The sequence below is a fragment of the Nesoenas mayeri genome (assembly GCF_963082525.1).
Source record: "Nesoenas mayeri genome assembly, chromosome: 14".
In the NCBI taxonomy this organism is placed as follows: Eukaryota; Metazoa; Chordata; class Aves; order Columbiformes; family Columbidae; genus Nesoenas; species Nesoenas mayeri.
In genome coordinates, this window is record NC_137556.1 from 13819739 (window position 1) to 13891827 (window position 72089).

Here is a 72089-nt window from a genome sequence, read left to right on the forward strand (position 1 = left end):
AGCTTTAGAGAACTGCAGGGGAGTGTGCAAATCAAGAAGAATAATCAATGGCAAATCATATTAATTTATTTTCACAAATCATTTATGAGTAGTCTTGGCTGTTTTGTTTGTTAGGTCTATCAAATTATTAGCATAAGGATTTATGCAGGTTATTTACACCTATGGCTTGTTTGCAAAGTTTGCAGTATGATTATTTACTGTGATTAGTTGTGACACCTAAATTACATTATATTTCTTCTGTCTTTAATGGGTTGTTGGAAAAAAAAAGTGAAATAAAAATCACGTTGTTTTTGTTTGCTATTCACCTAAAATATAAGCTTCTTACTAACCGTTTCCTAAATATGTAGGGCAAACCAAAATCAATGGTACTAACTATGGCTGAATAAAACCATATGGTGTAGTATTGAACTGATTCTGACAGGAGATATAAGGACAATATTACTTGACTATATAATGTAAAACTGAAATTGTGTTTTAGAAGGAACAGATGTACCTTGCTCACACCCTATTCAAAGAAGATTGAGATCTCCAATTTACCTTTAAAAAGAAGTTATATTTTCTCATGGCCATCCGACACAGCCTCACTACACTGACCTGACCGTGGTTCACTGACAAATTGCCATGTCCATCATGAGAAAAGAATAAGTTCCAAATGCCCCAAAAGTATTATTTTTATGTCATATTCAGGTGCCGTATCATCTGAGACTAGCATTAGCTAAGCGGCTATTATTTTTTTAACTTACAGTCATTCTTGATAACCATATTTTAGTCTTTCAAATCCTATGAACTAAAGCTCAAGTGTTTAAAACACAGTAGTAATAAATAAAATATGAGACCTATAGAAATTCAGGGGCTTTATGCCAAAATGTTTCATATGATTATCAAGGAAGCAGTCTTTCCTTAATGAGGCTTTTTTAAACGTTTAAAGATGTTTTCTGACTGACAAATACATATCTGTGTTCTGTTAAAAAAATTAAATATCTGAAGATTGCATGACAAGGCTTCTACAGTTTGTGCTCTATTTTGTTTCAACAGTTACAGGTTTTACTCTGATTATGTCCATTGATTTCAAAAATACACAAAATATTTGAGAAAATATTGTCATGTATTTCAGTTGCTTTTTGTTAACTTTAATCTTTCTACTTGTATTTAATCTTTACTGCTGAATGATTGCTTGACACTGGAATTCCACATTAAATCCTACGTTCCTTGGAGGTGTTGGCTCAGTTTGAGTTTGGAGCTGCCCCAAATATTCAAGATTACTATCTACGAGAACTCTGAAATAACTTCTGCTTTGAGGCTTGGTTTGTGTGGTGCATCATCGTGTTGCTACACAGAGACTTGAGGTTTTTCCATATGGATTTGGAATTGGAGGCAGCACACCACACTGTTTGAAAAAAAGATGCATTGTATAAGCGATATGCTCATTATCTTAGACAGAATTGGCTGTGCTGCAGAGGGGCATGGGCAGCTGACTAGCCAAGAAATAATAGAAATACCAAGTATGAAAGCAAAATTGCTCTCTGCTTCTTCAAAAATAAACTATAAAGATGCTGCAGAGGCAAGAGGAACAGAAACACCCTGTCAGTGTTCACGATAATAAGAGAAACTTGCAAATAGGCCAGGAGAAAAACCATGGCTATCATCACAAACTAGGTAAAAATGCCAGTTGTGTTCAACACTACAGAATACTGGCCAGCAGGTGGGACAAAGCCAGTTAGAGGTTTGCATAAAAGCCTTTTTCATAGGGATGTTTGACTTAACATTAAAGACTTTTTTGTCAGATGAAGGGAATGGTATAATTCGTGTTATTTTAATGGTTCTTAGATCTCTCACTTTAAAATTCATTCACCATTGAAATAACCTATACCCTTACAGTCATATACTCTCTCTGTCTCTACATATGTGGAAATATGTGTGTATAATCACGTGTATAAGTTCGAGGTTAGGTGTGTCCCTGAGATGTATATATCCAAATGCACACCTAAATTATGAATATCAGATCACTGATTCTGGTCAGAACAGTTCATCGCATGTATGCGTAAGGACAATCTCAGCATAGGTTAGAAGTATGTCTAAGTATTTTGCTTATCCATCTCTAAAAGGAAAGTACAGTTATTTCAGTTATTAACACTGTTAATCAGACTACATTTTATATAATGAAACATTTGATATACTGAAAATATTTGTTATGACAACACAATTATTAAAAGACACGATGTTCCTTAATTTACATACATTTATTTCCTAAATAATTCTGATTTCTGGAGCCAATGGATTTTAAAAAAACTATTTTTTTTTTCTTAATTTGGCCTTTGACTTTAAAGCAGGATACACAGAGTAGTCATGTGGAGGAATTACCTTTGACAATGATTTAAGTTGCTTTCAGAACTGACTTCCATAGTATTCAAATATTTGATATTTCTGTATCAAAACTATAGAACTCCTATGACAAAATATTTGTGTGAGAATCCTAGCCCATCATTATTCCAATTGTTTTTGTAAAATTTTCCATCCTTTATAATAATTCCTACCTCTTCTTGCATTTAATACTACCTGGATTATTCAGTAATACTTGCTTATGCATTGGAACACTAAAGACCATAAGATTCAATTCAGCATGCACTCATGTAACAGAATTGTAATTTGTACTTGAAAATTAAGTACTTGGAAGTGCTACAGAAATACTGCTCTTAAATGATTAATCATGTATTTAATAATAATCACTTTTTAAAAAGATAAATTTCTGTTCTTATTTGTGAGTTTGCCAGAGCTGCAGGTTAACAGTCAGGGTTTATGGATTCAGCTGAGTATTGCCAGTGTGTTCCTTGCTTGACTTGAAGCAGTTGAGCAATTTTTCTTAATTTCCATTTAACTAATGGTAGAAAAATTGCATTGTTAATATTTGCCTCATTAGGAGGGTAAGAATATTTGATGCAAAGGACTCAACGTTCATCTTAGTAATTACGTTGGAGGGTTTAGCTCACACCAGTTTGGCTGTGTGAACGGAACGCCCGCCAGCGCCGCTGCAGGTACCTTCCCAGGACACATCGTCTGCTCCAGTTCCCACACGTTCTGCAGCTTGTCTGCAATGCAAACCAGAGCGTGAACCTAGGGACTCTTTGGAGACTGGCCTCAAGAGCAACTGATTCACACTAAAATTCTGACACTTACCAGATAAGAAATACAAATTCAGTTGCTTCCAGTTGACCACATATGAGGATGCTGTGAAGGTTCAAAATGAGCTCCAAACACCTGAGTTTGTCCTGTACTGAAAGTACACGACCTTCCTCCTTGTTAACTCTGTAATTCCTTGTTAAAAAGGGAAATGCTTTCAAGAGAACAGACATTCACAATGGATGCTGTAAACCAGGAAAGCGCTATTTCATCACGGAACAAGAGGGCCTCTTAAACATTCTTTTCGTAAAAGGAATCCACAAGAGACATAACCAAGTGGATTTTCATCCCCAAATGAAGGACAGATGCGTTGACAATTGACAAGGGGCAAATCTCCCTACAGCTTTGTAGCTAGGAATAACTTCAGATAGTAGAAGGTAATTTCTGCTGCCAGTTCTACACACCTGGAACAGTGGAAATGCATTGATTGTGGCACCTTTATGGCTGTAGTACCTCTGTTCTCAGTCAAGTTGGGAAACTGTTTCCTGTAAGAGAGCTGAAACATCTGAAAATAAATTAGGAGTCAGTTTTATTTCCAGACTTTTTGGTTTTGGTCAAGTAGAGGTATTCTTTGTAAACATTTTAAAGAGCTCTTTCCTGCATCAGCTTGTGCTCAGTAGGTATTTGCTTTTAACAATGACTTGAACTTTAATAAGCTGGTACCCATAGCTTGTGCCATGTTGCTTCAAGAGATGAAAGCTTATGACTAAAATAAAAAAGAAGGCCATAGGACTTTAACTGCCACCCAGAGCACAATTAGAGTTATGTTACAATTGTTCCTGGGTTTTTGTTTTTTAATTAAAAAAAAAAAAAAAAAGTGTTTCTTTAATTTTCAGAACTTCCTTTTCAGTTGTTTATTTCTTTGTTTTTGGAGGGAGGTGCAGGGTTCATTAAGGATGTGAAAACCTGCAGATTGTTAATGCCCTGCATATTATTTGAACTTCTACCTGGATTACAAAACACTGCCAGCTTCTAAGTACAGAATGCAAAGTTACAGCCACATGCTCATTATGTCCTCTTCAGTATAGCTAGCAAAGATGTTTTGTTAACATTAATATGGCCATTTAGATTTAGTATCCTGTTCAAAATAGCTGTCACTGCCTAGTTCTGTAATTCTGGCAGAACCAGAGGGACAAGGCCACACTGACATCTGAGGTAGCAGAGTTAATCCATAGCCCTCTGCAGATTTTAACCACTTAAACGAAGCTCCAAATAAGTACTTACATATCTATTGGTCTGTAAGCCAAATCAGCAACCTTTGGCTGAAACTGTCATGGAAATATCTCTTTACATAGATATGTATGTATATATATATTTAGTGAGTTTGAATAACCTTTTCATGGTTATTAATCCTAATGGTAATGACAGAGTATGCAGGTAGCTGAAAGCAGATAAATGTAGCAAAAAAATAAACTTTTCTTTTTTTAATTTCTGGGGTTTTTTTAATTAGTATTTGGTTTGAACTAACATTTGAAACAGTATTTCTGATATTATTGTCTATGATTGCCTGTTGGATGTAAACTACGTAGTAGAAGGATGCTGAAACATGCTTTTAGCATCATACTTCTAACATGATACTCTTATTCAATGCTTCCTAATAAAATTGAACTAAGTATTCAGGATGATACCATCTGATTATATACTTCCACTAGAAAGAAAATTTGTCTTACTGTTAATACTACTAATACATATTGATAGGTAAGAAATAGAGCAGTTAACTGGAACATATGGTTGGCATCCTTAAAAGAGAATCCTGTCTCTCTGCCAAAAAGTTATTGAATACAGCTGTAAATGACTTGTTAATTGTGGACATCCTCAAAGGAGCCAGCTGATCCTTAAGGCTTCAGTGCCTTTTCCAGCTGCATTGCATGAGGGACATGTGTTTAATCTATTGGTGGGGCTGAGACTGCTCTTAGTTGAAGCACGAACTTCTCAACCTGTGTGTGTGCAAATCTCTGAGCTCTCACAGTTCTAACAGGTATTATTCTTGCAGGGCTCACTGCTCTTCACTGTAAGAAGCCCCTGCAGCATCTGATGCAAACACACCATTGGAGCCTGGGGTGAGTGTTTAATTTCAGTGTTGTGGGGTCCTTCTCCATCACTCTGAGCAGTTCTCTGTGAACGAGTAACCTTTCTGGAAGAGACAATGGCCCAATAATGGTATCCAACAGGCAGTTTATTGTGCGTTACTCGATCCACATACTGTACAGTGGTTGTGCTCAGAGATATAAGAAAATGTAACTGTCTCCATGTAAGCACTGCTGGTGTGCGTCAATGCACGTTTTCTGAGGCAGAATATTTGAACATGGTGATGAGTTAGACATGTTGAACTTGCGTGTATGTGCTGATGTTATATATAAGAAACATAAGTATTTGTAGGTTTGTCCGGTTATGACTGTTAGTACTTTTTTCCTTACAAACACATTCAAACTTTCCTCCCCGAAAATAGTATCATTTTTAGGAACATAGGAAGACTTAAATAAGTAATTTCCAGAGCTACTACTAATTAAAGTGAAAGGTAGGGAGTTGTGTTTAAATTAGCAGAAAGAAATAATTCAATGTCTTTAATGTTTTTTAGAGGGTTTTTTTTTTTAATTAGGATTCTTATTTTTTGGTGCAGTAAAGCTACGCATAATACACAGGTTAAGATCTTTAATTTAACTTGGGAATGAACTAAAAAGATGAGCATTTTACTCTCTCTGAATCGGCATTGCATAATTGCATTTTAATGAATTAACTGTATTTCACAGACATAAAATTAATTTGAAACTAATAGCTGAACCCTCACCACATGGTGTTTTCATTGAAGGTTCAAAGCTAGACTCTGTTACCTACAAACTATTAATATGTTCTTGATTTCAGTGGCAAAAGGATAATGCATGCAGGAACATAAATTACAAATAGTTATAATATTTAAATAAACATAAACAAAGTATCACTGTTTGATGCCTCCTATTTATGTCCCAGTTCCATCTCTGTAGAGACCAGAGTAACTGTGGAACAATTGGGAACCTTTCCAGGTAGCCATGCAAAATTTCTATTGTCTTGCTCCTAGAAGCAGAAGATATTGTCTCCGTCTCCTTATATATAGGTCATATAGCCAGCCCTTACCCCTTTTGCAAGTGGAAGTGTTCTAGTCTTTCATAAAGTGCCTTTGCTTATTCTCTTTTTTGAGGACTTGTGATTGAGGTTGGGAGTTTTTGTTTGTTTCTGTTAATTTTAATGTTTTACTGCAAACTATGCTTAAGTCCTGTTTTAGAGGAAGCATCACAACACATCTGGCAAAATGGAGTCAGTTCATGCTGATTCTTTCTCTGCATTATTGCATCCAGTGATGCCAAGTGGACAAAAAGGAAATATGAATAAGATTTATAAGATTCAGTTGGCAGATAGTCATATTGAACATGTCTGATTAAATCTTGTATTAAAAGGCTTTTATGGGCTTTGATTTTTTTACACTCAGTAGCACATCTCTATCTCTTTTATGGAATCTAAATTATCCTAGTTATTAGTGGTTTTAGAAAAATGCAAGTTAAATTACAGAAATAATCATATACCTCTGGTATTTATTTTTCTCATTACCAAGCCTATCACAAACGCAGTAGTAATATACAACAGGAACATAAGTGTTTCTTCGTGTTTGTGTCCCTAGGTAGCCTGACTATGAACCTAATTGCATGGCTACTTAGAATGTGAAGGGGGAAAAAAGGGACAGAGTCACAAAACCATAGTTTAAAGTCCCATATAACTGGGGAGGTTGCAGTTAACAATTCACACATTGAATAGACTTGTGGCTGTCTTGGGCTTGCATAACTAGCTCTGCTATGATGTATTACTATAAACATCTCTCAAATAATTAAAACACTAATAACAGGTACAATCTCTGACCCTTCCAGATAACAGAAAAAATAAACTTATCAGCCTGTATGAACTTAGTATGTAGAGTTCAGCAGGCACCTTGTTTGTGCTTAAGAGAAATACTAACTTAGGAAAAGCTAATTTAAAGAAATGATTTGTGCAATTAAAAATGAAAGATTTGTATTTCCTTCCATCCTACTTTTCGAAGTTCTCTTTGTTGCAGTTGTATACATTCATGTATAAATTGCTTTGATACTTTGAGGATAAGATTCATGTCAGCCATTCAAAGCCATTTAAAAAAAAAAAATCTCAGATTTTGTGCAACACAACTTGTCAGGCTACTAATGCCCCGAAATTTGGATTCAAATTACAGAAAATCTTTATGAACCAATTCACATTAATTAATCATTGAAAAGTAGCTTCATGTATCATGCATGCTTGAACAATTTATAAGACTCATACTCATCAGCTAGATACACTCATTGTGATTTCATGTTTAGCACCTAGTTTAAAAAAAACATTATGGAAATGAGCACCATCCTGAATATCAAACCGATGGTTTAAGCCAACACTTAAAGCACGTGGGTTTCTAGGGGTTTTCTGAGGTTCAGTGTCTTTGAAGGACTGTAATCTTGTACCTTGAGGGATCTGCCCCTTAGAATACAACATGTAACTTCATGTTTTGGAGTCTGCAGGCTCAGAATCTTGTTGTTTTTGGTGAAAGGATAAGTTATTTTTATACAAGCTTAAATAGGTACACAAATACAAGAATTACAGGCGTACCCCTTAATTAACAAACAATACCCTGACCTGAAGTAGTCACTCTTTTAGAAACAGGAGACTGTTACACAATAATTATAGAAGCAAACTATTTTATTTTCATTTCCTTCATGTTCTTTAGTGACATTGTTGATGTAAAGATGACATTACAGGCTACCTTTTCTCCTTTTTCTTTTTTTTCTCATTGACAGCAATATGCTACTTTGTGTGAAATGCTTGGGACCTCCAAAAAAAATTAATAGCAATGGTGAAAACTCAATAAGGTTATTCTCCCCTCTTTCTCCTTTAGTGCTAACAAAATAATTATGGGAGATCAATTACAGTTTGACATGTTCTCATATCCCAGGGAGATCTTGATGGCCTGGTTGGTATCAGTTTAGCTTCAAGCATCAGAAGAGAATTCTGAAAAGCATTCATAAGAGCACAGATATGCCTCTCCCACATACGAGTGCCATTCTTTTATTTTAGGGTATAGATATTGGTATGTAATAGGCATTAATACCTGGAAGGTTAGTCCTTTGCAATATAGACATGGATCTACTCAGACTGGAATTTTCATCAAATGTAAATGTATGACTGAATATTTCTTAGTGCAGTGGGTAATTAAATTTCCCTCTATAGTCAGATTTGGTTAGTGATATCCCTGAACTTCCGTCATTCCTGGAGAAAAATCACCAATTACATCTCACTATTGCTGAAATTTACTCCTTGCTCAGTGGACACATGTAACATGAACATTACTGGATGTTATAAATAAACACTTTCAGGGCCAGGATCCCGCAGAATAAGACATATAGTCCCTGACAAATCCCAACACATATGCGTATAACTAGAAAAGATAAGTTCTAACCCCTGGGTAATAGCTTAGAAATCCAAATCACTTTAGGGCAAACTTCTCAACTGTCATTCATTGTGAGAGATGTCCCTCATTTTGGAGCTAATTTTACCTCTGGCCCACATAAACTTGGAGTTGGCTCACTGTGGCTATTGTAAATTATTTATGGGAAGAAAGACTGAATCATGGAGCTGAGAAGATCTGAAGTATTATTGTTGGAAAAAGACATAATTAGTACATCACTGAGAAATGTCTTGGTTTTATCAGCTTTTCTCATTAGGTTACTTTCTCTGTTAAAGCACTGACTGTTAAAGATTTGAAAAGTTTATAAACGGTAAAGGATTTAAAGGCTATTTACTCAATGAAGAATGTTTGAATTCTGTGTTCTTCTGATGTTTTATTACGTCAACCCATTTTATATTAATTTCCAAACAGGTATTTGTGTGGTAGGGCTGAGCTGGGGACCTGAGGTCCCTCTGCGGGGACCTTCTCAGCAGGGCAGAGGGAGAATGCTCTGTGTGTCACCTGCCTTTGCTGGGTAAAGAGATTTGGGGGATTTTACAGGTTCTCAGCATTTGCAGGCTCCTAGGAAATACAATGTACTGAAAATCCAAATATTGTTTAAGGGAACAAAAAAATTAATATAGTGATGGGGCACAGTCTATGTATTAATTGAAGCTGTTTATGCAAACAAGCAAGCAATAATAGCAAACTAAAATTTAGTCTTTGGAACATACTGTTGAAAGGAGCTACAATCACAGATGGAAGGCAGTAAATATTCACTTTTCTGTTTGCCACATTTAATGAAGTTAGATTCAATGGTGATACTATTTAACTTGCAGCATGGTCAGAAAAGCTTGGGTTGTCCAAGTGAATAGAAGTCACTACTTTATTCATTACTTGATTTGCAAATAATGATTTGCATCTGTAGCGACTCCCACCAACATCAGGAGCTAAGATAAAGGACTGGGGAAAAGGTTCTCATTAGATCAACCACTAAACAACTCTCACACGCTAATGCTTATATCCGCATTACACAAATTATTTTACTCATGTGAAAAAATATAGTGCAAAGAACGAAGATCAATGCAAAGAATGCTTGTTTAAAAATAAAATACTAAACAAGCCAGTTTGCACCTGTTTAGTAATAGAAATATATATGTCTAATTTAGTAATAGGCATATAAATATATATATAGGTGGGTGGGGTTTTTTTTTTGATAACCAGGGAGCAAGAAGCAGCTTGGAAAGTATTGAAATTTTAAATAATTAAGCTTCATCAGTATTTTCACAACACTGTGTTTCAAACATTGGGTGCTGGGAGAACATTTCTTGAGGAAAAACTGTATTTTGGCTGAGTAATACAGCTTTATCAGAAATGCAACATATCTGTTCAATATTGTACTGTCTTGATAGCTGTGACATCAGCTGAAGTCACTCATCAGCTGCCCTAAATATTGCAAGGAAGTAAAGGGCTTGTAATGACTATTTTAATTTTTTTGTTCTTAGACAAACATAGCGTACCACTTACAGCAGACATAAGAAAGGAGGTGAAATAGTTTAACAGACTGAAATGGAAGTCAGGTTACCAAGTCGGGTTCAGGAAATATCTCTCATATGTTCCTTTTTATTTTACCCTATATTTTTTTTTTCAGCTGGAAGAATCAGCTATCAGAGTATATCCTGTTTTGCAGGGTAAAATAATTCCAGTCATCTGGAAATTTCTTCTCAACAGAAATACTGCCTTTCAGGAAATGTTACATGGTTTTTATTATTTTCCTAGTGCTTTTTACCTGAAATATGTAAAAAAGAAAAAGGAAGTGAATATGTGCTTATACCAGTTCTCAGAGTTCCGTAACAAAGAGGTAAAGTGACTTGCAAAATTAATAGTCAAGGATAAAATGAAGGGTAGGATGCAAAAGCAGAACTTCATTCCAGCCTTGACTGCTTTGCACATCACTGCAAAGAGCTCTAAAAGCCCTGAATCTAATTAGACCACAATTTCTCTAGCAGGCATACAGTGCAAAAGATACACAGCTGCCTGCTAAAAAGGAAGAAGGGAAGAAAAAAAAAAAACCCAGCAACATAAAACCAACAAAAAACTTCTCACATCAGGTAGGAGTCTCTTAGAAGTTGTGGCAGAGGGAGTGCTGTGCTAGGGATGGACATGGCGGGAGGTTAGAAGGTGGGATACACAGATCCCAGGCAGGACTCAGGAATGATAATTTAGTTCATACAAGCTGTTTGATTACATGCAATATTTAAAAAGTGAAGCACAGCTTTTAGAATGGTACCTTTTGTCTTTGACAGACAACTGATGTAGCTGGAAAAAACAGCAGCTTCTTGCCATAAAAGGCACTCTTCGTATTGTTTAGGGAAGAAAGGAGTGTCTGTGTCACACACATGGAAACTCTTAGTCTTAGGTGGGGTCACCTGCTGTCACCTGTATTATTGCCTTTATCAGAGACCACTGACAGAATGAAATTTTCAATGTGAAAGAAAAAAGGGAGGAAGTTTTATGCCTGAACACCTTGTGCAACTTGAGATACCACAAGGTATCCAAGATATCTGTATAGGGCTGTCGGATGTAAACAGGATTAGCACCTTCTGGAGTAGCAGAGACCGGGAATGTAAAAATGAGCCCTTTGACACACTTAGTTACCTAAAATTGATGGTAACTGGATCCTTCAATCGTGAATCTCTTCGAAAATGTTGACCAATGTGTAAATATTTTGAAAGTAACAACAAAAATGTTTGAATGTTTCGTGATAGCCTCTGTGTTTGGTGGTTGCTGAAAAATAGTGAGCTAGAACTTCATTTAGCTAGCTAATGCAGGACACACAAACATATACTACATCTAAATTTCCAACATAAATGTGTAGTATTGTTTGAACAGCAAATTCTAACACAGGGAAAGAGGCATCATCCGAACAAAAATTTATCTGTCAGTTTTCTCTACTTAATAATAGATAATGCCATAAATATATTTTCCTATATCAAAGGTAACACATCATTTGCTTTGCTTTGTAGCATTATGAATGGCATTTAGTTTAAAGTTTTCTGTCTTTTGTAGCATTCTCAAGTGATTTAATTTGCTCATTTTGCAGTGAGAGATGCTATCATGACAGAGAAAGTTACATACTTTAAATGGCAGATTTCGTATTGAGGTCTCAACAGGGATTTTGGAAGATAGTTCCAAAATATTCCATTTCATGTAAAACATGATCATTTGTAATCACCACATTGAGTTAAATAATGTAATCAGAACCAAAGTTAATTCACAGTATATTTTATTTACATGATGCAAATTATTGATGTTGTAAGCCTTGTCATAGAAGTGACTTGCTGCAGAACTACTAATAAGGTGCTGAGACAGCATGGGAAGGCTCTGACCAGATTAGTAGCGTTAACACAATTTTGGACCCGTTTTCATCCTTTCCCAGTTTGTTTATTTTCTGCTGTAGCAGTTATTCTCATGAGAAAAACTCTCTTTCCCCGGTGTCATTCTTGGGAAGCTGTTCTTTAAAATACAAGCATTTGAAAAAATAGATTTTGTTTTTGTTAAGCGGGCAGGGGAGGTGGTGTTTGTTTTAATCTCAGCTCTCATTAAATGGGAGCTTTTATGCTGGTTTGCTGCTACTTTCTCCAAACCAATTTTTTAGCCAGAAAAGAGGCAAAGTCAAGACAGATTTATATATGTATGTTATATTCCTCTAAGTTTACTGGAGCAGTTCCTAATATACATTGTAAATCAGAGAGCAGAATTAAGGCTACAACATATATAGGACATGCTTTCAGTAAGTAAAAGGGATTCTTTAGTGTAAAGAGTGAAGGGAATGAACCCTGTTGTTCACGGCTAAGTTCCTCCACTCTGGGAGGAATTTGGAACAATAGCCAAGTACCTAAACGGCCCCTTGCTTTGCCTGCAAATAGAAACATATGCACATCATGAGCCCTGATTGCCGGCTACTGAATGTAATTTCTGTGTTTTACAACGATTTGTGGATTCAGGGAAAGTGATACTGTGAACTAATTCCTTTAAATTCATGCAGCAGTAACGATGGAAGGCTGTTGTGTTTTATGGTACTGTAACTGTCCTTTTCAGTAAAGCCTGATGTTTCAAAAGGCTCTGCAATTGTGTAGAGGCCTCAAATACAGATTGGTATTTCTGTACCTCTTGACATCCAACAGGATGACAATTACCTAATGATTACCCAGCAGTATTTACACTTCTGTCTAAAAAGTAAAATTTAAATGTGATAACACTTTGTATTGATTTAGGACATCAATACTTTTACAATTTCATTAAATAGTATTTCAATATTTTAGGAGTAAAGAACAAAATTTTGAGCATAAATGTGCTTGTTTTTCTTAGATGTTAAATATCTATAACACTCTGAGAAAAAAAAAAATAAATCCCATTTCTATTAAGATATGCTGAATGAGTGTCTCTGTTCCCAAGCAACGCCTTTGCCTGCTGTTTGCATTACTTTAGTCTGTTTCTAAGAGACAGTCGTGCACATATTGATAGCAAGTACATGTATGACAAAATGTTTTCACTAGTGTATTCAGAGTTTCACATGTTTGATATGTTATGAATGAGCACTTTTCATTAAACATGTCATGCTTTCCTTTGTCCTTAACGTCCTTTGCAAAGGAGGTCCACCTAGAGGTTAACTGCTATTATGTGTACATACACTATTACATACAGTGTATTAATTCTCCTTCCTTCCTCTACATAACATCCGTTCTATGCATCCTTTGGGTTTTTTAGTTCTGTTTTCATCAATAATGTATGTCCAAATTTTTCATTAAGGCCAGAACATATAGATCATTACATCCCCTTGAAGGTCTGCAGGGTCTCAAAGGTTTGTCTGTGCTGTGCTCAGTCGAGGGAAGATCCACCTGTGCCACTAAGTATATTTACGAATAACACTTAATGGTGCTGCGTTGTGCCTTGCTGTGTTCTACTTAAGCTGAAACATAGCAATCCTGAAGAGTATCATGTTGGATTATTGGGGTTTCATTTAGTATTTTTGTACTAAGCAATCACCGTGAAAACCTACAGCTCACCACTGTTCTCATATTTATTCCTAAAGCCCCCCAAAGCAGCCTTTGTTTTTAGATCAGCATGACGTTGTAGTTTTTATGTCCGCTGCCTGAGAAGACATGCCCTTCATCAGTTACATGATCCTTTAGAACATTAACCTGCAGGTCTTTAATTATGTGCATCATATAATGAATTTCAATTATTGTCTCAAATACAGAAACGTACACTTCAAATATGTCTGCAACTAAAAGGTACAACTTTGGCATTATGTATTTCAGTAATGACATCTATGTATACATGTAGTTTTCTGGGGTTACTAAAAGTACAATTTTCAGCTCACCATTCTGATTTTGAAAGATTTCAGATATGACCATAGCAAGTTATTAATGTTCTGAGGTAATGAATACTAGCTCATGTTTGCAAATAGGAAATATATTCTTTTGTGGAGGATTGGAGCCTTAACACGAATGTCAAGGTTTCCAGTGACTGCCACTGTATTTCTTATCAAAGTGATAGTTTTAACATACTCATCCAGTCTTACCACTTGACTCATGCAGAAGAAATACTTACTTAGTTGTAATCAGAAAACTTCTTAATCAGAAAAGACTAAACTTAGAAGATAGGAAAACAAAAATAAGCATAGCTGTAAACAGACTTATCTCTTAAAGCAAAACTGAAGGCATACAAGTAGAGATGTTGTCTAAAAAGGTCCATGAAAATAGTGCTTAGTATAACACATCTCCCTCAAGTAGTAAGAAAGTTCATGAGAAAGTGAAAGATATTTTGCTAATTCATCTCTAATTGTTCAGAGTAAAAAGTTTTGCTGTTTCTTGTGGTAGGGTTGCCCATTATGTAAATTAAAGGGCAAAATCACATAATATTACACCTTGCTAGAAGATAAAAGTAAATATGGGCCAGAAAATATAATAGGAGTGATAGAACTGAATCTTACTAGCCTGGAGATACAGATGGCCTTTGCAGCTGAAATGCAGAGCAGTACAGGCTGAGGAAAATACAGCTGGCTAAGGGAGAGTTTATGCAAAGTTAACTAAACCAAAATCACAGTAACCCATCAGTATAGTGTGAAAGGAAAAGCCTTTAGAGTTAAAAAAATAAAATTAAATTAACGCGCTATTTTTTTTTTCCCTTCTTCTTCCCAGCTAGGCTATTAGCCCACCTCTCTGCTCACTTTTAACTGGATGGGGATAATTTTTTTTATTAATCCTGAACCCCAGAAATTTCCTGGTTTGCATCTACAGATGAAGTTCTACCCTGCAGCCCTGACTTCTCATGCCCACAGATCCCCCTGCACATCCTGTGACACAGCACAGGCTGTCACCACCAAGACTTCAGAGGGCTCAGCTCATCTCCTGAGCTCTATCTGTACAAGCCAGTTCGTATTTTTTTGCTGTTTATGAGAACAGATTGTGAAGGACAATTTTCAGGGATGCATAATGCCTGCTTTTCCTCCCCTTGATAGTGACCTTTATTTGGAATATATTTCTTTCATACTGTTGATATTTACTTACAAATCTGAAACCCTTGTGGGTGTCATACTATAGAGCAAAATTTTAGTTACTCATGTTGACAGTATTAAGAAATAGCTAGATTGGAAGTGCAGCCAAGGGATTTGAGCTCCTTTTTCTGTTATTCTGCTTTCATTTTGATGAAAATTATAACCTTGATTTTTCTTTATTTCCCAATTACTTCTGTAAAGAACAAACAGAAATAGTCTGGGACAAAGAGCTTTTTCAGTTTTGGTTATTCAGACTCTATACCAGTATTCTGTGTCAAGCCTTTGATTAAGTTTTAAGATAGAAAGGGACTGATTTAATTTCATACATAGGTGGTGGGTTTAAATCTGCCAAAGCTGAACCTTAGCATGTGATCTTCAGCTCCTGTATAGATGTAACTGATATTTGCCCGTCAGCCATGGCAGGCCGGGCTCCTGGAGCCGCCCAGCGGTGCAGACACCAGTTGCTGCCCGTGAGTTACTGCCTTGGTACAAGTGTGGGGCTGTGAGGGAGAAGGCGATGGAGATGGTTGATTTTCTTTTGTTTTAACCTGACTACTATGTTATTTGGCTTCTTGGGAGTAGATAATGGCTTTATTTTTTTTTAATTTGAAGAGCTCTTTTGAAGAAAATAAAAGAAAAATTGAGTCAAACATGACTAAACCATTATTTACAAGGAAACAAATACAGAGATATTTAAGGAGGTTTTTTTTTAGACCTAAGTTTGGTTTATGACATGAAAATTAGGTATACAACTAAGCACAAATCAAGTAGGAGGACTGCAATAGCACTTACGCAAATAGATATATTGATACATACTGCTTCAAAACCATTTATGAAAATGAGAATATCAGCAACTGCTAAGTTGATCTGCTGTCCAACTCAGAGAGCCAAAGAGCAGGTCAAAATTAATGTAGACTCATTTCACGTCAGAAATCCATTTCTTGTATTTATATGCAAGTATGAAATATTCACAGATGTTTCAAAGGTACCTATGTGACTTAGCAACACAAATGTCTGGCTTTCATGATTTAGAGGAAGAAGACATATAATATAGCACAGTTTTACAGGCTTCTCAGAACAACCTCTGATATTCTTCATAGATACTTCAGTTTGTATGTGCTTCTAACTTCTGCAGTGTTTATCTCCTTGATTTAATTTTTGACAAAAATGGGATATAAATAAGAGATCAGCTAATGTAACTTCTTTTTTACACTACTTCTGCCTCTTAAGATAGTTTCAGAATACACATTAGATGTTTCCTTCAATAAGATCTTCTTTTGTGTTAAAGGCATAAGGGTTCTGGCTAACTGCTATTCTTGTTTTGCTGGGTTGAATGTTCACTGCTTGCAATAGCAAATTAATTTCCAGCCACCTTTCTGCATTTAAAGTCTGCTTCTACTTTTTTTTCCCCCTTGTGGAATTAATTGATACAGTTTCTGCATTCTCTCCCGCCTCGTTTTCTTTTTCTTCCTTGTTTGTTTTTTCCACAGGTGCACTTTTATCTAATACAGTCTGATCATGCAGATTTTGATCTGCATAAACCTCAAATGCTTCATTTTGCCAAATGAATTTCTATTGCAACTACATTGTTAAGAGTTTGCTTGTTTCTGTCATTAGCCTAAGAGTTAGCAAATTAGTTCAGAAATTCTATGTGAACTAAAAAAATCATGTATGTTTGGGGGCAAAACTGCATGCAAGAGAGCTGCTTCTTCAAAGAGCTGAGTAGACCAGAGAAGTGGCAAATGTGTTCCACTTGTCAGAAACGCAGGGATTGATTCTGCTGCAATGTTTGAAATTGTCCCGTATGTCAGCTTGTCAGGGTGTGGATCTGGGTGTCTAACTATGTGGATAAAATTCCTATTGACTTCTTAGACTTTTCATAGAATCATTGAATCGTTTAGGTTGGAAAAATGATGTCCAACTGCTAACTAGCACTGCCAAGTGCACCACTGAGTGCTGCATACGTTGTTGGTTTGGTTTTTTTTTGGGGGGGTGGATTTTTGGCATCATGAGGAAAAAAGAACTGTTGATCATGTAGCTCTGTAGGATAGCAGGCAATCACAGGCCAGTGCGTCTAATGGAATGAAGTTTTTGACTCCTTCTCACTTACATAGAATTATCATTAGACATGCATGATGAGAAATTGCACGGCAGGACAGCGCTTGTGAAAATTCGGGTATCTGGCAGGTGATTCACAGGTAGCTATAAGCACAAGCTGTTTGAAAACAGCAGGCAAACTCCCCTTACAGCAATTTGCCAAACAAAAGTGTTGAAAATAAACTCCTATTAGAAGTGTTTAAAGATGTTGATAATTTATCAAGGATTTTCCTGATGTTGTTTTAAATCATGATTAATAAGACTGTTCTTTTAAAATTACATAGAAAATTTCTCATACAAGCTAGGAAAAAATAGTCATTAGTAAAAGAAAATTTTTTAAAATAAATATTAATGTATACTTTCTCATAATTTTGACATATCCACTTCAGATAGAACCCAAGTGAATATAATACTGATGCAAATGACTTTAGCTTTGTTGCCGGGTGAAAAAAATTGGCTTTAAATCAGATTAAGTAATCATTTGTCCTGAGACAAAATAGTCCTTTAGTTTTGAACAAGTACTTGTCAGTGACTGACAGAACCTCAGCTGAGTCCTCCAAGGTGCATTCTGCCATGTGATAGATGCAGAGAGACCAATCTCCAGTTGTTTTTCTTTATTTGAATGCAGAATCAACTCTGTCTGGTTTGTGACGCTAATAAAGACCTGTCTTTGAGCCAACACTTAAGTATAGTTAAATGCTGAAAGGTCAATACCTTCCACGTAGCAAGATCTCCTAGTTAAGATTTGTCATAAATGGAGAAAGAAATGTCTGCTTGTCTGATCAAAATCACAGGAAAATTGCAAATAACTAGCCTGAAGCAAATTGAAATTAGTGTATGAATTGCTGAAGAAAGAGGATTATAATAAAAATGACAACAGAATCCTATGTTAAATGAAAGTATCAGCAGATTATTAATGCTTTTTTTTAATAATGAAAATACCAGCATGGATCAAAGCATTTAACTAAATAATTCAGTTAATGGATTAGTTATTTCTATCACTGATGTCAAACATATGAACAGATTACCTGTTTCGCATTTAACATATTGTGACATGTTTTTTGAAGAAAAAAACCAAAACATTTGAGTCCTTAATGCCTTCAAGATTTTGAATATGATGCAGGTACAGTGTCAAGGTGTCAAACCTCACACACTGAACAACAAAACATCTCTCCACAATGATGAGAGAATTCAGTCTCCAGTTCCAGATGAGATTTTAAGCTCTGGCTGAAGGAACATGAAGTTTGAATGACAAATCAAAGAAAGTGATGTTTAAAACAAAAGAGGAAATCGTAGGTAAGCAGATAGGCTGTAGAGAAAAGCCACATTCTAATGAAACAACACACATACAATTGAAGAGGGCAGATAAGGGAAGATTACAACAGAAGAGGGTAGTCAGTCGAATATGATGAGTTATGTGAGACCTTGAGGAAAGAGATCAGAGAGGACATTAAAAAATATAGTGTCAACATCATATGGGGTACTTTCAAATGAGAGAACTACAAGGGGATAAGAAGCTTTTGATGTGGAGGTACCAGCAGATGTTCTTTGTGAAAGACAATGATTGCACAGTGTGCAACGAGAGATGGAAATGGAGCCCCACAGAGTGCTGAAGGATGTCTCCACTGACTCTGTGCATGTAGCACTGGAAATACTCAGTGCCAGCTTCGTAGTCTTCTGTCCATTAGAAACAGGAGACGTGAGGAGTAGCCTCCTTTTCCTCTCCCTGTTTCCTCTTGCCACTGTATAGGATATTAAAAGAAACAGAGTTAAGTCAACCCACACCACAAAAGCTGGAAAAGTAGCACTTAAAAATGCCTCAAATATAATGTCTCAAAGTAATACAAAGGACTGGCAAAACACAACCCTCAATGTACATCAGAATTTGTTAGAGATCACTTTGAAAGAAATGCAGCTGTATTACATGATCAAAATAAGTTTCACAGGAAGGGCAGTTCTGCTGCAATGTTTGCCAGCTTCACAGCTTCATCGAGGACATTTTCAAAGCAAATAAGAGGAACATTTTATGTGTTGAATTGCAGGTGTAAGGTATATTATAAAAGGCTTTTTGTCACTGTCTCCTAGTACAGTAGAGAGCAGAAGTAACTGCTCTGTCTCTGGCATTTATGACTCAGTATAGCCAGGCAAGTGCTCTGTGCTCTACAGTGTGATTACAGGGTGCAGTTGCAAGGGGAAAAAGAATCAATGACTAAGCTTAAAAAAATAAAGTATTTCAAAGGCAGCTACCATCTGGCACACAGGTATCAGGATGTTGTTTGTGAATTTCTCAAACCTTCTTTATGAGAGTAATGGGGCAGATAATCTAGGAAAATAGCTGATAATTGTAGGTAAGATTGGATTGTTACATATTCAAAATTTTTAAAGATAAATTCTTCTCAGCTTCATTGCCACCAGTGTATTCTAAGGTTATTATCAGTTTCTGGAACTGATGCTTTATTTTATGGTCTTTCTCTTGGGGAAAAAAGTTAGTTTGCATGTCTTCATTTTTTAATTAGCAATTATGTGTGAGAATGGAAGAGGCTTCCTTTGTATTTACAATTAATGTCAATTAATAAGAGACAAAACATTGTATACTATGGAATCCCCACTGGACTCTGCAAGGAAACCTCTTTAAACACTGGGAACTTGATGTGAAAATGGTGAGGAAGTGGTTTTCAGTCAAAGAAAGAGACTTGAGCTTCTCACAGAGAACATTCTCTCCGTCTTGCATAGCAGGTGACACCTGGCTGATGTCTGTGGATTGTGATTTAATTGTGCCTGTACTTGCTCTAAAACAAGCTTTTCAAGAAAAGTCCTTTCCAACCCTGGCTGTGGTGCTGTTATGCCCAGCACACTAAGCTAAGCAGTCACGTATTTAGTCACATGTTGGCAGAGGCCAATTCTGTTGTATTTCATTATTGATCATTAAATCACTCTCAGCACTGAGTGCCTTCTAGTAATACATCCAATAGCCTGCCTGCTATTTGCCACGTGTGGTTCATGCATCTTCCCAAGGTGAGAACAGCATTTAGTTTGTCTTGTCATAGCTGGATGGAAGCATGCTTTATACTTATCTCTAAATATTTTACAGATATTGTAATACAATAGGGAGAGGCAATGAGTTCACGTGAATTGTCCAGTTCTGCAGTTAGCAGCTCAGTGGCAATTTTGAGGTGAAGACAGGTTAATTCGTCAGCCTTCTACTATAGCCACTGACCAATGGCATTTGTATTGTGTGACTTTGGCTGCCCTTGCAAAGAGATTTCCAGAAACCCACTGTTGTTTTAGCAGTAATAGCAGCTACAGAATAAATCTTTTCTGGATGTGCAAGTGATTTGTATCAGAGGGACACCAGAGGATGTCCTATGCTGGTGCTTTCAATGCTGCCAGTGTCGTTGCAGTGGAATATAGAGACTTGAAAATTTCTGTGATGTGCATGACAGATGATGTTGTTAGTTACCATTCACATGTCAGCCAAGGGTGATCACAACAATTACAGTAAAAACATGTGAAATAAACACAGATTTACGTGCTGAAATTTCCTTGTGATCCAAGCTATGAAGTACCTTTTTCTTAGAGGTAGTAGAAGCTACCCACAATTCATTCTGTTCTATTTAAAAGGTAGTGCTCCTTCAGAGTCAACTTAAAGGTGAGTAGGCAGAAGTACTACTTATCTTGAAGTGTTTTCTAGATGATGTTCACAGCAAAACAAATGGGGGAAAGTTGAAGCTATGTGCTGAAAATGTTAAATCCTGGTGAAAACAAAGTTACTTTAAGCATTAATTCAGTTTAGCTGGAATATATATATATAGAGAGAGAGAGAGAGAATGTGTATGTGTGTGAATGTGAGAGATTTTTGGTGAGGCATGTAAAATACATGTCTAGGTTTATTTACAAAATGCAAAGAATGAAAGACTGAAATGTCAGAGTTTGGACAAACAGTATTTCTTTTTTAATTTGTTACATCACTACTTTCTGGACAGTCTAGAGTGGCAAGAGATCACGGGGAATTTTAAGAAAATGCAAAATTTTCATTTTGTAAGCATCCACATGAAGACTTTTTTAATAGCTTGCTACCTCAAAGCAATCCTTATTCTGAGTTTTGGAGCATTACTAGATTATTTGCACTATGCAAACACTTGTGAAAGTAATCTAGCGGGGGTCAAATTATTCCATTTATCTTTCTGAGAGAGACACGCCATTGTAAGGGATTTTGCTACTGGAAAATTGGGAGGAGTAAGGTAGAGGTGACAACAGTGACAAAAGAATACTGAATATTAACAAATCTCTTTTCTGAACATCATAACTAACTTAACAGATCTACAATTCAAGAAGAGCACTTGGATTTCTTTGACTAATTGTATGAGCCAGAAGCATTTTTAAAAGGTGTTAATTTTATAACTCAGCTTACGAAACCTGTAGCTCTGAGCTAATCAGTGTGGAGCTCTTGTTGTCAGGAAAAAGAAAGTTCAGCAGAAACAACATTAAGATAGTCGACTTCTTGTATATGGCCTGCCTCTTATATCACTGCTCCCCCTAGTACCTTTACTTGTAATGTTTATTCAAAATTTTTCGTTACTTTGATTTATATGTTTATAAGAAAATTCATTCTGAAATTGCAAATGTACCTCATGTAGATGAGGGAAGGTTGCAATTAAAGTTATTAAATTATTAAGTCTTTTCTGTAAGCTTGATAATGCCATTGTGTGGTCTAGAATGTCTGGAGGCAGAGAAGTATCTGTCAGGTAGTTTAGCAGAGGTGTATAACTCAGTATGGGATTGGCTGCTTCTGCTTCCTAGAGGGTTCAATTTGTCTCTGACAAGGTAAATTTTCCTGTGAGATTTCTATTGTTTACTGCTTTTGAGCAGATTCAAAGTTCTATAGTACAACAGCAGGCTTTTCTGTGGAATGTGTTTCAGCACTTTGGAATAATCACAGCAAAAGAAAGAGTTGTGTAAGCAAAGAGATCTCTGAGCATCAACAAATTTAGTGGGAATTCATTTCATGCTCACGGTGAATGATTTGCTTGGTTCCAGCTAAGCTAGGCTTATTTTCTCAGTCTTAGTTGTATTATCTGCTTGGAAAATAATCAAGTTTCTGCCCTGCTTTCCTTGAATGTTTTAGACAGTTCAGCTAAGTTGTTTATACTGATTTAAATTTTATGTGTCAGGTTGCGTGTCATAAAATGTAATAAAATTCAACATAAGTGACAAAAAACACCACATGGTGCTTAAAATTTAAAGCATAATGCATTCACTTTAGTATCTTATACTTACAATCAATTTTGATACTGCAATGATTTGGGAATGCAGATGCGAAGGAGGGAGATATTTATGAAATACTGGTTAGTGTCATGTGGGTTTACTTGGTTCTTTCCCCATAGTTATAGTCTTTTATAAGTACAAGAAGTTAGTATAGTATTTTTTAATTACTGCAAGATAGTGTTTTCTTGTTAATATTAATTTACTATGTGATAGTTTTATTAATGTTGTAAGTTAAATAAAACATGGATAAATTGCTGGAACTCAAAACTGTAATGAAATGCTTATTTATTTGGCTTTTGCCAGATCTATGCTCTCAAATAACAACTTGAGACTTGTAAATGTGAAGTTTGCAAATAGTCCAGTTAGGGAAATACAACTGGATATAGGATTGTGGTGGAGATGTGGTCTTTTTCTCAATAGTGATATAAAGTATATGTAGCAATTAATTACGGGGAGTACTACAACCTTGCTGCTACTGTGGGTATTTTATTGTAGAAGGAAGAAGGATAACCAGATGTGTGCATATTTCACATGAGTTGAGCTGGATTAGACACACTCAAGGAGCAAGTGTAAGAAGGGCGATGAAGAAGAGACCAAAGATTCCTCTTGTGGAAACTACCAAGGCAATTAATTAGTGCAGCTGTGTTTATCTTGTCATCAAACATGTAATGTGCTTGGCAGCCCATGTATGTGCTAGAGGCCTAAGTGATGATAGTATTCTACACATCTGTATGTTGATAGACTTTCCCCAATGGACATGTCTCTAGGCTTTTTCTATATGCCTCATTTATTTTAATTACCCTTTTAATATCACCTCCCCATAGCTAAGGCGTAGTATCTTTTAATCATACCTCTTATTTCAGAAAGTGCATGAGATTTTCTGCACCAGACTGAATGTAAAGAAATGAGATACCTCAAAGATACAAAAGTAATTAAAAAAAAAAAATTAAGAATCAGCAATCATTTAAAATATAACAAGACTCTTGAGTCTTTACAGAAAGAGAAAAATAAGAGAAATCAAAGCAGTGTAATAATCAAGTTCTTAGACTTTTGTCTCTTTCACTGTACTTTTTTTTCCTTTAATATTGTGAAGGACTGCCAATGCTTTCCAGTCAGACTTCAAACAGTGCTTCCTCAACACCACTTCCTATCCTGGAGTTATTTCTTCCCTACTTTTATGTGGTCCGGCATCAACTTGATCATCCATTACTTTTCTGTTTTGGTAAGAATATCTTTACAGCATTGATGAAACTTAAACATTTTAGGTCAAAATGACTTAAGCTACCTATCACAACTGAAGAATGGTAGGTTCTAAGACATGGATAGTATAAAAATTTAAAACATAAAAAATGAATGTACTTAGTGAATGAATTCAATGATCTTCCTTCACTGTGGTCACAAATGAAGTATGATTTACTAGTGAAATAGATTTCCTGAAATCTACTGTTTTTCCTACCAATATTCTTAATCCAGGCCAAAATTCTTTATTATCACTGGTAAACAGACTCTTCTTACCTTCTCTAGGCATTTGCCATCACTTAATGCATCATAATTACTGCATCATTTGATGCTAATTAATCTGTTTACCTGGTGTCATGGATCATAAACTGAAGTTGTCATTAAATCTCGTGTTGCCATCCTTTCAAAAGAATCCTGTTCCTGCAAGTCTTAATGTCTCCATATTTCTTTACAATGTGATCATTTGACCAACTTTAGACAGGAAGGCCAAGCGAACGCCATGGTCAGGCTTCAGTATGGAATGTAACAGGAAGAAAACAAAACATTAATATAAAATGCTACCTAAAAAGAAGGCTATAACAGAAGTGGAATGAAATAAAATTGGGGAGTTTGAGCATGTCTTAAGCAACCTCTAATAGGAACTTTTCCAAGAAGCTATTGTTTATCAATGGCAATAAAAGGTAACCGTAAGTTACAAGTGTGACACACACTTAAAAAGGCTCTCAGTAACAAAAGCCATTTGTACTATGCGTTGATATAAACCTCTTTCAGGATATTGTACTCAGTGTTGCTCAGTTGGATTAAAAACAAATAAAACAAAACAAACCAACAAAAAAAAAAAAACAAAAACAAACAAAAAAAAACAACAAAACCCAACAAACAACCAAAAAAAGGAAGCCAGAACAATTATTACACCAGTGCAAGTCTGAATGCTTCTGCAGACAAAAGACTAGTAAATTGAAAGCTGAAAGAGGAGTGTGATTATTCCTTCAAAACCAGATCAATGTAATTTGGTAATATGTACAGTTGAGCAAGAAGTTAGAAAGGGATTTTATTCACTAGAAGATTTCTGGAACAGCCTTCCAAGCCAAAATTGGAATAAGAAACCTCAATATTTTCAGAACATAACTTGATAACTTTATGTAACTCTATGAGAGGCTGGAAATAAACCTGGCCTTAGAAATGTATGGCTGAATGTTCAAATATATTTTGAATTAATTGCTTCTTCGAGGAGAAAAGGAGGAAAAATCTAGATCACTGTACTCTGTTAATTTTATGGAGCATTTTGGTCTTCAAACTTCTGAGACAAATTCAGTCTGGTTTGTGGGCAGAGCATAGTACTGCTTTTCACTGTGTAAAGCAATTTCCCATGTGTTTGGTGGGGATATGCCCAAGGATAACCTGCTCACTCGTCAGGAGTGAATTTCCTCTGATGTTCTGTTGACAGGAACTGCTATCGGCAAGTCTTAGAGAAGCTTTTACCTGGGGCAGCTGGGGCACTCTGCACAAATAAGAAGCTGGCAGTCAATGTGATTTCCATGACTGTCTTCTAGCACCATGCTGCATTTCTGAGGCTTCTCCAGTAGTCAGAGGCTTTCAGGTGGTTGTTATGCCACAGCTGGGGCTGCTGAGCAGTAAGTGCAGGTCGGTTGGGGAGAGAACAGCAGGAAAAGCACTGAGTCCATTTTGTGCGAGCAGCAAACAGCAGGTGCCGGTGGGAACATGATACTGCCAGGCTCGTGCTCCTGATCATGTTGATATTTGGAGAAAGTACAAGAAAAGAATAGGGAAGCGTGATCAAATTACAGAGGGTCAAATGTGAAAGTAGCAAACCAATGGCAGGATAAAGTCTTATATAAGGTCTAAAATTGATCAGAGAAATCATGGCAACTGTCCCAATGCTTTTCAGCTCAAAGCCCTCAGAATTTGCACTCCAAGTTTCTTCTGTGGGTTATAGTGGCTTTTGTTTTCTGTATTGTTTTTTGTTTTGTGGGGTTTTGTTTGTTTTATGTGCGTGTCTGGTTTTGTGTGGTGGGGTTTTTCTAGGTAATTAAACAATTTGCATTTTCAAGTGTGCTTGGGAAGTTTTTATTTCACAATAACTTTTAATTCTGGATTATCTTTCTGCCTATCTTGATTACTACTGTTCAGTTTCAGGTTTTTGTTGTGTTTCATGCTGAAATATGTTCAGAAAGCATTTTAACAACCTGTGTCAAGCAAGTTATCAGCTAGTTAGAAAAGGAAATGTGCTTACAATTGATAAGAATAAAATGCATGTTTACTGTGGCATCATGGTGTACAATCCATTCTGCAAATAAGTTAGAAGCCAGTCTTTGGAAGCTAGCTTTAATTTTGTTTCAAACATAGGAAATGAAGAGTCACAAGAAGGTCTAGGTGCTGTTGGTGTGACAAGCTGTTTCACCAGCTACACTCAGAGAAACTTTACTCCAGCAGCTGCCTGGAGCGCGAGCTGGCACACAACTGCCAGCGCAGCGTCCCCGGGGCTGCCGCGGGGAAGGGATGGAGCGCAGCACCAATGGCAGCCTGCAATGATCCTTGCGCTCAGAAGCTGCCACTTACAAGCACTGGACTTGGAAGTTTTTCAACCTGAGGAATTTCCAGAACAGCGTTTAAAGCCCTTCAATTTCTGAAGTTTTGTGTTATTTTTCTTCGAGAGCTGTGTGAAAGTCGATAATATTAATAACTTGTCTTTCACTTTGATTAAATGATATTTGAATTTATATTAGTATCTCTTCTATTAGTTATCAATAGCAGGCTTAAAGGTATGTTGTGAATCAGTCTGAATTAATTTTAGTATACAAAGCATGGAATTTGATTAATAACAAAATATGCATTGAAGACCACCTTTGAAAAACTGAATCACATTGTAGCAAATAGCTGCCAATAAGTGTTAAAAAGCTGGGTAAATAATGCAATTGTTCTTTGAATGCCTTCCTGGAGTTTTAAACCAGTTGCTATCTCTTAGGTTCATATTCCTGTGCAGGTTTTCTAGTTGAAATTCATTCCTCTGCACAAGAGCACAAGATCAGTGCACTATGCAGTTCCTATCATTTTATCTTATTTTGTTACCAATACCTTTGGGGGATCTTTCTTTACACAGTACCTAAAATATATTGCTATCTCTTGACTGACAAGTTAGCCACTTGATAACTTTATAGTGTTTTTAGCAAGAAAATTAGATCTATTTTCCATTTTTGTAGTTGAACAGTAAGCAAGAGTATGTGTTTTCTTAGAGAGGTGTTTGCCAATCTATGCTTTTAGAATCAATGATTCATTTGTACCTTTAATTTTGCTGTCAATTTTAGTATATTTGGGTAACTAACTATCCAGTTTCAAAACTCTTGCAGTAGTTTCCTAATATGCTAAGTAAAATTTGTGATAAATTTTAGTTTGTTTTAATTTGGTTTGTGGAAGCTTTTAGGGGGGCATGGGGTAGAATCAGCCAGGAACATTACATTTCTATGCATCTCTTGAACTGTGGGATCACATTACATATTACAAGACTTGAAGTATATCCAGTTTTTAACGGTGGTTTGTGGAAGAGTATACAATCGCTTTTAACAAAGTCTTAAACAATATTCTTAGTAAATCTGAATTTCAGAAATCATAGTGAGAATATAGCACCGCTATCCAGTGTCAGCCTATGTTTTTCTTTTTTCTGAAAGAGATTAAACCCTCAAATCCAGCTGAAGCTTCTTGCTTAGCAATATCTTCTGTTTCCCTAGAAGAAACATGGATTAGACCATTTTCAAGGTGAAAGAAAGGAAGAAAAGCTACAAAAGGTTGTGTAGAAAGTCTGATACAGAGCTGGGAACAAGACTTTGAAGACTGAGGTACATGACACATGTTTAATCCAGTAGACCACATTGCCTTGTGCAAATTGCTTAAAATGTCTTTACTTAGCTAGACCAACTGTAAAATCCAGCTAATAAAGCTTAACCACCCTTGTAAAGTGCTTTGAGGTCTATATATGAAAAAGCACTATGCGAATGCAAAGCAAAGACAGACTGGGTTTTTCCTTCCCTTAGTGGGTAAGTAGGAAGGAAGATCTGAGTGATTTATTTGGGGAATGCTGTGACCCAGGGAGCAGTTATTGACTGTGAAGCTGCAAGATGTGGGTTTTCATCTTGAATCTGATGCTTTGGAGTGTTTTGTACTGGAAGGAGAGCTGTCCTGACTGCACATGTTGATATTTTAAGTGATGAAGCTGTGAATTTCTTTAGCTATGAGTGAACAGAATAGCAACTCTATAGCCATGATTATGAGTTTGGCCAGCATTACTCATTCCTTCTACAACAGAGGGTATTAAATTCCAGATGTTCAAAGTTTTTCCTTTATTTAGTACAGAAGAGCATTCAATTAAAACCAACTTACAAAACTGGAAAGCTTCACATTCTCAGAAAGCATTGCTTAAAAGCAAGTTAATGTTACTGCTCACCAGTAAGGATATTTCCTCTCCTATCATATCGTGTACAACATGTGAGCACTTAAAACAAGGAAGGAAATGAGTCACTGGCATCTGCAGAAATTGTACAGTAGGCACACTATGAATTATTCCTATTAAATACCAATTATTACATATTCATCATACACCTGAAAGAATGTTCTTTATTTGGGGTTAGGTGCAGTGTAACAGATTGTGGAAAATGATATGTTATTTGTATGGAGAAGATGGAAAAAAAAAAATAAATCCCCCAAACAGATACTTAAAATCTAGATAATCTTCAGGTAAACTCTTACCTAAAATGTAACAATACCTTTCTTCCATATAACTCTCCTCTTATCTGTTTATACTATTCCATGCACTCCTTTATGATAAGTACATCTTATCCATGTGCCTCAGAATGCCCGTTTCAGCTCTCAGCACATTGCTTAAAGAAAGCAGTGAATGGCAGTGTGTTAATAAGAGGAAAAAAAAGTGTGTTATGTCATTTATTTCTTTTTACAAATGAGTAAGCAATTTATATAGAGGACCACTGGAAATACAGGATATGTTGGTAAGCTTTGAAGAATTTATTAAGATGGTAAACTTGTAGTATGTGTAATAACAGAAAACAGGAGTTTTCTGGGGGTTTTTAGTTAAAATATGTGGAAGTTAGATTTTTGCCTCCTCCTAATTGTATTGGGTTTGCATAAAGAAAGGGCCTGTACAGAAATTTCAGCAAGAAGAATAATATTTTTGACTACTTTGTGAGAGAGAAAGCAGTTGATAATATGTGATCTGCTTATGCAGATACTCCTACACTAATCAAATTGAAAATCTTGATCTACCTCTAAATTAAATATCAGCAAAGCAATCAGCATACCAGTGCATTCAGTAATATTTCTTTAACTGGAGTGAAGCACCATAACATTTTAAACCTGTGCTAAGCTTTAAGTAATGGTGTGACATTCAGAATAATCTTGAAATATCATCATTTGTCATTCATTAGATAAGAAAAACAAGATCTAAGCAGCCTTACAAAAAGGACTGGTTCCTATGTATCTTCTGTCAAAAGTAAGTATTGACCAAGCAAACATTACAGAAAATGCTCATGTAATTTTTTCATAGGTGTCTCTATGCATACATGGCTATAAGGCTTCTTGGCTAAAGAAGTCTTATTACATTTTAAGTAGCTTTTTTTTGGGAATGTCAGGTTATATTTACAGTTAGTGTGGCTTTAGTGTATATGGAAAGTGAAAATATGTGCACAATATCTCAGTCGTCTATTTTAACTGAGGCATTTGAAGACAGCTTACAGCAGTTGAGCTTTATTGCCAACCTCGTATTTACAATAAAATAGGAAAAAAGAACTTATTCCTACTTATTAATTGAGAGTGGCTCACAGTTCTGATGCTGCGTGTCATTGACTGTAGTTTCAATCTCTTACATTAGAAGCTATTAACACAATATACTTTGCAATGCGAGTGCTGTTCCAAGAAGTTAAGTTAGTATATGTTCAGAGACAATGTCAAATAACTTGTAGGAAGCTCAGGGAATGCAGATAGCATCGCAACTAGCTACTGAGCAGTCCAGGTTCCCAGTCTTTGGACATCCATAAAGTTGTTCGAATGGTAAGATGAACTTGGTTTGTCAAATACTGGTTTTGTAATCACTAAAGTATTTGTAGTTAAGGTCCTTTTAGTTGGTGTATGATAGTGTTCATCAAATAATCAAGAAAATTGTTGACCAGATGGCGACATTATTGATTTGATGCATTATTCAGAAAGGGGACACTGTCATGTCTGCTTCAATGGCTCTCTTACGCAGTGGAGCTTTCCCTCTACTGAAGGTTTTAATGCTTCCATTTACCTGGATGGTAAACCTAAGGTCAAATGGCACGAATCTTTCACTCTTTAAGATGTTTCACTAGCTTAAAAACAATTAGTGTTCTGCCCACCTCCCCCAGTTACAAAGAATATGATATTCATATGACTTGTCACACTGTAAACTGAGTTCTGTAACTTAAAGCTGGTGCATCTTTGAACACCTCTGTAATTTGAGCATTATCCTGTGCCTACAGATGGTGCTGCAAAGAAACTGAACGCTGAACATGATTGTGTAGATGGTATCTACTACTTACACTGTTTCCTTAATCCTTCCACTCTAATGATGAAATATAATCCTATTTTAATCTTCCTTTCCAATTTTACAGACATATTTCCATGTACAGTCTGTATCATATCAATTAATATTTTATCACTATTAAATGAGATTTGGTCTTTTATCTTTAAAAGGTAAAACTAGATATAGAATTGCAAACAATATTGGAAACTATTATTCTAATTGTAGCTGAAAATGTGTCACCATTTGCCACTTTCTTCTTTTTTTAAGAATAAAAACACATGAAAGTAATTGTTCTGCTTTGTGGAACACTGATAGGAGAAAAAGATTGTGCTTGGCAGGTATTTTGTGCTATCCATAGCCTTATGTCACAATTTTAAGTCACTGAATAAGATGGTTGTAGCTACTACTGCCCTCTTTAAAGATAAACCCTTTCACAATAATTTTGCTGTAATACGGTATTGTCAGGAAATGCAATATGCTTTACCTTCATGAGAAAACCTCTCTAATTGGAATCATTGGACCTTGACTTACTTGTCACAGCTATATTCAGGGTGACGATGAAATCTTTGAGACGTCTGATCATGAAAATTAGGCTGAGACTTCTCTGAATAAAAACATTATAAGAGGACGCATTCATTTGCAAGATCTTGCTGCTTGAGGCTTTTTTTTTCCTTCTAGTATGTGAAGAGAACAATGGGCGATGCAGGGGGAAAAGGGACAGACTTGATGGCATTTGAAAGGCCTAACTTGTTAAAATTCAGTAATTAAAATAGAGAAAAAAATAAACAACTAGTCTTGTTTATTGTGCTGGAAGAGTTAATAAAAATCTCAGTCTTAGACTTGGGAACAGGTGGGGGAATTGCAGCTAAAGCCATTGAGCTTAATGAGAATTAGTCATGCATTCTGATTGTTCAGATACTAGATGAGGGATGTGCAAGGCAAGTGCTTTTCCTAAGCTCCTAAAGTCTGGGTAATAAATAGAAACAAATCATCTTCTAGTGATTAATAGACATGTATATAGAGAATTCATAACAGAAAAACAAGACAGTTACATTGCAGTGTAACAAAGCCATAGCTGAGTCACCTTCTTCTCTATTATTAGTACTATTATTGCTATTATTATTATTATTTAGGAATATTGGGAACTGGTAATAATGTTTTCCTAAAATACGAATGAATCAAAAGAAAGTCAACTCAAGAACAAGAAGCGTGTGGGTGACACTGTGGTGTGTTGTGGGTAGGAAAGCACAGCTGATGGGGTTAGCGCAGGATGGCTCAGCTGCACGGGCTCCAGAGGTGTTCTCCACCTTGGCACACATGCGAAGGAAAAAATTGTTGTGAAGAAGCCAAAACATATACTCTGATTGAATAGCACAAACAAATTATGGAACCTATAGTATGCAAGAGATCTACTGAAGATGGTGGAAAACTCCCTGAAATTAGCTGGTCAATTATTTTACATATTGGTAGTCACAAGGGGAAAAAAAATAAATAATAATTTGATCTGAAATGGTCTTTATGCTTCAGGTTATGCTCCTATGGTTACTGGCTTGAATAACTCTAATCAAAAGTTTTCAAGGCATTGATTGGCCAACTTTTTATGTTTGGCTAAGGCTCAGATTTTTAAATTCCTGACAGACTCTTCTCAGTTACTTGTGTACATCCAACTCTAAGAATTTTAATGTCTTTAATCATTATAAGGTTAAATAATAAGAACATAAGGATTTTATAAATCCTTGTTTTCTAGGAGACTTTGGTGACCAGTTAGTGCAACACTAAATGCAACACTTGCTATGATATAATGGATTTACATTACATGGTGCTTAGAAAATTGATTTCAGAAGACCAGCTCTCAATGAAAAAATAGTAACTGTTATGTCCTTTAAAAAGACCCTGTATTATACACTGCTAGCCTGGCTGTCACTGTTGGCTTGCTTGTAATGGAGATCACTAGAAAGTAAGGATGGACTCTCTAGTGGGTGGCTCTAAAAGGGCTGGCTATAAAAGGTTTATTTAGGCTGTCAAATTATTATTATTCAGTTACAGAATAGTGGTAAATGAGGAAAAAAAATGTAAAATACAAACCAAAATGTGTGATGTGTTACTTGTTGGAAGTGTACCTAAAACCTTTGGGGATGCACTGTGCAACTCTCATATTCTTAAAGAGAGGTTTTTATGGCAGAGCTGAAGGAAATGAAAACCAAGAAAATCAAAAAGAAATTACTAGAGATTAAGTAGTTTTTATTACCAAATCAGCAACACATACTGCTAATGGAAAATATTTTCTACAGACAGATGGGATAGTCAGCTATCCCAGGAGCAGAAGTATGAAGTATCTGTTAAGATTCTTATTTATACATTTGCATATAAATATAAACATCATTAGTAGGGGCTAATTGCCATGTAGCAACTAGAATGTGAGCATTAGCATCTTCAGGGTTACTGTTTGGAGGGTGTTTGCTTTTTTTTTTTTTTGGTGGTTTTTGTTTTGGTTTTTAGGTTGTTGGTTTTTTGCTTTGTTTTTAAAATATCTCTATCACCCATCATGTTTGGTACTGCATGGCTGCAACAGATAATTACTACCATTAAGAATCTCAATCACAAAATCAAAACCATTTGGAATGGCTTCCAGGGCCACCCAGCACAGTAAGTAACCACAGAAAATGACTATATTAGTGGTTTTCCTCATGCATATTCATAAGGGCACTTGATTTGACTTTCATAGTAGGGGGCTTGTAAAAGCTCATCCACAGATTAGCCCCTACAGAAGACTAAACACCAGAGATAAGAATATACTATACATCTTAAAAACCTTTCTAAAAAAGCAATAAATATATAATGCAAAGAATTGTATATTGTAGCTCCTCCTAAGAAAAATACTACTGTAATTATTTAACTTTTTCTGTTGTCCTATTGATGGAGAAGGTTAGGTATGTATGCTATACCAAGGCTGGTTAATATGCCACATTCCTGCTCTAACAACAGTTGAGTCGTTTGTGACGGAGACCCCGACTTGTATACAGTATTTTGGAGTCTGTAAGATTGATGAGCAATACAATGATATTAGTACGTTGGTGTCAGTTAAAAAACCTCACACTCGAGAACTTAGATGATGTTTGATTTTAATCTTAAGCTTGGACAAGACCTTGTTGACATAAAAACCAAACAAACAAACATGTTAATGACATTTAGCTAGTGCTTGTTGTTGCAGAACAAATGTGTTAAATTATGAATTGGAAATAATACAGAGAATTCTTCTAGAAATCACTCCATTTTGAGAAACAGACAAAGACATTATTATCAAAATGAAATGTGTATTGTTGAAGTACAGCATCTGCAGAGCATAACATCTAGCAGGTTTTCTCCCTCCCATGACAAACCCAGTGTGGATGCAGAGCAGGGATCTGGGAGCCACTGAATATCAGCTGGAGTGGATTTCCACACAGTTGCGACCACTTTGGTTGTTTTGTGTTTATTTCATCTGCCCATTTTCCAACTCATTTGTCTTTCTCTGCTTCTCTGTCTGGTTTCTTATTTTTCTGTTCACTACTCTTGGCGGTTTCTTCCCTGTCAAATAAGGAATACTTTCTGATGGGGTTTTATTTTTAGAAAATAGAATTGGAGTTGAAGAACTAGGTGCTTGCTGGGAATATCCTGCATGTCTAACTTTGGCTTGCATTGTTATTTTCATACATATCATCCTCTTCACGTATAGTTGGTTAGTGCCATATGGAGAATTCTCGAGAGTACCTTCCCATGCTGCTTGATGCAGTGCACCCTAATTGCAAGAAAGGGGAACTTTGTAGTTCAAAAACATGTGCCATGTCGGCGAAGACCTTCCAGCAGCAGCCTAACTCACCTCTAGGGACGTCATTTCCTCAGTGTCAACTGCAGGGAATGACAGGAGGGTGACACCCACTGAAAAGCTGGGAAAACCAACTACAGGAGGTTATTTAGAAAAATCTAGCTCCATTTGTTTTCAAGCAAAACTTTCAGCAGCTTTATGTCAAGTTTATGAAGACTTTTGAGGTGACCAAAGCCATGTTGTCAGGCAGATTTGCTGTTCATCAGAAGTCACTTAACTCTATGTAAAAGCTTGTTTTAGCCACCACACTAGTTGAGACTCACATACTAAAGACATAGTTGGATTTGATTTAGCATTTCCAGCTTTTTTTTCCCAGCAGCAATGGATTCTCAAGGGTGTTGTGTTACAAAAGCCTGAAAAAGATAAAATATGAGCTAGTATGACCTAACACACAGTATTAAATTTCTACCCTTTCCTTATCTATTGTTTTCTCTCCTTGCATGTATTCATGTGTTCATGCCATAGATTTTAATGTTGCTGGGTGAAGAAAATATTTTCTCCTGGTAAAGCACCATGCAATCTTAGGTTGCTAAATAAGACATGAAGATACAGCCACATTAATGTCAGTGGCTCTGATTTGATCACCAGTGGGGCTGGGGAGAAGCCAAAGACTAAAGCACCATGTTTCAGCTGACACAATTGCTACCAATGCCTTCTTACACTGAAAGCAAAATCCCTGCTTTCTCGGCTGGATATATCCCTTGGACCAGAGAGACCCATTTGCTCATTGCTTCATTTGCTACCAGAACAAAGCTTTGAAGTGGACCGCCTGCATAGGAGACAAGTGTAATTGCAAAAAAATGCCTATAAACCCTATGTATGCAGTCCAGCCCAGTAAGACTGTATTTCTGTATGAACTAAATGGGGCAGGGGAGAAGAAGGCATGATCAGTAGATGTGATGAACTGTTTATGTCAAAGGATATTGTTCTCTCAAAAACCGCCCGTGAAAATTTCTACTGGAAATCAGCAGTTCTCACTATGGCATTAAGCTGAATATAATAGCAACCTCTGTGACTGGTATAGTAGATAACACTTAGGATGGAGCATAATATGTTTCTGAAAGTGTTTAGAAGGTGTATTTCTCTGCAGCAGCAGGGGGCGAAATTACTGGTTGGGAAGAGCCCTGACAGTCTTCAAGCACCGCAAGCCTGATGCTTGTGGAAGTATAAAGCTTCTGTCTTCAGTAGAATAGTATGAGGGGGGAAGTCCTTCAGTCCTATCCACTGCAGTAATTGGAATAAGACACTCCTGGTCTCCTGACACTTTGAAGTTCAAAGAAATTTCAGCGCTAATTGGATGTGCTTCACCCATTCATGAGTTTGAGTATATGCCAGATGAAATATCTCACACAGAACTGTATGTGTAGTGGATTCCAGCCCCTGTTCCTGTGGAGGGGCACCAAGTAATGTGACTTTAAAACAGATTTTCCAGATTATTCATGAAGTTGTAGTATGCCATCATTAAAAACAAACTACAGTCAATACGTAACTGTGTTTTTTACTCAGAACTTTTAATTAATCTGTGTCCAAGTTGATTCTCTTTGTAAATGTAAAACTAATGGATTCTTTGTATAATAAACTCAGCAGGCTTCCCTTTTGGTGAGCAAGTGTGAGAAACCAACAGTTTTACATGCAGTTGTGTTTGAAAAAGACCTCTCTACTTACAGCTGTTACTAACTATTCCTATTAGTGAATGTAGTAAAATACAGCCTTAAAGAACAGCAATTCAACCCTTATTTGACCATCATCCTTATAATTGTCTGCGCTATTGCTATAGTAAGAAAATAGTATTCAATCACATTGCATTTGTGTGGGGAAATTAATGGGAAAAGGAGCAGGAAAAAATAAGATCATAATGTAGAGAACTGTGGATAGCCATAGGTTTTAAAAGTGTATCTTCAGCATGTTAATTGTATAATATAACAGCATTTCAGAACAACCTGCCATTTCAGCATCCTCTAATTGACAGAGTGCCATCATCGACTAGGAAACAATCAGCAAACTGATGTTCATATTGTGGTGAAGTTTGCAGCACCCCGGTGTGCTGCAGTGACTCACGCCTCAGCCATGCACCGCGGGGATCGCCAGCTCTGCGGAGTTTAAACTAAAAGGGAAAGCAGATACCTTCAAGAAGCAAAATATGAAGGTCAGTTTGAGTCAGTTATGTGCAAGTCACAAACTGAAATATGTTTAAGTGTACACAGGAAAAGATGAATAGTTCTCTGTTAGTCACTGAGAAATGTACCGTATGCTTGATCCAGATTTTCTGGAGACATTCTTTTAGCTTAGAGGTCGTGGGTAACAGAGCAACTAGTTAAGTTCTTTTCAGTTCATATTTTGAAGTTATTTATTGTAATCTGATTTCAGAAATGGACAGCTATATTTTTACTGTAGCAGGCTGCTATGCTATCCTATAAAAAAAAAAATGTTCCAAAATTAGGATAAAAGGGCCTATTTTCAAAATTGTCTGGAAAATTCTAAAGTAGTTGAATCTTGCATATATCAAAACACTTCAGTTAGACTTCTATACTAAAACAGGCAATACAGCATTATACCACTATTGCTATGTATGAAGGTTGTTCTATATTTTAATATATCGATTTGATGTAATGTAGTAAAACAATTTTTTTATCATTATTTTGCTAACTTCAGTCATCAGCACTATGTTCCTAAAAAACTACTTTGTTCCAAAAATGCAATTTTTGTGGAAAACTATTTGACTGAAAAATTTTGGCTACGCTTACTCTCAGGGTTATCTCATTCTCAGTGCCATCTAGTGTCATCATTTTGTCATATGAAAGTGCAGAGGGAGAGGACATAGAATCACGTACCTCTTCAAGTCACTGCAAATTGATCAAATTCTTGCCATACTGGAACTCTAAGTGGATTAAGGGAGTGGATTAGGTGGTCAGAAATTACTTTTTTTAAGTGTTCACACATTGCATTTTGCAGATGTCAAAGTAACTATTTAGTCTGGAAGCTGTTTGCTTGATAAAATGAAATGTGAATGAGAGTTAATAGAAGATAGTCCTAGTGTACGGTTGGGAGAGAAGGTGATATTCCACCTTCCTTTTCCTGGGGATCCTGTGCTCCAGCCTCAGCGTGCTCTCCCACTGCTCATGTAACGTAGCAGAAAAATCGCAGTCACAGTACTGCACACTAAAATCTGGACTCGGAGCTCTAATAAAGAAAAGGCTTAGTTATTGCTGGAGAGCTTCCAGAGAAATGTGGTCACTGAATACAGTTATTACAGTTGCGGTCTGCTTAAGCAAACTTTTGCTGCATGATCCATATTCTGGGCTGCCAGATGTGGAGAAGTTTACTGGTTTATTTCCTGTATTTCTTCACCAGGTTTTGCAAAGGTTTTGGATTTGAGGATTTTGTTTGTTTGGTTTTGGTTGGTTGTTTTCTTTGTTTCTTCTTTTTTTTTCCTCTCTCATTGTTAACAAGATGGTTCATTGATAATAGTCGGACTTGTGTCCCCTCATTAAAAAACAGGTGAAATTTTAGAGGTGGATGTCTTTCATTCTGCTGACTTCATTGCAAAACGTGAAAAACTCATTGAAATATCTGCTGCAATGATTATGGAATCAATGAGATTTAGGTACTTAAGGAACAACTGAGCTCTTAAGTGCTGTTTTGCTTAGAGGCCTGTCACAGTAGGTTAATGAGGACTGAACATGAACTAAAAAATGCAGTAACAAATAACGTTCCTTTTCTAGTATATGTTGTTTGAATCCTATAAATTCAATAAGCTGAATTCACAGGAGATTGCATGCTATTTCCTGGCTGGTTTACATTCTGATATGTATTCAACAAACTTATTTTTGTTTAGCTACCCAACACTTCTCTTTGACTACCTTAAAATTAGTGTAAAAATTCTAATTCTCCAAATTTTCAAAATATCCTCTGAATGAAAATTCTGTATCTTGGCAACCAGGAAGGGACAGTTATCTCCTGGAAAAAAAAGTTATCCTATCTGCCAAGAAGAATTTATTATCATAAATCTTGCAAAGCTCTGTGCATTTATTCCATATTTCTTCTCTGGCTCTCCCTACTGTGAGAGATATCCCAATGAATTGATAATGCAATTATGCACGTTACAAAATTTAGCCCTTAAATGAATCTTGGAAAAGTGGGTTTAATTCAATTCCAAGTAGTTCCTGTCTGGTGGTACAGTACAGCCCTTTATAGCATTTAAGATTTCTCATGCTTAGAGAAATGCAGTTCTTAATTTAAGAAATCTTGCATTCAGATTACTCACTATCCAAATATATACAGCTTGGCATTTTTGTGTTTTCTAATGTCAGGCAGTCACGGAAGAAATACTGTGGACATGGAACTACCCCCAGTAAAATGGCAAGGGATTTAATGCAAAGAACCTTCTTCTTTCAGTAGATAGCTGCTATTGCCTAAGAAAACAGTTCAATAGAAGTACCTTTTCTTTTTCTTGTCTAAGTCTTCAGTCTTATATTTTAAATTATACATGAAAATATTAGTTCTTTGTATCATTGTTCATTTAAATGCAGGACATGGACTTGAGGCATAAAAGATAGAGGGATATGTGAAAGCGAGTCTGAACTTCTGCATTACATTAGAGAGGTTTTAAATTCTTCTTCTGAAGGATGAAGACAGAAGCAGACTTATGTCTGTAAGATTAGCCACAGGAAATCATCAGCTAAATTAATAAGTAATTTGAGTATGAGTGAATGGAACAGTAGAATTTTAAAGACAGGCATTAGCTGGTTAGCCTAGGTTAGACTTTCTTTAGAAATGGTAATAAAACTCCTTTTCAGGTCGTGCCATAATGTGACCTTTTCATGGTGCTGATGTAAATCTCAGATTAATACACAGGGAACATAGGCCAGTACAAAAGCACGGACTGAATGTGCCTGGCCTTCACACCCCAAGTTGTGTGTGGATTTCTTTGGGTTAGATTATCACTTACCTTGGAGAAAGCACTAGTGGTAAGATGAGCAGGACAGAAAAACTTGTGATTGTTGTGTTTCATCGTTGCTTCCCATTTAAGGTAATTCTTATTCTATATGAGCTATTGAAGGATCTGGTGATTACAAAAGAGTCTTGCCTGAAAGGAAATGTGTTTTTTCTCAGGTTTGAGACAATTTTGACCGTTCCAAAAGCAGGAGGAGCAGCTCACTGGCGGAAGAGCTGGCTGATGGGATGGTGGCCGTGCTGGGTGTGGGGTGCCTGCCTCAGCTGCACAGGAGCAAAACTAAATCCTGCAAAGAATCTGAACCAGAGAGATTGCAAAACATATTTCATATGCAAATGAATTTCCATCAATTTCAAAATTAAATTCAATCAAATTACTTCTTTCAATATTCCATACTTGTCACTTGCTATCTCCCTGTGTCTACATTTTGCACTCTGAACGGGTGATTATGAACAGGAACAGGGTTTAAATATGTCAGCAAGGCTGGCAGTGAGTGTCAAGATGGCTCTTTACCAAGACTTTTAAATCAAAACATATTTGTGGTAATTTCCATGAGTGTTTTCTTTACAGTAATATTCTTGTATTTGAAAAAAACCCTACTAATTTTGTGTGAACAGAAATAGTTTTGAAAAATAGCAAAGCAAATCTGGAGTTTGTGTTGGAATAAATATTTCCTGGTACTTGTTTAGGGTATTTTACACAGTTTTTGTGTTATTATGAAGTAAATTTCAAAAACCAATGAAGGGAAGTTTTCTCAGAGCTTAAAGACCTGATGAATTCTTGTCACTTTAATATATTTTTTTTTTTATTACAAAGTTCTTACAGGTTCATGCTTACAAATATGCAAAGATATATATACATAGTTATTGATTTGGGGCAGTCAGCTCATAACCACCTGACATTTAGCATTTTTGAAGCTGTTGCTATGGTGCAAACAGGTTTAATTATATAAAATGGCTATACTCATTTAAAGATCAATGATGGAGAAAAGAAGACAATCTGGATGCCCTGCACAAAAATGAAAAACATAAAAATAAGCAAAGTCACATGAAATCTTAATATGGACATTTGTTATGTATTGTTTTAATCAGTCAGACGACCAGGCTGATATGTTTTAATGTACTTGAACTGATGAATAGTTTCCACGGAGGTCCCGTTGTCGAACGGCTTTTTGCCAGTCAGGAAGTTTGGTTGCCTTCTCTATAATTCCCCCTACTTGTAAACCAGGCTAATTACAGCACTGTTCAAAATGATAGCATCCTCTAGTGTGAAAAGATGCCATAAAACCTCTAGTAATACAAATGGCGCTACAGTTTGCTGTAAACTATAGCTCGTTTACAGTATTTTTGTTAATATTCATTAAATACTTTCTAAAACATCTTTTTATTTTTGGAATAATTTTTGGATACATAAATTTATTCCTGTAATTTGTCAGGAAGTCCTTGGAAAATAGTGTATATATTACTTAATATTTAGTGTTCTTATGCCCAGAGTGTGGAGTTTAGGTCCTCCAAATCAGAAACACACCAAAAAATATTGCTTTTGTCTCCCTTAAACTCCTTGGAAGCTCAGCTCTTGTTTATGTTTTGGACCCTTGTACAGTGTGAAACTTCATCTGCAGCCAGGAATGCTAAAACAAGACTATGTATGTCCTTTTAAATAGTTTTTATTCTGGTGACTGAAGGTTTATCTTGATGTTCTGTAATAATTTATCGCTGAGATGGTTGTCCTAATAGTTGACATGAGTTACTTCAATGTAATAAGTAACAGAGATAACATTTCCAATAATGACATTTCCAAATCTTTCTTTGGTTGTTTGAAGGGAAAAGGAAGTCGTGCCTAAAAATACCAAGACTCTCTGATCTAGGGTTGGTGCTCTAATGTGTTCAAGGCAGGATTTGCTCTGTTGTTAACTTTTTCACAAATTACATGGAACCACCAAGAAGTGCATGTGTATAAACACACATGCCTTTTTCCTGGGCTGCTGAAGTCTTTGTCGTGACTGGCACTACTAGTTATTTTAAGGATTGTAGGAAATATTATGACTTGATATTACAACTTCTGTAATATATCTGCTTCCATTTCTGTGCTTATATTACAGTTTAGCTCTTTGTGTATGTATGACTGAAATGAAAGTTCAAACCAGTGACTCACTGTCATGGAATAGGTTACTGGATTATTAATATTTTAACATTTCCCCTTGGCAAATATGAAAGCAATTGTAGCTAAGTATAGGACTTAAAAGAAATAAACTGCTTCTGGATATGAGTAAGGTAATGGTTGTCTGATCCAGTAGCATTATTTTGAGAGTTACATATCAAAGGATAGAATAATATTTCCCATATTCTAATAGGCCCTCTTTCTGTATGCATCACATTTGATAAAACTCTCTTTGAGAAAAGATAAAGTTCATCTTAAATAATAATGATTTGCATATTCCTATTATGACAGCTGCATGACCCTGAAAAGTGTGCTGTGCTATTTCTATGGCTTCTGAAAACAAAAAAGGTGAATTTCAGACTGAAAAAAAAAATCAGAACAAATGTTCTCAGCATGTAATTAGGCCATGCATATCAAGAACATTGTTCTTGCGACTGCTTTTATAATTTTTACATAGTTATTTCAGAAAGGTTAAAAATTATGCATGCAGTCTTTATTATATTACACACATAATTTGGAAAAAAGCATTTCTCTGCACTAAAAATAATAAATTATAGAAATAGATTCATTGTGTCGAGAAAAATTTATTTCTCAAGCCTCAAATAATTTAATTCCTTTTTATTCTATGCAAAAAGTAATTTTCTCCTTGGGGGAAATTATTGCTTAACTACTGTTATGTATTCACTGGCAGTCTTAGCCACTCAGCCAAAGATAGCTCTAAAAAGGAAGTAGGGAAAGCTGATTGAAGTGAAATCCTTAAACTAAACATGAAAAATAGAAGACTTAAGGCTTTATATGTTTCTTTTACAAAGAATCCGTAATGTTCCTGACATCAGAAAACCATTTAAAATAAAACTGCAGTGACTTTATCCTTGTCTCATCATGATTGTTTTCATGTCAGATCATTTAGATGTTGATTCGTGTGAGTACCTTTACTCATTTCCAGAATGGGGCACACGTAACAACAACAACAAAATTCTGGGCAAGAATGAGGAAATCAATCTTAAAATGTTTTTGCCCAGCATTTATTTTAGTTTCATTATTGTAAGATTGGGTTCAGAACTAGAGGATGGTGGGGACTGCCAAACTGGTTTCAAGTAGGAATGATTTTCATAGCTGTCATTGTTGCAACACTTGGATACCAGCATTAGCAGTCATTATAAGCTGATAATAACCACCCATGCGCAAAGCTGAGACTGCTGCTGAACACTGGTGATGAAGATGGCATTTAAGTAGACCACTAAGTATTGTACCAGTCATTTAAGTGCAGAAATGTGAATGGTAAATGGAACGTTCCAAGTCACTACCTGCCAGCCTCATTGTATTTTCATTAGGATGTATGGTAAAATTGTACCGTGTATACTTGCGTAGGACCTACGGATTATTACTCAAATACCTCAACTGAGTCCTAGTGCAGATTATTGGTCTCTCCCTCATTCTCTGCATCAGGGCATACGAGATGAGATTTCTTTCCACCTGTACAGGCTCTCTGAGGATGTGGGTTACTGGAGAAACCATTCTCAAGGATCAGTATTTAATGTGGGTATTTAAGTAATGTTTATGTGTAAAACTGATGGGATCTATATGAGCAGTATCTTTACTCCAGGCTAGAACACTAGGGAAATGCAAAGAAAAATAACTGAGATATTTGTATATTAATACATGGAATGTGGAATGTAGCCAGGACAGGCAAGTAGTATAACAGGTGGATGCATGGTATAACTTTTATTACTAATTGTATGCCACAAAATCAGTGGAATAACAGTGCTGGACTATAGGTAGCAGCATATGCTTCTCAGAGAAGTTAAAAATAAAAGGCGAGATGGAAGCATCAAGGATTTATCCACCTTACACACTGCCATAATGTGCATTAAAAGAGTGCCAAGCTATTTTTGAGATTATTACACTCTGCCGAAGGGTTCAAAAATAACCTAATTGTTTTGGAACCTGGTATGTTTATGGATAGGATTATGTGTTATAGCTTGTGCTTGGTGATACAATTTTGTGTTTCTCTGTGTGTACCAATAAAATCTGTTTGGACTTTGATTTTTTTAAAAAATTTCCTTCCAAGAAAAATCATGACATCTTATCACTATGTATAACTTGCAAAAGCAAGTTGTGCACTGCAACTGTTACTGTAGGTATAGATATTGCTTAAGATGGGAATAAGCTGGACTTAATAAGGCATTTTTCTCATCTCTATATTAGAGAAAAATATCATTTTTTCAACTTTTAGTAGTATACCAGTTCCCAAAGTGAACTCTTCTCCAATCCTGTTCATTACTGAAGAGGCTGCCTGGATAAACAGGCTTCATCCTGTCATGAAATCATAATATGCATTATGACATTATATTTTGTTGTCATGGAAGCAGTTGCAGTGATATTCTTGATTCTGATGTGAACCTTAACAAGTCTTTTACCAGCCATCAGGTTTCAATCTGAGGGGCAGGTTCTTGCTTGTGGTATGTATTCCCCTTCAGAGAGCCTGTCAGTCATTGATTACCAGGTTGCATGTCTGATATAAGCCAGCAATCGCACTAACCTTCACAGCTTTGCAACTCTTCTATTCTCATTACACTGTTCAAGTGACTGGTAAAGTCAGTTACAGAAGCTTCCGGCGTTAGCACAGACAACGCAGGTGTTTTGTATGCAGACGTGTTTCAGGGAATAATCTTGCGTGTTGAGCTAGCGAAATTGTGGTGAATCCTTGATTTTATTGGATTTGGAAGAGACTGGTTTACGTGTTCTTATTTTTGGCATTAACAAAGCAGAGGTGTTGCACACACCACAAAAACTGGGTTTGCTTTCTGTTGTAGGCACTACTGAATCTTTGTTCTCATTCTGCTGGTTTTACCACAGAGCTATGGCTGCACCTTAGCAATCCAGTAGCTGACAAGACATTCTGCTCAACTCCCAGTACTAAGTGCAGGTTAATAGTTTTCTCTTGGCTTGATTGTAAGGAGACATCTACCAGGAAAGATAATTCTTTAAAATCTGTTTTTCCAAATGTTTTTCCTCATCATGCAGTGTGTGCGCTTTAGAATTTCATATGGCTATATGACAGCAACTGGGAAACCAAGGTTCATTGTCCTTTTCTAATGGCTGTGAAAGCACTCTGTTCAGAGGAATAGCACGCATGCACTCCTATTCACACCGGTCAGTGGTGTTCTATGTGAATTCCACACTTTGGCTTTGTCTTTCTGCCTGCCCTGGCCAACCTCACCCTCTCAGTTTGCTCCCAGCACCAGCACAGAACCGCTCTTAGCAGATGGCACAGGGCATGACTGGGAGGATATGCTACCCCCACATCCCCCACTGACCTTCTACACAAGTGTGAGTTCTGTTTAAATAATTCATGGGAAACTAACAGGAATTTCTCTCCCAATTTATTTTATTGTTCAGTCGTGAAAGCTATTGACGTATCAAGGTGTTTCAGCTTTTAACATGCAGCCAGAGAAGCCATTAGAATACTGGGTCCACACATTGCTTCAGTGGAGCATTGAAAATTGGTTTAGATAGCTAGATAAATTTGGTTTTAGAGACCACATTTAAGAGGGCTGCATCGCGCTGAGATCTGTATTTACCAGGGAACAACATGAGACCAGGATGGCCAGTAGATTTTAGGCCACTTAAATGTAAGCTGTTTCATTACAGAGCTGTGTCATTGGTTTGTCATTGTGATCTTGGTGGAGAGGTGGTTATATATTTTGCTATTTGAGAAGATGATACCCGGAAACATTATTTTTTATTATTATTTTTGTCTGTCAAAATGCTCTGACTATATGGGATGAGTTATTACTTGCTTGTTTTTTCTCTTAGTTGGAGGAAATATAAATATTTTGCATATTGAATGAAATATATTAATATATATAAATAGAAAATAGAGATTTTGATATAACTTTCAGATAAGAGCAATTCTAGCTGTTATAAAAAAGAAAACCAGCATAGCACTTAAGCATGTGTTCATGTCTATTAAAGGCAGTAGGCATTGGCCTTGTGTTCTATTCACTTAAATCCTGATTTCACAAATGTATGTACGTGTAATTCTGTGTGAAAGAGAATCTTAGGCCAGGTCTAAACTGCTAATTTCTCCTCACATGAAAAGGCAAATCGGTATATTGAAAGGTTTATACTAGCGATGCTGGCCAAAGCACTACTGAGCACATGGCTATACTAGCAAAATGGAGCTTTACCCCGTGAGAGCTTACTTAATCCAGAAGGGATGTTTTTACATTCTGATACTGAGTGTGCTTATTGATGAACAGTAATCCTAGAAAGGAGTGTCTGGGTAGGATGGCATACTCTTATTGATAAACTATCAAATACTTCAGCTCTACTCTCTCCACTGTTGTAGTCCCACTGAAGGCTTCAAAAATTGGATTCATTGATGCTTAGGTCTTCTGGTGATCTGTAAAGAAGGAATTCTATCTTCCTGTGCAATGATCTTTTCAAAATCCCAAGCACTGCTTGTTCTTGACACTCATACCATGGGGACTGGTATATAGCCTCTTTACTGCTGATGAATTTTTTTCTCTCTAAGTCCAGGCATTTAGGATCTACTTCTTAGTAAAAAATACTTTTTCTATTAAGCTGCAAGCAGCTGAAAATTTGAGTTGCAGTACAAGATGCCATTTGTGTAACCAAAATATGTGGTTACCTCTGCTGTGTGATGATGCTTAAGTATAATAGTTGCAGCTGATTGTAGGGGAGTGTAACCTTCATCTTAGGAATAACTTGCTGAAACAAAAGACTTAATTCCTTAGGGAACGTATGTTGGCATTGTCATCAGTCTTGACTTCAAAGGTGTTCACAACACTTTCTCTCATATGTCTAGGTTATTAATTATATTTATTGTTTCCAGTAATGTATATTTTGCTTCACCGTGGGATTTAAAGAATGGGTGTTGTGTGTAAAAGTGTGTCTGTTTTTCCAGGGAAATTGCTTCGTCTAATGAAAGATCTTATTTCTTTTTACAAGTTTCTGCACTTAAACCATCATAGCTACAACGACATGGCAACTAGGATACTTTAGTGCAAGGATGTAGTCATTATGCTTTATTGAAAATCAGGCTTACATTCAGGCAATATAATCTTCTTGATCTTTTTGTCTTTCAGACCAATCCAGAAATAGTTATATTACTCATAAAATTATTACGTTTAACAGTTAAGGGTGCAGAAAGCAATGCTGTACCAAAGGCACTGAATTTTAACTACATATCCTTCTTATATTAATGGATAACCTACCACAATGCTTTAAGCATTTCACGCTTTCCTGCACTTTGAAGTTCAAACTAAAAAAGTTAGTAACGTATTCTGCCTCTTTTATAATCTATACAAAACAGTTAGATTTTCTGTTAGGAATGTCATAATAACCAGAAAATAGCAGTTCTGCAACTATGTATCAAGCTCATATAACAGTCTAAATACATTCAATTATTTTACGTGAAGACTGATGTTACAATGGGATGCAGAGAGTAGCTGTACTTCCCGCAATTACAAAGTCCTATCAAAAGTCACTTGATGCTCGCACTATTATCTCATAATATTATATTAAGTAGAGGAATTTCTGGAATGTACCATCATGAAGGCATAACAACCACAGAATTAGCCCCAACCTTTAAATATTCATATAATCAGCATTAACAATATGAATGATAGCTCACTGAAATGTAATCATGCTGTTTGTATTTTTTGGTCACCGTTTTAGACTTCTACAAAATGAAATAATAATTTATGTCCTCCAAAGACTAAACAGACTTCTCATCAGGAATAAGATAGGCTAAAGGAAAATACAGCTCCAACCTGGAGTCTTTAAACCAATGTATTAGAACATTGTGGCTTAATAAGTATTTAATACAACACCAGCATTTGAACATTTTGAATCTGTGTCATCCTTTCCATATTAAGTGTGGTACTGATGCAAAAGGAGGTGTTCAGGCACTATAAAGGTACTGTATCTACTTGGAAGTACAAAAGCAGATAAACTGCACCCTTGAGAGATAATGAAACACATGGTAGGGCAGAATAAATATGCTTTGGAAAGTGTACAGTATATTCTTCCTCTGTTCTCATTCTTCCATTTGTCTTCCTACAATGCCTTGTTTGGAAGGAGGGGGGGAAAAAAAAGGAATTATTATTTTAAAACCATTTTCCCCTTTACAGCACAGACATTTGGTGGGAACAATGAAGCACAGAAAGAGATACAGTGTCAACAGTCAAAGGCATTTTGCATTGCATTTAGCAATGGTGTGTACTCTAAAAAAAATGTTACCTGAAAATCTTTGTAGAGTGAATGGTAAAAGCTTTCATTAAATCAAGTGATCCTTCTATCATGGAAGCTCTTGTTTCTTTGTTTGACACCTTCCTTAAGGTCTTCTCAGACAGGTGATCCTTTTACTAAAGGTAAATTAGGTAGTTTGTCACAACTCCAAAGAGTCTTTGAGAAGACGCACAGTCTGAGAGCTTGAACTGAGCTTTCTGTTCCTCTCGTAACTTCCTTTTGGATTCTCAAATGTAGCTAATTTTCATTAACATGTTAAGACCTTTACTTGTATAACAGGACTTTCTGGTATTGGATTCAGTCTGAAAGTATCTTGTGGTCACTGCTAACGTCATCGCACTGTTTTCCGAAACTCTTCAGCAAACAATGAAACCAAATGCCTGATGGATTGTTAGTCATGCAGTCATGCCACTATATTCAGTCCTTCAAGTGTATGTATTCAGCCATCCTAATCTGCATATTCTCTCTTTTCAGCACTCTGTCTCCCTTTGTAAGGGAAGCCTGGGCATTGTTTTTTTTTTCTCTACATATGTTAGTCATGTATAATTATCAGTAATAAAAATGATAGTAGGGAGTAGCTCTTGTGGAAATAATTTGATTGTCATGGCATCAATTTTGAACACTTTGGACTCTTCATTATACATAATCATGCAAATAGTTTATTGGTAGCAATTGATAACAGACCTTTGTGTCACAACAGATCCTTCAGGTTTCTTTGGTTGGTTGGTTTTTATGAGTAGACCTAAAACAGGCTGAAACTTCATTTTAGTGTCTTAAATGAAATCGTAGAACCCCTCTGCTCAGGACTTGATAACATCAGCAGCATTACCTGTGATTTTTAGGCTGAGGTGTGTATCTAGTGGAGTAGAATTCAGAAGTAATTCAGATGAACAAATATGATACTAAGGAACAGAGGAGCCTGAGGTACAACATGAAAGTTTTATTTAAAGAAACATCATTAACTTGAAACTCAGTGACTTAAACAAAAAATGTATTAGTCTCAGGATCTGCCCCTGATTAGCCTATTTCAGTAGTTTTCATATTTTCTATATTTATATTTGTAGTATATACACATCTAGTGAGTGCCCACTTTGAACAGAGGATTCCTTCAAGCGTAAGTATTTGTTAGTCTTTTCTTTCCTAATACATTTGAGTTTACCTATGCTAAGAGAACTGTTTATATGCTTAATTGCTTTCTGCATCAGGGCCTAACTGGGTCTGCAGGTGAAACGAACAACTGTTTCTGCTAAATGCAACAACTTTGTTAAACAGAATATGGTAAACTGAAAGTGCAATTGTCAGAGAAGAAATACATTAGAGAAGATCTAGCTAATGGCATTATTTAGTTGGTGGTAGATTGATTTTATGTGTACACCCTATAACAAGCAAAAAAGGCAGAGACAGACTTTCTTGGACCTTACAGCAAGAGGTTATGTGGCTTAGAATGTAATCTAATATCACCAGGAATAGTGATTGATAGCAGAGATGAAGAATAAAAAAATTCAATGAAAATATATCAGAGTGAGTGACCAAAGCACTTCAGTTTTCATGAACTGTTTATTGAAAGTGTTATTTTTCTAAATATTGATTTTGTTCCTTGAAAAATATGCAGGTTGTCTGGCAATGTATAAACAAATTGAAAGAAGAAGGTCAATATAAAGGAATAACAATTTTGTATTTAATTTTATTTTGAAAAACTGGATTTAATTTCCCTGTTAATGACTAGTTAATGTCTTAGCAATTCAGATAAAGAAATACACTAGAGAAGAAAGAGCGGTAGATAAGAAATGAAAGGAAAAATGTGATTATCTGTCACTGTATTTAGAGAAATACCACAAATATATGAAGAATTTTAAAAGGTATTGCAGTAGATTTTCCTGAAAGCATATATGTTGGAAGGAACTCGTATGGCCTGCTTTGTGTGTGCATGTTTTTGACTGAAGTGAAAACGCAAAATCTGGTGTTTCAACCAATAGTAAAAAAACCAACCCAAACCTGTTCAGAGTGTATCTGTAGCATAAGTAAGCATTAACCCAGACAGCACAGTTTAATGACCTTACTTCTCAGCCTGATTTCTGTGAGGCACTTCTGGAACTCTTCATCAGCATTGCCAGATGAGATTCCTTGTGGGAAGAGCAATCTAGACATGCTCATGGGACAGCCTCTAACTGGTTTCTAGTATTCATACCACATGCCATATTTCCACGTTTCCACAGTAAGTTTCTGTTGAAATTAGATGAAGGCATGAGATTCGTGCTGAGTAAGGCTCCCAACACAGCCTTTTCTGAGTGGAGACAGTAACTGACTGTCAATATTGAGTGCATTAAAATAAGTTTTTCTTAATAATAAACCCAACTCGTCACTGGTAAAGTTTTATCTGTTATAGAGGATTTTCATAATTTTGTCATCTCAAATGTATTTGTCTTCAAAAATACAGTAAGACCTTCAGCTCAGAATAAGACAAACTGCAGGAAGTGAAAGCTGTCAGCCCAACTAAAATGTGGATGGTAAACAAATAAAAATACAGATGCAAACCAGAAATGTGTACATTTCTTAAAAGTTTACTATTATTATTTCAGTTGACATTTTACTGAATGTCACTGAGAGTGAATAAACAAGCTAATGAGATTTTAGCTAAATCTCTGCAAACAAGTTGTGAACTCTGAAAAAAAAATTGCTCATCCCTTAATCCCTGACTTCCTATTTTGGGACTGTTCAAGTGTCCTCTGGTTTGTAGTGAGACATTCATTCAACATGTGATCAGCATCAAAGGCATGAAATTCCGATTAACCATTTTTTTGGCACCTCACCTCTTTCCAGTTTGAACTTGGAATCTCCTCCGTGCACAGACCGCTAATGAGGAAACCCTTGCTTATGAATTCAATGCAGAATGAGAGCTCTGTTTTTTTCTTTTTTCTCTTTGCATAATGTCGTCTTTGAAGTCAGGCAGTCCAAGAAAGTGATTGATCTCACCCAAGTTCATAACTTTTTCAAAGTACTGCCGATATCATTAAATTTTAATTAACCCTTTGAGCTCCTTCTATGATGTAAAGATGAGGGTACATCAAAGGCTTGCGTGTTAGAGCAGCAGTGAAATCTTTTGAGCTGGCTTAGCCTTATTGAAGAAATCTAAGCTGCAAAATATTCTTGTTCTGTAGTCAGCTCAACACTAGTTACTTCCTCTGCTCTGTGCTGGAAGAGGCAAAGCAATTGTTACATCCTCAGCTAGGGCGATTTATATATAGAGCCCATCTTCCTGTAAACGTTCTTCCTCCTACTCAAAAAAGTAGTCTATCTTAAAGCAGATGAATAGGGTATAATACTTGATGCTTTCTCTGTTCATTTATGCTTACTTTAGCTATTATTATCCCGGTTAGTTGTCTTAGAAAAATGCAGTATAGGATTTCACAGGGATTAAACAAATAATCTTCCTTAAAAATAATTTAAAAAAAAAATAAAAAATCTAGGTTTTGTATTTTAAAATTCATCCTATGCAATTCCTTTTCTTGACAGGGCAATTTTCATTAAAAGCAAGCTGCTTTATACCTCTGCGTAGCCGCTTTCTTACAGCAAGTGAATGGGGACCTGCAGAAGGCTTTGAGAGGGGCAATGTTTTCAGGGCAAACTTCTGTTTTGCCTTGGTGCTGTGAAATTATTTATACTACTATGAAGTAGGTTTGAAAGTACTCTGAACCAGCTGTACCTCATGGTAAAGAAATCCGCAAAGCACCGAGCAGCAATAAGTAGTTTTTGCTTCTTGGGACAAAAGGAAGAACTTGGAGGGAGGAGCGCTCTACTCTGTTCATATCAGAAAAGGCTGTTTGGGATGCAGAGAGCAAGGTGAGCAATGGGGGAAAGAAGAGAAGGAAATACTCTCCAAATTCTTCAAATTAGGAAAAAGGGAAGGTCAGGAGATGGATACGTTCTGCTGGATATGGCAGCCTTTGATCTAGTTTCCCTGCTGATTGTATTAAGGAAATTGGTGGTGAGAAGATAAGGTCTCTTCTTCCTTACTCATCCTGCCATTAATAGTGATTGTGATAGAATGAACTTTTTGATATGCAAAGAAAATAAAATATCAGTCAAAGCAAGCCACTTCAGAATCGTATGAAAAAAAGTTAATTTTGATGATTCATGGAGAAATGGGTGTGTTGGTTATGTTTGTCTGTGGGTTGGAGGATATTTTGTCAGTCAACGGAATTTCCAGTGAGGATTATTTGCTAATGTAATGAAACAGGTTGCTTGATAGCATATTGTATTACGTTTACATTTCACCCTTAATGTGAAATGTAGGTTAAACACGAAATGGCATATTCATTATTAGTACAATATATACCTCTATTAAAAAAAAAAAAGAAAAAGAAAAGTTGTTAAGCCCAGCGTGGTTTTTCTGTTTTTCTTGTCTCTTCCTGGCACATCCAGCACATGTTGAATTCAAAAAGCAAATTCTAAGTTTTGAAAGGGCTTTTCCTGCTTTCAGCTATATATGCCATTACAAGTGAATCAGTGCCTTCTGGATGGATTACATGGGTCTTTCTGTTGCTCTCAGACAGCAAAAATGACATTAAGGCAACTGTTGCAGTGTTACTGCACTTCAAGAGCAGAAGGCTTAATTTAGCATGATTGAAATAGAACTGATTAAGCTAGTATATTAACATCAGGGATGAAAATTTTTCGAAGGATTCTTTAGCTGGGACAAAACTTTAAACATTTCTCTACCACTTTCTCAGATGACAAGAATGATGGTAATGAAGGGATTATTAAAATTACTTTTTCCACCTGTCATTCTTAAGTCTGGTTTAGGATTATAGAAAAGAACAACATTGAATCTGTTTTGTGATGCATAAGAAAAAGTGAAGTTGTAACATCCTGTAAATATGGAGTGAAAACAGACATATGGAAGTGGAGGATTTGTAATAAACTGTCTCCTTCAAGAGTCCAAATTCTTTGACTCATCAAAGTGGCCTATATGCATGTGTGTGTCCCCAGACATATATGTGGGTGAAACAGCATTTGTTATTTTTACTGCTTAGTACAACTTTAAAATTCCACAGGAAAACCTATTTTTTTCCAAATCTTTTTCATTTATAGTTAATTTCACTGCATAAGCATGTACAATGCTTATGTTAAATGTAAAAAACTGTTATCAAATTAAAAAAGGAGGAGGAATGGGGTTAATCAGGTAAAGTAGAATGCTTTCCAAAAGGGATAATGCATGTAGAGACAGAGGTAGTTGGAGAACTTCTTTTCTAGGCTTTGATGAGAAACTTTCCTTGCTATAGAAAGAGGTGGATGTTGGTGAGTATATATATATGAATCACCTGGGAAATTAGAGCATTTAGTTAAATCTGCATGATTATTTGCTAATGCTGATTTCTATGTTTTTTTTTCTAATTGTAGCTTGTATCATACTTATTTCAGTAGAGCAAAGAAAAACGAAATAGCCTAGATAGTACTCAGTTATATACATGTAACACACTAGTCATAGTTTCATGATAAATATTGCAAAGTTTATTTAATAATAGGTAAGCAATATTGAATATAATATACACTAAAGAAATGCACAAATTACAGAAGCAGAGAAATTTAGGTTTCCTCTTACTTGAATAGGCATGTTAACATACATTGGAGTATGTGAATACGTCTGCAGACTATTGTGACAAACCTGTTGATATATTTAAAAAAACATACTATATGAGACTTTTAAGATATTATGCAAAAAAAGATAAAGACTTCTTTTGGTTGTCAAAAATATGTAATCACTTCAGTGCCAGAAATTTGAGGGAAGTACTGCATTTTAACTGAAGATTTGCTCTTTCTTGATAATAATTTCATTCCTGCATCAAAGATTCTTTTTTATTACTTTCAAGGACCATCATTGAATTCAGTGTTGCAATGAACAATTCCAACATTGTACAGAAGCTTTGACACAACCTGTATCTCAGAGCAGAACTATGAACATCAAAGGCCATTGGTCAGTGATGAATTCACAAGATGCGAGAAAAGGGATTAAAAAAAATGGTTTTGCCTGAGCTAGGCAGAAATCACTCCTCTTTGAGTAAGTGTGACTGTGGTGTCTTCAGAGGACATTTTTGCCTGTTATCCTTTTCTTTGAAACAAAGGAAGGGCCCGCATAGTAAAGAGGACATGCAGAGTGACAGTACTATGGATGCTGTATACCTAAGCACTTTTCTTATTAATAGAAGAGGTAACCCAATGTTAGTAGCTGACACTAGAAGAAGTTAAGTAACACTTGTCAGTAAAAGCATCATTAGAATGGAAGATATTACAAATAAGAGGCCTAGAATATCAGAAATCGCTTCTGTTTATTTCTTTTCAGTGCTTTCTTTTCAGAAAATGAGTTTAGCACTCATTAAAGATAGTGATTTGACAATCTGGGGTGCTTGTGGTTTTGTTTTTGGTTGTTCTGTTGGGTTTTTTTTTGTGGTAGGAGGGATGGGTTTGTGTTTTGCTTGGTTTTTAACCAGCAAGCGCTCCAGCTGTGCAGCACTAGCCTGCCTCTGTAAATCAATGCTGCTGTGGCTAGGTAAGCTGAAGTAGTTGCACAATCTCTTATTCCATTATATACATACATACAGTACCTTCATTATTTATTCTTGGTTTGTAATTGCACTTCATGTTTTTCTAACTTAAAGAAACTTCGTGACCCTTAAGAAATTAGATTGTGTCTTTGTGGGCTGTTTTTGGATTTGGAAGGCTACAGTCTTCTAGATAACATCCCAATATTATGAGGGTGGGTTCTATGTGTAAATAAAAGCTGATTTAATTCATTCTTATGGAGTACTTCAGTGGGAAAGAATGAGTGCAGGTAGATTCTATTTAGAAAACAGTTTTGCCCTTGAGAAAGTGTGGAGACTTCAAAAAGGACAGGAAGTAAGCAGACTTCATTACAGTAATATGAATTACACTTAGATTGGCTGGAAAACAAATGCCTGTGTTTGCATTTTGCTGCTGTTGTGCATTTCAATGATCATTTGCTGCATTAATATTGCAACTGAACTGCTACAAAGCAATTTGTGTGTAGTCCCAAATAATCAGGAATCCTAAATCTAGCTAATGGCAGTATAAGTCACACAGTTCCAAACTTCATGTCTTAAGAAGTATTGCTGGATAGAGAGGGATATTTATGCCATTAAAACAATCAAATGACACATCAGTCACTGGAGGACTAACCATCAATGTTGTGTGGTTCCATTTTGTTCCATATTCACCCTTATTCTTCCTAAAGTGATTGGTATTTGATTTAAGGTAATTAAGTACACTAATAATAGCTTAAATATAAGTCTCAACTTCTCTGCATGTGACTACAAGAACTATAAATATGTCATGTTCTCTAAATTCAGGAATTTTGTCTGGGACCTGTTTATTTGGTAAGAAAAATGTGAAATTTCAAGTGTTATGACACTTTTTGGGGTGGTCTCCATCTGTTCATACTTCGAATTCTGGACACCACCTCTCTCAAACTGATTTTCCCAGACTCCAAGAGAGAATTAGCTACCACGTCAAAGTTTCTTTCCTATTAGTTTTTCAGAAATGTAAGCAAATATCAAAATTGAAGCATTTCTTAGTTCATGAAAAGCTGCAGCTGCACAAGGCTCTTTCTGTTGGGTCTGTTAACGTGTTATAAACAACAAAACATAGCAACCTTTTTCAGCCTTGCATATCCATTACTCCCAAAAGGTCCTGCTTCACGGCACTTTGGCACATAGCCCATATAATAGCCATATTTCCTGTTATCTGTTCATAAAGTACTTCACACAGACAGGCTAAGCTGGATACAATCCTGTCTTTATGGATACATTGCCTACACAAATCTTTCCTGCAGTTTTGTCCAAATAATGTTCTTACTTTTTGTATTGTATCCGTTGTTTATTGTTCCTCTGCTTCACCAAGAGATAGTTGCATTTTGATGGTAGGTTTAGTGATCCTTTGAAGGAGCAGAGCAGTAGTTAAAGAGTTTGCAAAGTCCTTAGTTTAAATCTCAGTTTGAAACACCGTGTTAATAGTATTTACAATTCATGTTTAACTGAAAGGCACAACAGAAACCTAGGATGATTTTTAAGACAATTATTATTTTAAATGAATTACTGATAATGTGTAACTGTCAGCCTAGTCTACTGAAAACATCAGAAAATTTTGATTATTAAAAAAGCTCAGAAGTTTAAAGAACGGAAATCTGAACTTAGAGCCTGACATTTTCATTATTTTTTTTCTGAAACAGAGAAATAGCGATATCAAAATATGTGAAAATGAAGAACAATAAGACTTCAGGGTACATATTTCACAAGTTACATAAACAGTTGCTAAATGGGCAATCTGCTCATGTTTTATGTCTTATAATATTATTATATCTTTATTTCTAACCAATAGAAGGAAAATGACAATGGGAAAAATTACAGAGGGTTAATTCATCTGCTATCAAAAGTCCATGCTATCTCCAGAGTTATGTTATGAAATGTATCCCTTAGTTAAAGGGATAATACTGAAGATCAGTTATTCACTATTAGAATAGCACAATTACTCAGCAGCTCTGTCAAGCCCGCAGGGGCAAAAATACTGCTGCTTCTTGTTACAAATGCAATATAGTGTGGATTAAATCAGCACAAAAAGCATTAGGAATATCACTGTACTTTTTCCATAAATATGCTGTGTTGTAAGACACAGCTAACACTGTGTTTAGTGCACAGCTAAATATTCTCCTTGGACTACCTATTTTATTTTAAAAGTATTGTGTTTAAGCAATTTTTGTCTTATTTGCGGTTACTCGCTAATAGGAGTAAAAATTATGGTTCCTGTACAATTCAATGTAACGTAAAAGTTAGAAACATTCCCTAGATATTATTCTGTCCATTATAAATGTGGCACTGAGGACTCTGATCTCCAGGTATCTGTGGCTCTCACTCACAGCAGCTTCAGTGTCAGTGCAGGGTGGGCATGGGCTACAGGATCTGTATGAGACTAATAGTGCTGACAACCGGCATAAAAATGTACAGCAAAGCTACGGAAAGGAAACTCATAGTGTCTGCTGACTGAGCACTGATGAATACTCACAAATAGTATTTGAGATTTTTATTTTTCTGTGAAACAAAATTAATCTTCAGAGTTTTAATCTGTGCTGTATATTGTTGTGAGGTCATATGACTGCTTGGTTTATTCAAACATACATTTTGCATTTCTAGTCTGTTTAAAATATATTGTCTTCATAAAAATCCACAAAAAAAGAGGGATATTGAGCTTGAGATTCATGTTGCTGTTGAGCACACAAGCTTTGGATATTTAATTGTTGAGGCATCTAGCCACTCACTGGATAGGGGTGGTCGGACAGAAGAGGGAGAATAAATCACCTTTACATTCCTGCCCTGAGCTAATACTTAGGTAAGGGATAGAAATTCATTCCAGGTGAATTTTCACTGTATTTTCCTGTTCTTCTGAGGCATTACTGAGGACAATTGTGATAGAAGTGTCAGTATTGTTTTATATAATTTGTAAGATTTTCACAAACAAAAGAATTATTTTTTCTCTAGAGCTGAATGGAACTTTAAAGAGATTACCATTTAGAGCTGGTCAAGGGGAAAAAAACTAACATGTAAGCATTTCTAAAAAGGCAGCTTCAAACAATGTGCCCACTGAGAGCAGCTTAGTTTGATGTAGCCAGTTTCATAAAGGCTGATTTGGGATTTAGACTTTAGGCAAGTCTTCAAGAATTGAATATAAATAAAAAATAGAGAACAATTCTGAGCCTTTACTAGAAAGATTTGGGTTTTGTGTTGTCCTATTATATTTCTCCTATGAAAAGCACCTGTGTTTAAGTATTATTTAAGGAATACAAATCCTTCTGACAATGTGGAGTCAAAGGTTGGGATTCCAGTAACTAGACGTGTTCCTTAGACTGTCAAAAGCTCAGCCTTTGGCCTTTTACTTTTTCAACTCATTAGGGATAAGTATTAATTTATTGTAGATTGCCTAGATTAGTTTTGTTTTTTGCACTTTGTCAAGCTATGTATAGACCTCGGTTGAAATCAAACAAAACATGGTATTACACATGAGTACGCTTGTTCTTGGCCTTCCCAATTTAAGGGGCCTTGCTGAATTCCCATATGAATGCAGGGAGGATGTTTTGATTATACTGATACACATACACACACATCTATTAATTTCCTCTTTAGTGCAATTGTTATGGTTACAATGCAAAATTCTGTGAAATATCTTCCAAAAAAACAACTGTTCTATTGCACTCATCTAATATTTGGGAAGGGCTATTTCACAAACTGCTTAAATGACACTTTCACTATAGCCAAGCTCAACCTCAAATGGCACCATCACCCGCGAGCTCAACTGCAGGTGTCCTGTTTTGTTTTAGCGGCAAACACAGTCACCTTACTCTGCTGGAAAACATTGTACTGGTGTATGTGGAAAAAGCAAAGTATATGCAAAGCATTCTCCAGTGTTTCATAGTTAGAGTAGCTGCTTATCCAAAGGGCAAACTGTCCACAGAAGATTCAGATCAAATACTCTCTCTTCCAATTGACATTTACCTTTATATTCTAGCAACTATGCTATTTCCATATGATACATTTTGATATGACATGCACACAAGAAAATACTATTTATGCATTGCAATAAAAATATGTTTTTGTAAGCCACCAACATTCTTCTGGCTTAGAAGCATTTTAACAGATTGGAGACTGAACCAAAATGGATGAATTCTGAGAATCTGAAGATCTGCACCACTTGCATCCGTAACTAACTTCTATACATTTCTTTACCCACAAAATAACTTCTCTGCATGTCTGTGTATAGTCATCTAAGAGCCAGCACATAGGAAACATTAAAAAATTATTTATTCATTAAAAGAAGAAAACAATAGCCAACCTGTTTTAAGACAGAAACACACTAACAAGTAAACATAAGCAGTTCTATCAGGCTTCAAATGAACAGCATTTTCTCCAGCTGTGCCAGCCTGCAACATATCAAAAAGAGCCTCAAAAAAGGCTTCAGTGTTATTTATGTTTATTTGGTTTGGTTTTTTGTGTTGTGTTTGTTGGGGTTTTTTTTGTTGTTGTTGGGGTGTTTTTTTAATTATTTATTTTAAGTCATCAGCTTCCATATAAAAACATTTTATGTATCTTGTTTTCAAATTTGGTTCTTTGGCTATCAGTATGCTGTATTTATAATGTCTGATTTTTGGCTTGTATTTTGTCTAACAGGAACTGTAATATGCAAACAAACTCACTGAGGTGGTCGTTAGTGTCTGTATGGTTTTGTACGCACGTTGGTGTGAGAGCACAGAAGCAAGCCTGATATTTCAGCTACTTTCATAACAAATCCCTAGGTATTGTAATTGGTATGGGCCTGCAAGCTGGCAAATGCATGAAAAAAAAAAAGAGGATAACTTGAAGATTAAAAGAGGTAGGGAAATGAAAAGGTTCAAATAATGGGAGAAGACAAAAATAGAGCATACACATTGCCCTGTTGTGAGTAGCTTCCCTTATACTTCACTAAGAACTTAGTCTCTTTTAAAATACTTCAGGAGAACACAGTGAACAGTTATTTCCTTTTGCATCCAAAGTTGTATTTAATATTAATTTCAACATTTGTTCCCAGGAGAGCACTGGATATTATTAGGTGGCTGATAGGGCAAACTAAAGAGTATCATTTCACTGAGTCTTTGTATCCAGTTGTTTTTTTCTCTTACACGAGAAACTTTCTAGCAGTGGATGATCTCTTTTTTTCCTCCAGTTTTTGAACAGCAGACAGGAATTCACTTGGCAGATTAAAGATATCCTGTCCCATTCTGGCGATGAGCATTGCAGAATGTGGTGTGTGCTTACGGTCACACTCAGTCATTTCTCAGCACCTGAATCACTATCACAGCAAGGCTGTGGTTTATGACTAGAAAACCTAGAGACTCTGGTAATACAAATAAGAACTAGACAAAAATGGTATATTTTTTTTTATTAAATGTCACCCTAAATAGACACTTCAATTAAGTGAAGAATAAGGAAGGACATCTTTCATCTTCTTCCTTATACTGCTGGTAAAATGCAAACCGCAGTTTGAAGAGTAGAACTGAATATGTCAGTCTTTCATATCAACCCCCTTCTCAAGTGATTCTAGAAATGACTGTCTGAATTAAGGAAATAGGTTTTACCTGTCACCCACCCCTAGACCTTCTTGCTGTTCCTATAGATTTTTTTCTTTTTCTTTCTCTCCATACACTTGATTGAAAAACCAACTGTGTTTCTGCCTTTTTATATTCCAGGATTCTTTGACTCTTTACAAATGCCAGCAGTCACACAGCTGTGAAAGAGTCTTTTGATATTCACATTTATTATAATATAGAATTCAAATTTATTTTCATTCTATCTTTCATGCTTCTCAGGCTTTAAATCCTGTAGAGAAAAAATATAGATGTGAACACAGAAGAAAAAAGAAATCACTAGCTTGAACTCAAGACTGTAGCCAACTGAAGCAGTGAGAATTATTTCATTTGGGCTGAGGTGTGTGTGCATCTGTGATGAGAGAGATGGATGAAAGGAGATGAAAGTGGAGAGACAGAAGATCTATGTATGCACGTGTGTCAGTGTGTGTATATATTTATGTACATATATATTCTTAAGAATGTTTATATCTTCATAGTCTGCATGAAACAGTAGCATACGTCCTGTGGATAATGCATCACCTAAGAGATATTAGGCCAAATTAATCATTTGACTTTAGTCTTCTTTACCTACAAGGCATCTGTATTTTATAAAAAAAAAAAAAAAAAAAAAAAAAAAAAAAAAAGTAGCTGCTTATATTTTATGGTTTTTACATATTTGGTTATTTTCCCAATCACTAATTTGTTTTTTTTCGTGGGGTTTTGAAGATGTCTCAGGCTTACAACTCCTAACTTGTGACTATTTTAGGAAAAGGAGCTATTTTTAATAGCTTTTCTGTCTGTGCAGTCATAAAGTCTAGTTTCCAGTTACCATTGTAAGTAATTGAGTATATACTGATTTATAGCAAGTTACTGTGAAGTAACAGGACAAGTTTTCTACCACTACTATTTTAAGTTCAATATAAACTGAATTCATCAACAGAGAATCCAACCTACCACATGACTTCAAAAAGCTACTGGCTGTACTATCCATCAGACAAGCTTACCATGCCACTCAGACCTTTAAACTCACTGAAACTTGTAATTTAAAGAGAGGGGAAAAAAAAATATGGTTTCTTATCACTGTATTTCAGGATTTTACCAGTGGAGGAGGTTTCCCAAATGAGTATTTCAGATGACAAATGACTTTGTGTTCGTTCTAAACAGCATCAGTATCCACTGTTTTGTAGAGAAAAGTCTAAAGGCGGCACCCTGAAGTCACAGACTATGAGAAAATGATGAGTGAGGCACAAACATCACTTTTTTTTTAATACTATAATAATTTTTGAAGTCAGTTTTTGTTTACAAACTGCTTCAAATTGTCCCAGGTGCATTGTCAACTTGAAGTGAACCATGGGACTGTTACCTTTCTAACTTAATGAAGGACTAAGTTTTTTGTCATTTCTTTTAAGCCACATAGAGTTGAGAGGGGAGCTGTAACTTAGGACAGTTCCTGAGAACAAAACAAAAAAGGCAAGAACATCTTCATACTGAAAAAATATGTAATGAGCAATATAAAATCTTTCTGTAGTTATTGCTAGGGATATATAGTATAGTGTAAGGGAACAGAAGTGTGTGCTAATAGTGCCTGAGAATGTTGCAATCTAGAATGGACAGTTGTTTTCTGCTACCAAGATGGTCTTGTTATTGTATTGTGTCTGTTGTGCTATTCTTACCTGCTCTGAGGGGTGGATACAGCACACACAGAGTCTATCCTACAGAGGGATAGTCTTTTATAGGAAGGACTGGGTGTTACTCCACCTTTGATGGCAAAATAGAAATAAAAACACAGAAATTATACTTGGGTCTCAGATGTGAAAGCATTTCCCAGGCAAGTGACTCGGTGTGCAATGTGACACTACAATTCTTTAAAAGCACTTACGAAAGGACATTAAATTAATGGTTCAAGGAAATAAAGTGTATTTGTCTGGGATGGGAAAAAGCCTGATTTCCTAAGGGAAATCCTTCAGTGATCCCAACATCAATAACATGGTTTGTCACTTACTGCAAATAAAAATAATTAAAGTGTATTTAGAGTAGGCAGAGTTTATCTCACCTTTTAAATCTTTATGGGCACCAAAAGAAGTGTTCTCCATCACACTATTACTAGAGAAGGGGAAAAAATGGAAGCAGAAAATATCTGACACCAAAAATTGTGGGTTTTATTGCTGTATGTTGTCTGAAAATCCGCAGCAGATCACATAAAAAGGAATATTTTGTTACTGTATGGAATGTTCTCTAATGATCTGATATTCAAAAGAACACATTATATTTAGGTTGGATATGAGGAAAACGTTTCAACCTAAACCATTCTGATTCTAAGCTACTGATGTGTTGCCAGTACTAATGGGAATTACTGTGGTAACTGCCTCTGCTTAGGTCCCCCAAGATCAGTCTTTCAAGACATCCACCTTTGAGGCTCTTTCTGTTCATCCTCGATATCCAATGCAGCTATTTCCCTTTTAACAACTTTTAATCAACTTTACAGTTCTTGTATTAACCTCATATCTCTAGTAGTCCTACATGCTAGTATGCCAATGCTTCCTTACATCTAGATGCATTATCTAGGTTCTGTTTGGTGTGTCTAAAGCTCAAATCTTTAGTTCAAATGATTTAGGCATTTGAAATCAAAATTTCTCAAGGTCAGACTGATAAAAACCGTACAGACATTGAAATGGGAGGAATGTTGTCCTCCTGCCTAGGTAGGGATTACTTTTTCTATGACAGTCTGGTATTTTGCCCAATCCTATAATACTGCAGGAGTGCTCTTGATTTTTTTATTATTTTATATATATATATATATATATATAAAATAGTTACAGCTGTTAGTTTCTAACTTGACATGAACTTTGTTATAAGGTATGGAAAAAGATGTGTGGATGCAAAACATTGTTGAGTGCAAGGTATATGTTCTGTAGAAAATCTTGAACTAAGTATTTATGGCTTGTCTTCACTGTGATAAAAGGGGACTGATTTCAATACCTTAGGCGGCTCCCTCTGGTTCTGTCTCTATATATTCTTAATTACTCTGCATTTAATTAATACCAAGATTACCTTTACCTCTGCTGTGTTTTCAGAGTACAAAGTTCCCTGTTCTCTTTCACTCTATAAACCAAAAAAAAAGAAAAAACTCCTTTAATGTATATTGTTTCATTCCATTTGCAAAATACAAAAAAAAAAAACCCAACTCTGAAATGCTTTCTGACTCTGTTGCTTTTAATTATTTCTTCTTCAATCCTTTGTAGATTCATTGCTTATTCTTAACATTCTGTTTGAAAAGCATACTGTGGACCGTCTGCTTTTCCGGTTCTTTGGAATGCAAACCCCAGTTACATCATTAACTGGAAGACTTATGCAGTAGCTCATTGGTCTGGCAAGAGGCTACTTGCCATGCTACAAAGTACTGCATCTCAGGAGGTCACATCACAAGTGAAGTTGTGGTCCTGTAACTAATTAGAGTGTAACCAGGAAGGGCATAGAAGGACGAGAGGAAATGGCCTTATGTTGCACCAGGGGAGTTTCAGATTGTAGAGTAGGAAAGATTTCTTCATGGAAAGGGTGGTCAGGCATTGGAAAAGGCTGCCCAGGGCAGTGGTGGAGTCACCATCCCTGGAGGTGTATAAAAGATGTATAGATGAGGTTCTTAGGGACATGGTTTAAATGCCAGTGTTGGATTAACGGTTGAACTCCATGATCTTGAAGATCTCTGCCGACTAAAATGATTCTGTGGTTAGGGAAATGCACCTATGTTATGTCATTGCTGTATTGACTTTTATAAGTTCAGAAAACAGAAATGCATTTCTTGTTGTTTACATAAATTCTAAAATCTCCTGGATTTTGATACAATTGCTGTCCATATAGCTCACGATAAAGAAAAACCTCCTTGCCCTGGTTATTCTAACACATTTCAAGTGTAAATAGTTTGACAGCCCTGCACTGTGCATATCCTTTGCAGAAACATAAATTAATCTAATCCACTTTTATCGTGTAACACCAGTATATAGTTAGGACGGATCAGCTATGAGCAACCAGTGACAGACAGCAGAGATGTGGTCTCTGGGGAGAAGAATTTATTTTTCCTGAGGGAAGTGACCATAACTGGGGGTGGACTTTCCTACTGTCTTGAAGTATTAGGTAAACAGCAGTTTCTTTGTGATTTTTAGAAGAAACTAGTTTCCTGGATTTTTTTAATGTCACAGACTATTTTCCTGTGCTTTCCTGAATAAGACAGTGGGAATATAAATATCCTAGCTAGCAAATGTTGCATCCGTAACTTTGGGGGACTTCTTTCACAGAGTTTCATGACAATAATGGTATTACCTGGTGGATTTTTTTAACAAAGAATAAAGCAAGAGTAAAATGTTGCATAACTTTACCTCATTCTATATACAATTGCTATTTTTTTATATATATATATATATACATATAGTGGTTTCTCTTTAGAAAAGCCATTTCAGTTTCAGCTTCAAATTTTAATATTAGTCTAAGTGATATGGCTCTGCAAGCTGTTCAGTAGACCAATTCTGCATCTGTTGATATAGATAAAAATCTGCATGGAGGCAGGAACTTTACTGATGTGGATACCTTTGCTGAACAGAGGTTAAGTCTTGCAAAGGTTATTCTCGCCAAATGTTCTTGTATTTATTGTGACAGTGTCTTTGTTGAATTCATTGAATGCAACTCCTCTTCCACCATCCATTTGGTTTGCAAATGAATTCTCTTTAACTGTATTCACACCCCTTCTGTATTTGCTTTCCAACAGTATTCCAGCAAATTACTTTACTGGCAGGAACATTTAGTGAACCAGCCAATTTTAAGTCAGTATTGCAAGAATATTCACAAAAAGCAAAATTCTCATTCATAACTACAAGTATTCACATGCACAGTGTTAAGATAAACCTAATATTAAAATGATAATCAACTTAGTGAGTACAAACATATCTTATAACTCGTGTTTTTCAAAACTAAACTTGGAATGTTGAATTATTTTAATGAGTGGTATGTATATGTGCTATAGATCAAGACTTACTGGCAGAAATGACATTCATAAAAGTGATATCTGTCTGAAGAAAACTTCTAATGAGGAAAAAAAAATACTGAATTATTTCAGTTTATGTCCTTGAACCTAATGTGTCAGAAAAGAGTAGAAATGCACAGAATAGTTATAGTGATCCTTACATTTCATTCTTTCTTAGTGGACAAAAGAAAATGATACTTAGTATTCAATGACCAGTGAGTTTTTGATACCATAATACAGTTTTTGTTGCTTATCCAATTGACTCTGTTTTCATTGCATCCAAATGTGAAAACTTGGAAATAAAAATATTGCATATTTCTTTAAATTGTTAAAATTGCTTTCCACAGTCACTGACATAATTCAAAATTAACCAATGTAGTCATTTCTGCTGTCATGAATACTGTACTTTTATTGTCTGCAAATGCCATGAAGACAAAGTACTGTACAAGTGTTACATAGAAGCAAATGACAGCAATGAGTATGTGCATGCAGCTTCGTTTGTTTTATCTGTGGAGGTCAAAGTTCTTTTTGTATCATCCATTTTAGATTTCTTTTTCTTTTAGGGAAAGATAGCTGGACATATGCGTCTAGTTTTTGTTTTGAACATTTTCTGGTTCCTGTCCAAGTTTTCTCTTTATCTCCTACACACCAGCTTCCAGGTATCTGTCTCCTGACGGTAGAGATGTGTAGAGGATTAGTGGCTTGATTGGCAGGTTGGCTAACATTGCAGTTCTGTTCATATGGAGCTTTCCTTCAAGTTCTAAAAATCTACCACAGACAGGCCAGAAAAAAATGCTCTTTCCCTTGTTGCAAAATGGCACACGCAGCCTTAAATTAAAAATGTAATCTGAACTGGGATGTCCTTATATTTTTCTCATACCAATACAGATAGAATTATGGATTAAATAATCATTTTTTGTCTTCTTGTTCAATGACTTAGAGGGAAGACAAGCTGTGTAACTCACAGAGGGAATAGCAGAAAGCTCAGGATCATTGATTGTATCTTATACTGCTAAATGAATAGATCAAAGTCCTTCTTCAATAAATAGAAACAGGAGCAATGTTTTTCACAATGCAATCTATTCTATAACACTGTCCATGTGTGCCTACAGATAAATATAGTACAGAGGGACAAGCCATTTATAGCTATGTTTGTTCATATCTTCCTATATAATATCATTTAAAGAGGATCCAATCATGTAGAAAATATGTTGTGTAAAGTAAGAGTTCAACATTATGAGTAGACATCATAAGAAAAAAAATTAGGATGAGTAGACATCATGAGAATAAATTTTAGGATTATTTGCTTTTCATAAACTCACTTTCTTTGCTCCCAATAGGGAGACCTTGCTAAAACTCAGATGACTGTCAGTCCTAATGCGTTCATGATATTTTCCATGTATGGGATGCCAACCAGGCACTGACCTCTCTCCAGCGAAGTAACAAATATCTAAGCAGTGTTACTTTAATATTTCTCCGTCAATGCAGACAAGGGAGTATCCATGTCATGTATGAAATTAGTTCCAAGAAATATCTTGAAGGTGGAACTCTGTTTCATTACAAACTGATGGGAACAGCATGTACAATAGCCTGTCTCTGGTATGACTGAGAAGGAGCTTCATGGTTTTACATCTGACTTGCAGGTGAATTAAGTATGCCTTGTTTTTCTGCAAAATTAACCTGTTTAACTTAGGGATAAAAACAAGGGTTTTAAACAATGTCTGCAGCTGAACGCCTCGGTACCATGACATGACAAGAGCACTCCAGAATAAATGGCTTGTATTCTGTGATCTGGATCAGAAATAAGAAGTACTGCTTGGAACAAAAAACCCTCACTCTTAGTCCACAAGTCTAAATTTATCTTTTTTATAATGCTGTTGCATTTCCTACTAGACAACATTAGTACTGCTGTCCCTAAATCCCATAATATTTCACAATATCATATTTTCTATTTTAGGCCTTAAAATTAGGAAATGTCATCTCCCATGAGCATTCCATGGAAATGAATAAAATATTTTCATCCCACCCCTTTGTGGAGAGTTGTTGGGTTTTTTTTGTTTGTTTTTTTTGGGTTTTTTTGATAAATCATTTGTTAAAAGTATTTTCATTTTTCTCCTCTGTACAAGTATTCTATAAGCCCTGTATTAAAATACAGGAAGGAACCGAATTTAGCGAATTTGTTACCTATGAGCATCTGAGTGACCTGGGTCATTCATTTGTTGTCTCTTTAAGTTTGCCTTCAACCTTATTAATTTCTACCCATTTCACTGTAATGATGTCAGTTTCCATAGTATCTGTTAGGGTTATGTACTTATTTTTAGCTCTGCCGTCTATGTCTCTTCTGCTGGTACCTTCCTCCTCAGATAGAATTCATAATTTGAATGAAATGGGAAAGTCAACAGAGCTCCTGTTCCAACTTGAATATAAATGGTTAGTCCATTACTATTCACTTTCAAGTTTCCTTGTGGGAAGAACTAGTTCTGCTGTTTGGATGATGCTATTTTGAGGTCTTTCACTTGAATCTCACTGCTGGCTAATTTGTGAGAGTTCAAGGAAGGCAGCATATTATTTATACACTTTATATTGTCAGAAGCCTGCTTAAATTTGTAAGACCGGTAACTGAAATAAACTGTGATCCGAAGTGGAAAGTGGTTCCTTTAACAGAGAATCCCTTGGGAGTTGCTTTTAGGAAAATTCCATTAACCTTATCTTTGCAGTGTCTTTTCCAAATTGCTTTTTTGCAGGTGGCAATTGCAGTCAAGCTTTTTGTGAATGTGAGGTTCTAACATAGATTTGGTCCTGAAAGCCCTATGCTTCTCTCTTAGCTTGCACCTGGTATCATTGACTCCTGATTGTTGTTTCTATCAGCTGCTGCTACTCGTTCAGAATTCACGTTAAAGGTCTCCTTTAGAACACGGGTAGTAATCCAAGAAACAAAGGTACCTCATTGTGCAATAAGTTTTTGTTATTCTCAAACCTGTTGGGATATGAGCCACTACCATACTGAGTGCTTATGTGATTTCTCAGATATGTTACAGCAGCAAAAGTTATACAGAAAAATTATTTTTGACTGTTCAGAATGCAAAATCGCTAGTTAAGAGCATAACAGTAAAAAGCAGCTTCACTAAACATTAAAATTGCAACTTCAGATGGAATGACTACGCATGCAGACACCATGCTTCTCCATCAGTTCCAGTCTTATTCATTAAGTTGTTAATATTTGATTAATTTGAATGACCCTTATGTACTCTAGGTGCTTTCTGTGCTCTGCAAATTTTAAAATGACTGCAGCTTTATCTGTGTCTCTTAAGAGATGATCCATTGTTCTTCTCAATAACTTAGATCTGTATTTGAGGACTAGAGGGGAAAGGATTGCTAGTAGGAAACTGAAAACTTGTGAAATATTGCAATAGTGCAATGTATTCCCTTGATAATTTTGCTAATTAAATTGTTACACAAAAAATGCCAAGTTATTTAAATCCCAAGGGAAGACGTACTGTTTTATGTTGAGATATTTCTATCAATAGCCAGCCCTTAGAGGACTCATAAAACATAATGTTGCATGAGGTGCAAATTAAGATTTGTTGTTTTGAAGTTTCATCAAATAATTGATCAGAAACTATAACTGGGATTATAGAACAAGATCAGAAATGAATTTGTAGCAAATAATTGCCAAAATAATTGAAGTTACAAATCCTGAAAACTGGGAAACCTTTCATTTTAATGCCTACGGGGATGGTACTTGTGGCTTTGATTAGGATTAACACTAGGAGATGGGGTGAACGAGGAGAACAGAGGGATTTTTAGATTGGATTAAAATTATGACACAACCTACTTTAAGAAAGAAAATAAAAACTTCCAATCTCAGGTAAAGTTAAATTTTAAGATACAGGAAAACTGTTCTTTCCATTTCAAAAACTGCAATTTCTTAGAAATACTTTGACCATTTATGAATGGCCAGCTAGCAAAACCACGGTTGTCATAGATCTAGCATATCTTTCAGGTTCTTCTTTAAGTACCTGCTGTCTGATTGCTGATGTACTTACCAAGTCCATTGTTAATTCATCCATTAAGAGTACACATACATGGACTAAATTCCTAGTTAAGGAAAGAGATTTTTATTAGGATTTTTTTTTTCATGCCAACCTTGCCTCAGCTTCCAGTCAATTTGGAAAAATGCTTGAAGCTCCATGAGAAAAATCTGTGGTCTTTTTCCTTGGATTCTGTTACCAGAAATCAAGTCCTACTTCTGTTGAAAACAACAGAACTATCACCATTTATGTGAATGAGTACTAATTTAGGCTTACTACTATAGATCTGTGAAATGCAGAGACATCATGTCAGTCTGCTCAGGATTGGCAAATTTTGTTTGGATTTAATTTGAACAGTCTGAGGGAAACTCATCCTGTATGTTAATGAAATGTTTGCACAGTCACAGGGAAGGAAAAAAAAAAAGAAAGACATACAGCAAGAACACAGATATTGTGTGAGCATTTTTATGCATCAGTTTATTTTCCCTCACAAACAATAGTCCACAGGAATGATAGACATTGGGTGGATTTCTGCTCTTATTAAGTTCAGGAGCAAAAAATGTTATGGATATGAAAAAAACAAACAGACAACAACCAACCAAACCACCACCAACCCCCAAACCCAAGCACAGCCTGTTCAATGACATGGTATTTTTGCTGAAAAGAGTGGTGCACAGTTTATTCTCACAACTACTTCCATTTCCTTTTACTCATCTGTGACTGATTTTTTTAAATGTTTCAGAATTGTTTATTTGACTTGAAACAGAACTTATTAAAACCACCCTAACTACTCTTATTTTCTGCTATAAAAGTTAAATTGAAATTGAAGTAATTAAATTCAAACTAACCGTTTTTTATCTTGTTGAAGCATCGTTACTTACACTTACTAATTCAGAGTAAGGAAAAATTGGAATATTCTTGAAAAATATTCTGCTCTTGATAAACTTACATTTTTGGGAAAACCGTTTTTTAAAAAAACATTAAAGATTTCTGATCTCACAAACGCCTGTGTAACTACATCTAATTCCCTCTAATTCAAAACTAGAATGAAATCCAGAGGGTGCACCACATACCAGAATTTCTGCATGACTAATCCTGTGCAGTTAACAAGGTTGGGCAGCTCTGTGTATAATTCATGTCTACTCAGAGGGTATCTTGGGTCTTCAAGTACAGCTTCATCTTGCAGAATTCAGATGTAAGGATCGGTATGAGAAACACAGCACCTAGTTCAGTTCTGGGCTGCTGTGCTGCCCTGAATAGAGCAGGTTTCCTATTGCTGATGGAAGAAGTAAACAACTTTAACTACAGATCTTGATTAGACCAGCCCTTTGCCTCCAGGGGTGATGTTTGTTGTAAACATGAAGTTGTCAGAGGAAGTTACGAATAATAACACTTATCTTCAATAGAAAAAAACTTGTGGCAGAGAAAATCTGAAACAAATAGGATGTGTTGGGATACATATTAAACGGGATAATGTCTCATTCCTGTAATTGAAATGCTTATGGAGAACCTAATTAACCTTTCAAAAGCTGATTCCCAAGAATTTTTGGCACCAAGCTCTGTTTCTTGAGGAAAACATCAGATGCCAGCAACAAAATCTTTTGTTCTGTATTTCATCTACAACATTGTGAAAACTTCATGCTCAGCTTTGTTTCCCATTTAGTTTGTTATTCCCAGCATCCATTTGTAAAATACAATTCAATTAAGTGTGATTAACTAAATACTATGGTATGCTTGCTCTTGTGGCCTGCTCAGCAAATTTAATCACCAGACCTTCCCTTTACCAGAGTTCTGAGGGAGTTTAGCCATTTAGAATAGATTTTTTTTTCTTTTATTCATTTATTTGCAAGTTAGGTTTGTTGGGTTCTGTATGTTTGTGGTTTTTGTTTTTGTGTGTGTGTTTGGTTGGTTTGGTATTTGTTTTTGTTGTTGTTTTTGTTTGGTTTTTTGTTTGTTTTTTTTGGGGTGGGGTATGTCTATGTTTCCTTATTCCTCGTAGAATCAGCGAACTATTGAAGCGATTGCTCCGAGCTCAGGTGTCCTTGATGATGAGGGTTCTGTGGAGCAGGTGCGTTACCTGCGCGCGGTCCGGCCGCGCTCACGAGCCGCACCTGCGCGGGTCCCTCCGCGCTCACGAGCCGCACCTGCGCGGGTCCCTCCCCACAGCGCTGCCCGCTGCCCCTCCCCGCTCCCGCCGCGGCCCTGAGGTGAGATAAGGGGTGGCCGCAGCGCCCCCGCCTCCCCCCGCACCAAGAACACCCGTGGACCCCGCACCCCCGCAAGTTTCTCCTGTGTTTTCAGTCGAACGTGAAGGGACCAGCCCCGAAGTTCGGGCGCAGGTGAGCGGCGGGGCGGCCCGGCGGTGCTGCCTCGGCTTCTCTGGGGCGGAGGGGTTGGAGCTTTCTGGAAGGTGGAGGATGCGGCGGGGGGCGCTCGCAGCTGCACCGGCCAGCTCGGGAGTCTCTCGGTCTTTTTGGGGTGCGTGGTGCAGGTCGCCACCTTGTCCCTCTCCAGATGTGTGCTTTTGGGTGAGCTAGTTGATACCTGAGAAGTGCCTGTTTCTTTCTGCCCCCGCTCCTCCCCTTTCATTGTTGGGGGGCTGCACTTTGCACTCACATGTTTCGTCTTTGCCTGAGTGAATTTAACGTTGTTAAGAGAAATGCAAAGTTGCATGAGAAATGAGTTTCAATTAAATAAGAAATGGTTATGACTAACTGCAAATATAAAGTGAGCTTAACAAGAGGAAATAAAACAGATTCATGCCTGAGAAATTTAGTCCGCGCTGTATAGAGTAGCAAATAAGTTTCATCTGGTTGGATTTGTTCAAATGTGTAATTTTTTAATATTACTATTTTTCTGAATGTTATATGGTAAAAAATACTTGGTTAGGATGATTAATCGTGAGTTAAAGCCTCAAATCAAATGAAAGGAAATTAATAGGCATTCCAGAGGCTTCCATCTCAGTTACCTGCTTTCACCCACTGGATTACGTGCTTTAAGGAGAAAACCTGATCCTCGAGCTCTCAGTACTTAAGTGGTTAAATTGTCCCTTTTGGATCTTGCAGAACAATATCAGTCATCTTGTGTTAAGGGAAAAAAAAGTCTAATCTTTGACAGAAATGAATTACTTCATACGGGACAGCTACATTTTGTCTGATACTTGTTGTCAGCTTTCACTGGGAGATGAGGAACTAAGAAATAGATTTCATCAAGTTCTGAGATGGGAGGAAATGAAATCT